Consider the following 72,089-nt stretch of genomic DNA (forward strand, 5'->3'; position numbering starts at 1 on the left):
CCTTGGCAGAGCAGTTGAAAAACCTTCAGCTCTGCCTTTAGGGGGAATATTGCATAATGGGTAGGTAGGCCTTATAATTAGGTCCATACCTTGTACCCCAGGAACCTGCACCAGTGACATGACCTCTCCTGATACTTGCCCCATTCCAGGTCCCTGACTAACCTGACTTCACTGCCCATGCATATGCAGTAAGTGCCACTTCAGCCACTTTGGGCTGCCTAGGCCCTCCCGACCCGTGGAGCTAGAGCCCATCCCCAAACCCCTGCATTGCCTCAAGGTTGGAGGGAGCCCACACTCCAAAAATCACTCTGAGGGAGCAATTGAAACAGGTGACAGTCCCCATGTGGACTTACTGTGGCTGGTTTCTCAGGCTTACCAGTAATCAGGGCTCCCAGAGTCTCTTATTGAAGGATACCCTGGCCAGTATGACTGGCCCCTTCCTGGCCAGGAGGTCCAGATTCCTTCAGCTCTGCCTTCAGAAGACAGAAGTACATTTGTGTAGGTTAGGCCTTCGACTTGGGCAGATGCCAGGTACCCCAAACCTTCCACTGTTGAGATCTGGCTTCTCCCAAGTCTTGAGCGGTTCCAATTTCCTGTTTACCCTGAACTGCACTGCCAGGGCATGCACAGTTGGTAGCCCTGCACAAGCTATAGAGTGGAGGGTGCTCACCACCAAAATTCACCAAGAGTCTACAGCTGCAAATTGGCTACTATCAGTCCCAATTTGGACTTGCTGCCTGACGGAGTCCTGGGCTTCTCTAGCAACCAGGATCCCAAATGTCTCTTACTAGTTAATACCCCAGCCAGCACACCCACCCTGCCCTAGGAAGGCAGACCAGTATCCTCCAGTCCTCTTGTCAAAGGGAATATGCACAAAGGTATAGGTGAGAGCTTGAACTGAGGCAGATGCCTTTTGTCCAAAAGATCTTGTTCCATGACTCAGCCTCCCTGGATCTGTGCCTTTTTTCCAGATTCCTAGCTACCCTGAACTGTTTTGACCGTGCATGCATAGTTAGCACCCCTTCAGCTGGCCTGAGGCCTCAAGGGCCCTCCAGGCTGATGGAGCAGGGCCTAGCCCCAAACACCTGCATAAGCTTTGGTGTGGAGGGGGACCACCCCCTAAATTCACCCTAAAGCTGCATTTGGACTTACTGCCTCAAGGAGTCCTGGAGTTCTCCATCAACCAGAACTTACTAGATACATTCATAAGCTTACCCCAGCTAGCCCTCTTGGCCCTGCTCAGGCAAAAGAGGCCAGTATCCTCCATCTTTACCTTCAGGGGGAATATGCACATTGTGTAATGTAACCCCCCACAGGGCTTGGAATTAGGCAGATGTCATGGACACTCTGGAACCCATTCTTCAGACCTAGCCTCTCCTGACACTTGCCCAGTTCCAGGCCCCTGGCATACCTGACCTGTGTGACTTGAGCATGTATAGTATGAGCCCTGTCATCCTGCCTTGGGCATCTGAGGCCCATCCCCAGATTGAAGGGAGCCCATCCTTGAAAATCTTTCTGAGGTGAAAGCTTTAGACTGGTGACAGTCCCCATTTGGATAACTGCATAATGGGGTCCCAGGCTTACCAGTAATCAAGACTCCCAGATGTTTCTTAGTGAAGAATACCCAAGATGGCCAGCTGGCCTGACTCCACAGTGGTGTTAAAAAGAAAACAAAAGGGACGCCTGGGTGGCTCAGTTGGTTAAGCATCTGCCTTCAGCTCAGGTCACCATCCCAGGGTCCTGGGATCGAGTCCTGCATGGGGCTCCTTGCTCAGCAGGGAGCCTGCTTTTCCCTCTCCCTCTGCCACCCCCCCTGCTTGTGCTCTCTCTCTGACAAATAAATAAATACAATCTTTAAAAAAAAATGTATGTAAAAGCAAGTGTTCCTATATTAAACAGAATGGGATACCCATTTTAATTGGCAAGGAAAAGCCTCTAGAATGTTTCAAAATTCCAAAATAGTTTCATTGAAAGATTACAAAAGGCTAAAGAAAATTTAAAGATGTAAGAGGTACCTAAGAAAAGACTACAAAACTGATGTAATGCCTACTATTGCCCTCTTTCCTCTCTTGAGTGCTCACTCTAGTCTAAATTGTTTGTCCACTCTGAAAGACTATACAACCATAAACAAATGTCTTTCAAGTTAATGGAAGGACAGGAGAGTCCTCATACGGCCAAAATTGATGACACTGAGGGATTTTTTGGTAAACTATTCTATTATTCCTTAAATAGCCAAGGGGGAACTCTGGTAGATACCAGAGCCTATAGAGGGGATCCTAGAAAAACTGACAGAAGCCAGCAAAGAGTAAAAATTCTTACCAGAATCAATTCTTCTGAATCTCTGTCTGTAGCACCCAGGCAAGAGGTAAAGATAAAATTTTACACTGTCCTTTCCTTTCCAAATCCAAACCCACTGGTTAATTAATCCTTTCTCTCTCAGAGATAGTCATTGCCTTCTTGCTTGTCTCATTTTATATAACTGGGCTTGGCTTTCTGCCTGCCTGGTACATGCAAGTTGTTGGTTCTTTCCTTTGGCTATCATTGGGAGTGACTCTGGATCTTGGGAAGGTACTATCTTTTGCACCCTCTTTGGGGACCCATCTTACACCCAAGGTGGGGGTAGTTATTCAATACTGCCAAAAAAATTTTAAATTAAAACTATGTACCCAGTGGAAAAGAAGTACATTAAAAATAATGTAGTTAGATAGGGGGACCAACTTACGATGTAATTTAAGTTACAATACAAGTCTCTGAGAAATTGAGAGCAACTATCCTTATCTTACAAATCTTTTGTAAAACAAAAGTCAGCTCTGGATGCAATTCAAACTTTAGCTATTCCCGTACCTATCACAAAACTTCCCCTATTTATCTCAGAAGGCTTGTAAATTGTTGTTTTAGAAAACCAAAGTCCTTCTTAGAACTTACATTCTTTCTCTGTCTGTTGACATCTTATCATGCCACTGAAATGAAAACACAGCCCACAATCACCTGAGACTAAAAGGGTAAAAAAGAAAAGAGGCTTTTTTAAAATTCAAATTGCTAGACAGGAGCAAGTCCCATTGCTACAGCCAGCCTGGACACACTGGGTAAAGGAAAAAAACAAACAAACAAACAAAAAAACCCAGATAGAATACAAAAAGACCCACCCTAGAACTTCACCAAGTGGCAGGGGAGCTGTTGGAATGCTCTCCAGGTCAGAGAGCCTGGTGGGCACAGATTATGTTTCCCCTCTGCCTTGATAGCATGGATAGGAGCAGGTTCAGGTGCCCTAGCTGACCTACTGCCTCAGTGAGCTCTGGGCCCCTAGGTCACACCAGCCCAAGCTGTCCCACCAAAGAAGCCCCAACACAGCACACACTGGGACATCCCTGTTCAGCATTCACTATAGCTCCAGCCACGTCACCAAGGTGACACAGGTGCAAAGCACCCCAGTACATTTCAGGCCCATACCACTTCAGCTCCAGACAGCTTGCTAGGGCACCCCAGCAGAGAGCACTCTCAGACCTCTCAGCTCATGCCCGCTTTGGCTCCAACCACCCCTCCAAAGCACCTGAGAACACACAGCCCATGACCACCTTGGTTTCAACCTCCCCTCCCAGGTACCTCTTGTATGGAGTGCCCAGGACACCTTGGCTTGCACCCACTTCAGCTTTAGCTGTACTGCTTAGGAGCTCTCTGGATAGAAAGCCAAAAGATGACCCCAACCCACAGCCATTTCAGATTCAGATGCCCAGCCAGTGCACCCCATGCATGGAGAGTCTCAGGACCATCCCAGCCCATGCTCACTTCAGGTCTGGCCATTGCATCAGGGCAACTCCAGCACACAGTACCACAGGATCCCCATCCTACCCCAACCATAGCTCCAGCCAGCCAGCCAAAGTCACCAGGCACACACAGACTACACAGGAAATGACCATACACAAGACCATTCTTTCAGGTTTAGGAGAAGTAAGTGTTCTGCTGAATTCTTAGAAACAAACACAGAAAGTGAAGCAAAATTAGGAGATAGAGGAATATGATCCAAGCAAAAGAACAAAATCTCAGAAAAAGAACTAAGTGAAACAGAGGTAACCAATCTTCCTGATAAAGAGTTCAAATTAATGGTCATAAAGTTATTTACTGCATTGGAGAAAAGAAGAGATGAACTTAGAACTTCAACAAAGAGATAGAAAATTTTAAAAAAAATCACTGTTGAAGAATACAATAACTGAAATGAAAAATACACTAGAGGGAATCAACAGCAGATTAGAGGATGCCAAACAGATCAGTGACCTGGAAGACAGGTAATGTGAACACCCAAGCTGAACAGCAGAAAGAAAAAAGAATAAAAGGAGGACAGGTTAAAGGATCTCTTGGTCAACATCAAGCAGACAAACATCTGCATTAAAAGGGTCCCAAAAGGAGAAGAGAGAGAGAAAGGAGCAGAAAACTTATCTGAAGAAATAATATATGAAAACTTCCCTAACCTGGAGAAGAAAACAGACATCCAGGTTCAGGAAGTACAGAGAGTTCCAAACAAGATGAATGCAAGGAGGGCCACACCACAAGACACAAAATAAAAGTGTTAAAGATTAAAGATAAAGACAGAATTTTAAAAAGCAGCAAGAAGTAACTAGTAATGTACAGAAGAAACCCCATAAGGCCATTAGCTGATTTTTCAGCAGAAGGTTTGCAGGTCAGAAAAGAGTGGCATGATCAAAGTGTTAAAAAGAAAAAAACCTACAATAAAGAATACTCTACTCATGAGATTATCATTCAGAATAGAAGGAAACATAAAGAGTTCCCCAGACAAACAAGAGTTAGAGTTCAGCACCATTAAACTTACAAGTAATGTTAAAAGAACTTTTCTAAGTGGAAAAGAAAAGGCCATAATTAGAAGAAAGTTATAAAAGGAAAAAACATCATGAGTAAAAGGTAGTAGTAAGGGTAGTAGAGCAATGATTTATTCAGCTAGTATGAAGGTTAAAAGGCAAAAATAGTAAAATCAATTATATCTTTAAATTAGGTAAGGGGACTCAAAAAAAGATATAAAATATGAAAACATACACATAAAATATGGAGTAAAAATTAAGTTCTTTTAGGGCACCTGGGTGGCTCAGTTGGTTAAGCAACTGCCTTTGGCTCAGGTCATGATCTCCAGGTCCTGGGATCCAGTCCTGCATTGGTATCCCACTGCTCTGTGGGGAGTCTGCATCTCCCTCTGCCTCTACCTGCCACTCCCTCTGCTTGTGCTCTCTCTCTGTGTGTCAAATAAATAAATAAAATCTTTAAAAAAAATGAAGTTCTTCTAGAATGTATTTGAAATTAAGTGATCATAAACTTAATATGGACTGCCATACACTGAGGATGTTATATATGAAACTCATGGTAAGCACAAACAAAAAAACCTACAAAGGTACACAAAAAAGAAAAAGAAAAAATCCAAGCATAACAATAAAGAAAGTCATCAACCACAAGGAAAGAGATTACAAGGAGAGGAAGAAGAAAGGAAAAGAGAACTACAAAAACAAATGGAAAACGATTAAAATGGCAGTAAGTACATACTTACCAATAATTACTTTAAATGTAAATGGTCTAAATGTTCTAATCAAAAGACACAGGGTGACTAAATGGATAAAAAAAAATATGCTGCCTACAAGAGACTCACTTCAGATCTAAAGATATGCACTAAAAGTGAAATATCCCACGTAAGTGAAAGCAAAAAAACAAGCTTATATCAGACAAAATAGACTTTAAAACAAAGGCTGTAACAAGAGGGCGCCTGGGTGGCTCAGATGGTTAAGCGTCTGCCTTCGGCTCAGGTCATGATCCCAGAGTCCTGGGATCAAGTCCCACATCGGGCTCCCTGCTCCTTGGGAGCCTGCTTCTCCCTCTGCCTCTCTCTCTCTCTCTCATGAATAAATAAATAAAATCTTTAAAAAAAATAAATAAAACAAAGACTGTAACAAGAGACAAAGAAGGGCATTACATAATGAGAAAGAGGTCAATCCAACAAGAGAATATAAAAATTGTAAACATCTATGCACCCAACACTGGAGCACCTAAATACATAAAGCAAATATTAACTGACATAAAGGGAGAACTTGACAGTAACACAATAATAGTAGGAGACTTTAACACCTCACTTACATTAATGGAAAGATCTCCAGGCAGAAAATCAATAAGCAGTGTCTTTGAATCACACATTAGACCAGATGGACTTAACAGATATATACAGAACATACAAAATACACATTCTTTTCAAGAGAACATAAAACATACTCCAGGATAGATCACATGTTAAGTGACAAAACAGGTCTTGATAAATTTAAGAAGACTGAAGATCTTATCATGCATCTTTTCTGGCCACAACAGTATAAAACTAGAAGTCCGTTACAAGGGGGAAAAAAAACTGGAATAAAACACAAATGCACTGAGGCTAACTATATGCTACTAAACAACAAATGAATTAACCAAGAAATCAAAAAGGAAATTAAAAAAAAACAACCACATGAAGACAAAAATGAAAACACAATGGTCCAAAATCTTTGAGATGCAGCAAAAGCAGTTCTAAGAGGGAGGTTTATAGTGATACCAGCCTACCTCAAGAAACAAGAAAAATATCAAATAAACAATTTAACCTTATACCTAAAGGAACTAGAAAAAGAACAAAACTCAAAGCTAGAAGGGAGGGAATAATAAAGGCCAGAGTAGAAATAAATGAAACAGACACACACACACACACACACACACACACACACACACACACACACACAGACAAACAGAAAACAAGGAAACCAAGAGCTAATTCTTTAAAAAGATAAACAAAATTGATAAAACTTAGCCAGACTTGGAGCACCTGGCTGGCTCAGTTGGAAGAACCTGCGACTCTTGATCTCAGGGTTGTGAGTTCAAGCCCCATGTTGGGTGTAGAGATTACTTAAAAATAAATAAATTAAATAAAATAAAATAAACTTAAGCAAGACTCATCAAGAAAACAAGAGAGAGGACCCAAATAAATAACATCAGAAATGAAAGAGGAGAAATAACTGATACCATAGAAATACAAAGTATTATAACATACTACTCTGAAAAATTATATGCCAACAAATAGTCAACATAGAAGAAATGGATGAATTCTTAGAAACATACAATCTTCCAAAATTGAATCCAGAATAGAAAACCTCAACAGACCAATTATTCGTAACAAAATTGAATCTCTAATCAAAAAACTCCCAACAAACAAAAGGCCAGCTCCAGGTGAATTCTACCAAATATATAAAGAAGAGTTAACACTTATTCTCAAACTATTCCAAAAAACAGAAGAGGAAGAAAAACTTCCACATACATTCCATGTGGCTAGTATTTCCCTGATACCTAAACCAAAGACAGTACAGAAAAACAAAAACAAATAAAAACCTACAGCTCAATAACCTTGAGAAACATAGATGCAAAAATCCTCAACAAAATATTAGCAAACCTCATTCAACAATACACTAAAAGCCTCGTTCACCATGATCAAGTTGGAGATTTATTCTGGGGAGGTAAGGATAGTTCAATATTCACAAATCAATCTATGTGATACACACATTAACAAAAGGAAAGATAAAAATCATAAGATCATCTCAATAGATGCAGAAAAAGCATTTGACATAATTCAACATCCATTCATGATAAAATCTCTCCACAGAGGAGTTTAGAGGGAAAATACTTCAACATAATAAAGGCCATATATGGCAAACCCACACCTAACATTATATTCAGTGGTGACAAACTCAGAGCTTTCCCTCTAAAATCGGAAACAAGACAGGAAGATCCACTCTCTTCAATTTATTCAACATAGTACTGGAAGTCCTAGCCATAGCAATCAAACTAACAAACTAAATAAATGGTATCCAAATTAGTGAAGAAGTAGTAAAACTACCAATATTTGCATATGACATGATACTATACATAGAAAACCCTCAAGACTCCACCAAAAACTATTAGAAGTAATAAATGAATTCAGTAAAGTTGCAGAATATAAAATTAATATACAGAAATCTCTTGTGATCCTATAGACTAATAACAAAGTACCAGAAAGAGAAATTAAGAAAGCAATGTCATTTACAATTGCATCAAAATGAATAAAATACCTAGGAATAAACCAAGGAGGTAAAAGATCTGTACTCTGAAAACTATAAAATATTGATGAAAGAATTTGAAGATGACACAGATGGAAAGACATATCATGCTCATGGATTGGAAAAATACTGTTAGAAGGGCCATACTACAAAAGAATACACAGATCCAATGCAATCCTTCTCAAAATACCAATAGTATTATTCACAGAGCTAGAACAAATAATCCTAAAATTTGTATAAAACCCAAAAGACCACAAATAGCCAAAGCAATCTAAGAAAGAAGAACAAAGCTAGAAGTATCACAATCCCAGATTTCAAGACATACTACAAAGTTACAGTAATCAAAACAGCACGGTACTTGCACAAAAATTAAAACATAAATCCATGGAGGGGTGCCTGGGTGGCTCAGTTGGTTAAGTGTTTGACTTCTGCTTAGGTCGTTGATCTCAGGGTCCTGGGATTGAGCCCTGCATTGGGCTCCCCACTCAGCAGGGAGTCTGCTTATCCCTCTGCCCCTCCCCCCACTCATGCTCACACTCTCTCACACGTGTGCTCTCTCAAATAAATAAAATCTTCTTTTAAAAAAAATATATATCAATGGAACAGGACAGTTCAGAAAAAACCCACACTTACATGGTCAATTAATAAATGACAAAGGAGGCAAAAATATATAATGGGGGAAAAAGACAGTCTCTTCAATAAATGGTGTTAGGAAAACTGGACAGCTACAAATGTTTTTCAAGTTTACATGATCTGGGAAAAATACCTGATATTAAGGCTAATTTAATGTTTTTGGCTTAATTAAAATAAACAGGACTTTAGATTTATCAATATTAAATATGAAACTCTTACTCTTGAGTTTATAGCCAAGTAAGCTTATATTACCTCTTATAAGATCTGTCAACAAAAAAAGAATAGCTTGGAAGAATGGCTGATATTATCTGATGTCTCATAAAATTTTCATGGGTAATTGAAACATAATTATTGAGGGCAAATGATTTAGACATAAGTAAAACAAGAGTTTATGGATACATTTTTTTTAAGATTTTATTATTTATTTATTTGACAGAGAGACAGCAAGAGAGGGAACACAAGCAGGGGGAGTGGGAGAGGGAGAAGCAGGCTGCCCGCCGAGCAGGGAGCCCGATGTGGGGCTCGATCCCAGGACTCTGGGATCATGACCTGAGCCAAAGGCAGCTGCTTAACAACTGAGCCACCCAGGCACCCCTATGCATACATTTTTTTCAACTATTATATTTTGTGGCATATATACTCAAAAACAGTTTCCCCAAATCTTTTTGGTAACCTGAAACAAAGTTTTACTAAATTAACCAATGAATTAAATTCATTTAATATCTAGATTATTTCCACATACAATAAGCTACTAAATATTAATTACTGAACATAGGTTTATCTACTTTTGGCTTCCATTACAGAGAAACTAAAAATAAATTCGGGTCTATTTGTAAACATATTTTGTGGTTTATTGAAAGATTGTACTATGAAGAAGCATATGTTTCTAGAAACTGTAAAATGTATTCATAAATTTACAAATCTAGGGGTGCCTGGGTGGCACAGTCATTAAGCACCTGCCTTCGGCTCAGGTCATGATCCCAGGGTCCTGGGATCCAGCCCCACATCGGGCTCCCTGCTCAGCAGGAAGCCTGCTTCTCCCTCTCCCATTCCCCCTGCTTGTGTTCCCTCTCTCACTGTGTCTCCCTCTGTCAAATAAATAAAATCTTTTTAAAAAATTAAAAAAATAAAAATTTACAAATCTAAAGAATACTGGTATAACAGTTCACAATTGCTTACTACTGAGTTTTACTGAGTTAAGGTTTCTAATGGTTAAAAATTCCAATTAATGTAAGTAATTAAAGCTACTAAAAATAATAAGGGAAACATGTCCATGTGCCAGGAAGGTAGGATGTGTTTTCAGTAGCAGAAGGTACAAGAAATGGAGATGCATTTTTTTGTAAGGGTAAAGAGTGGAATCTTGTTCTAGGGTAAGGCTTGTCGTTAAAAAAAAAAAAAAGAACAAAATCAGAATGTAATAAAGAAAGTTGTAAAAGTTTTGTGGAAAATAAATCTTTAAAAAGAAATGTTAATATGTCATCAGCTGGTTTTCATGTAAAGACAGCAAGAACAGAATCTATAACAATTGTGGCACATGTAGATAAAGTCCATTCTGCTTCCAGAAAAAAAATAACCCTTCACTGCCAGACTTCTGCCAGCCTAATGTCCTTATAATATGGCAACACTGGGCCCTGAATCAGAGAAATTAAGTGCATAAACAATGGCTGTAAATTAAATGAACAGTCAGGGCTATGGAAAAACCAAGACGGTGACCTGGATCCCAGCTCCCTAACAAACCCTGTTGCTTAGTGTTTATAGTCCTTCACCCATTTAAGTGCACTTAAAATGACTCAAATTATAAATACACATTAGTGGGGAAACTTCTATAGCATTGCAAAAACATTCTACAAACCATGTCTGACTGATCAGGTCCATAATCCTGGAAAAACTGTTTTTCTTCCCAGGAAGCATCAGACCTCCTCCCTCTGGCCTATAAACATCTACAGCCAGACTTCATTCAACTGCCACTTAGTCTGGGTTACTAATATATTTTTGTTATTGTTCTATTTTTGTATGTTTTTCCAGACGGGTTGAAGCCTTTCCCTGCCACAAGGCTGGTGCCCTCACAGTGTGTGTGTGTGGCGGGGGAGGGCGGGAGGGGGGAGGGAGGCTGTTCAAAAACGTGTTTCCCACGTAGGGTATATGGATCTTTAATCTCCATTAACCGAGGCACGAACTTCCCTGGGCAAATCATACAAGCCTTAACAAAAACCTTACAAACTTCTTAGAATTGTCCCATGCTAGTATGACCAGCTACTTAAGTCTCTCATGTCTTATGGTCGCGCCTATCATCCATAGGTTAAAGAAACCTTGCCAGACTCCAATTCAATGGATCCTGCTGGCCACAGTTTAGAGCCTGGTGATTAGATATTTTATAAAGTTCAACAGAGAAAAATAGCTCTTGAGCCCCATGGGAAGGGACTTTACCCAGTGCTCCTGACCACTGACACTGCTGCAAAATTAGAAGTTATTAAGCCTTGGGTACACATCACATGCCTAAAAAAGGCTCCATCTGCCACCTGGTCCTGTACAGACACTAGAGACCTCCAAATCAAATTGATGAGGAAAAGAAGTAGCTGACATTGAGGCAGATTGTTTCTACCCAAGACAACAAATCAAAATTCCATACTTCAACTGAACATAAAACCCCTTCGAAGGCCTTCTTTTTGTTTCCTTTAGTTTGGCATTGGCCTGGAAAGATAACACCCCCATCTTTATCTCCCAGGCCCATGCTAAGGGGGGTAACCACTGGAATTGAATAAAACCTTTTATTTCAAGCTAGGAGAAAAGCAAAATAAGACATTTAAGACACCCTGAATTTACATTGTTGAGTTAAAAAGACCTAGCAGGAGGCTTTCACAGGATTCACTCCTTTGGGCAGGTTCCTACCTCCCTGGTTAGGGAGAAATATAAGTGCGGCTGTAGTCAAAAACTTCTCCTTAATTCTTAAAATTATTGCAGAAACTGCAAATAAATAAAGCTGCTCAACAAAGATCTTTAGATTGGCCAAAGTTGTTCTTGATAATAGGATACCTCTTGATTATCTTTTAACAAGCAAGCAGGTGTCTGTGTGGTGGCCACCACCACCTGCTATGTATGTCTGCGTGTGTTAACACTTCTGGGGAAGTTAAAACTCAGTGACATCAGATCACAAAACAAGCCACTTGGCTTCAAGAAGTGACTCCCTCCTCGGAGGGGGGGGCGGAGTTTACTTTGACTTGTTTAATTTTAATTGGTTTGGGTCTTGGGTACCATGGCTCCAAAATGTACTCCAAACATTGGGAATTATCATGTTTATAGTCATCATAATAACCCCTCAAAAGCTTTGAATGCAGGTGTATAGCCACTAACCACCAAGCAAATGATCGCCCTAAACCTGGAATGTCAAAAAAGGAACGAAGAAGATGGACAAATTAAAGTAAACCTCAAGTCATAACCTGTGAATATCACAGAGTTTAAGCAAAAAAGTCATGACCTATGCATACCAGGTGAAGGAACAACGGAAACATCGAAAACTGCAGAGCTGCGGCTAAGAGAGGCCCTGATGCCTGAAATTTTGATCCCATCTCTCAGTTAAGCTGGGGCTAATCAAAAGGGGGGAAATTATTAAAAAGAAAACCACAGGCCCAGAATCACTTAGGTTAAGGCACCAAGTCAGTAAACCAAGACTTAGTACATAACCTAATTGCAGTTTCAACCCCCCACCCCCCAGGAATGTAACCTTTAACTAGTCAACATGGAATTTCCTGATCAATACCAAGAAATTTACTGATAAACCTCTTCCACTCCCCGTAGGAAGGCAAACTTGCCTAAAAAATGCATTCCTTGCTAATAAATTCCTCTTATTTTTTTTTTTAATGCCTTCTCTCTGCCTTTAAAACCTTTCTCTTGTTTAGCTCAGTGGAGCTCCCCTCTGCTTGCTAGATGGGATGCTGCCCAATTCATAAATCGTTTAATAAGGCCAACTAGAGCTTCAAATTTACCAAAAAAAATTTTGACACTGGCAAGGCAGTGCAGTTTCCTCCAGTCTTGCCTTCTGTGGGTATACACACATTTAGTGTACGTTAGAGCCTTGGACACGCAGATGCTTTATGCCCCCAACAGCCATCTCTTGTGATCAGGTTTCTCCAGACACCTTCCCTGTAACAAGTCCCTAGCTACCCTAAATGCTCAATACAAGCATGCACAGAAGGCACTCCATCAACCAACCTTGGGCAGCCAAGGAACTGCAGGCCTCGGCATCTCTGGGTGGTCCTAACCACCTGCATATCCTCCAGGGTGGAGGGTGCACACCCCCTGAAAATCTTTCTGAGGCATTAGCTTTTAAACTAGAAAGAGCCAGCCCCCGTTTAGACTGGCTGCCTGATGGGGTCCCAGGCTTACCAATAATCAAGACTTGCAGGTGTTTCAGTGGAGGCTAGCCCCTGGACTGACCACCCGGCCCCCTTTTGGCAAGGCTGTCCAGATGATTCCAGCTTTACCTTCAAGGGAAATATGTGTATCTGTGTACATTAGGGCTAAAATTAGGTAGATGTCATGGACCTCCAAGAGCCCGTTCATGAGACCTGAATCCCCCAATATTGCCCAGGTGCACGTCTCTGGCTGTCCTGACATGTACATCCCTTGCATGAACAGATACACACCCTGTCCCCCAATCTTGTTGAGCCGGGGTCCTCCTGGCCTATGGAGCTCCGGCCAATGGCAATCACTAGAAGATCATCCAGGGTAAAAAGCCCACACCCAGACTGAAGAGATAGCTTTAAAACTGGTGACCGTCAGTCCAGGTGTGGACTGACTTACCGGCTTTCTGCTGGTGTCCCGGGCTTCAGCCATGATTAAGGCCACAGGTGTCCCTTACTGGAGCACACCCTGGGCAAAGCAGCCCGGATTCCTCCAGCTCTGCCTTCAGCATGAGTATGTCCATTTGCGTAGGCAACAGCTTGGAATTAGGCAGATGCCTTGTAAGTACAAGAGCCCGCTCCTGTGACCCAGCCACTCCTGACACTTGCCTTCCGCCAGGTTTCTGGCTACCTTGACCTGGGAGGCCCGAACATGCACGGCATGCAGCCCACAAACGGGCCTTGGGCAGACTGGGCCATCCAAGCCTGTGAAACTCTGGCCGGGCCCCAACTACCAGCACAGCCTCTGGCATGGAGGCTTCCGAAAATCTATCTGAGCCCAGAACTGCAAATGGGTGATAGTTAGTCCCCATGTGGACTGGTAGCCAATGGGGTCCTGGGCTTCTCTAGGAACCAGAACTCCCAAGTGTCTCCAAATGGAGGCTCCCCTTTCCCTGTCTGCCTGGCCATTCCCTGTCAAGGCAGTTAGAAAACCTCTAGCTCTGCCTTAAGGAGGAAATTTAAACAATAGGTAGGTAGGCCTTAGGCATTAGACCAATGTCTTAGTTCCCCAGTAGCTCCCTACGGTGACCCAACCTCACCCAACATTGCCCTCCCCAGGTGCCTGGGTGCTCTAACCTGCACAGTCAGGACACGGTCAGCCAGACTCGGGCTGCGGGGGCACTCCGGGCCTGCACACTCTCGGCCAGAACCCAGCCACTTGAATGGCCTCAGGGTGGAGGGAGCCCACTGCCCCAAATCTTTCTGAGATGGCAGGTTGAAACTGGCAACCGTCCCCACTGGGACTCGAGGCCTGATGGAATTCCCGGGCTTCTCCAGCAATCAAGTCTCCCAGGGGTCTCTTACTGAAGGCAGCACCAGATAGCCTTCCCAGCCCATAATGGCAAAGCAATTCAGATCCTCCGGCTCTGTCCTCAGCGGAAACATGCCCATTCTTGCAGGTGAAGGCTAGGACTCCGGCAGATGCCTGGTACTTCCGATAGCCCGCCCTTCTCACCCAGCCTCTCCCAACACGGGCCCAGTGCCAGGTCTCCAGGTTCCCTGAGCAACGCATCTCACACTTGTGTATTTCGTACTCTATCAGCCATCCTCAGGAAGGGGAGGCCCTCCAGACCTTACAGCTAGGGCCCATCCCCAAACACCTGCAGATCCTCAGGGATGGAGGGAGCCCCCACCCATTGCTCTGAGGTTCCAGCTAAAAAGGGCACCCATGTGGACTTACTGTGTGCTGGGGTCCCAGGCTTCTGCAGCAATCAGGGCTCCCCGGTGTCTCTTATTTAGGATACCCAGCCAGCCCATGTGATCCAGCCCTGGCAAGGCAGTCCGGAGGATTCTGGCTTGGCCTTTAGTGGGAATATACACACTTAGTAGGTAGGTGAAGCTTGTAACCAGGCAGTTGCTTTGTAACCCCAAGAGTCCGCTCCAGTGACCCGGCCTCTCCAGAGGCTTGCCCTCTTCAGCGACTTGGCTGACCTGCCCCGCCCACACTTGCGCAGTAAAGACCCATAAGCCAGCCTCGGGCCAACCCCGAACTCCAGCCACGCCGTAACCACCTGCAGAGCCTCTGGCCTGGAGAGAACCAACATTCTGAAAATCGCCCTGAGGCGGCAGCTGCAAATGGGTGACAGACTCCATGTGGACTTGCTCTCTGATGGGGTCCAGGGCTTCTCCAGGACCCATGACTCCCAGGTGTTTCCAAAAGGAGGACGCCCTTTCTTGCCCACCTGTGCCCCCCACCACAAGGCAGTTGAAAACCCTCCCGCTTTGCCGTCAGAGTGAATATTCCACATTATTAGATAAGTCTTGAGATTAGGCCCACGTTTTGGACCTCCAAAGGCTCTCTGCTGTGACCGAGGCCTCTTCCAGGTCCCTGGCAAGCCTGACTGCGCCTCCCATGCATGTACAGTATACATTCCATCAGCTGCCCTTGGGCAGCTGGGACCCTCAGGCCTTTGGAACTATGGCTCATCCCCAAACACCTGCATTGCCTTAAGGGTGGAGGAAGCCCATCCTCCCCCCGCCCCTCCCCCCACCAAACTACTCTGAGGTGGCCACTGAAATGGGCAATAATCAGGCCCCATGTGGACTGGCTACCTGATAGGGTCCCAGCTTCTGCGGCCATCAATTCTCCCAGGTGTCTCTTATTGGAGGCTACTCCAGCTAGCCCGCCAGATCTAGTCCTGCTAAGGCAGTCAAGCCTCCTACAGCTCTGCCTTCAGGAACTATGTACATTTGGGTAGGTTAAGGCTGAGAATTAGGTAGATGCCTTGTACTCCGAATAGGCCCCTCCTGTGACCGTGCCTCTCTGACTTTGCCCTGATCCAGGTGCCTGGTTATTCCCTATCCGCAGGGCCCATGCCTATGCAGTCTGCTCTGTCAGCCAGTTTTGGCCTGCAGGGGGCATTCCAGGCCTGTGAAGCTCAGGACTGACCCCAAGCACTTGACTGGCCTCAGGGTAGAGAGAGCCCTTCCCATGAAAATCTTCCCAAGGTGGGGAGCCTGAGTGGCTCAGTTGGTTAAGCGACTGCCTCCAGCTCAGGTCATGATCCTGGAGTCCCGGGATCGAGTCCCGCATCGGGCTCCCTGCTCAGCGGGGAGTCTGCTTCTCCCTCTGACCCTCCCCCCTCTCATGCTCTCTCTCAAATAAATAAACAAAATCTTTAAAAAAAAAAATCTTTCCAAGGTGCCAGCTTTTAACTGGTGAACTAATACCCCCCCCCCATTCATTTAGACTGCCTACCTGATGGGGCCCCAAGCTTCTCCAGCAACCAGGGCTCCCTGGTGTCTCCTACTTGCAGGTACCGCTGTAAACCAACCCTGCCCACCTTGGCGAGGAAGTCCAGACACCTCCAGCTCTACCTTTCAGGGGAAATATGCCCATTTGTGTAGGTTAAGCCATGGATTTGGCAGACGTCAGGTATTTCCTGATAAGATTTTCCTGATTTCCTTCACAATGTGGAAGAAGTTGTTTTTTAAATGTGAACAAATACGTCTGATAATTTCAGGTAGTGATTAGTGCTATAATGTCTTCAAAAATAATGACAGCTGTGAACAACTTTGGAGAAGGAAGTCCCGTCAAAAGACAGCAGCTGAGGCCTAGCAGATGAAAAGGAATTACCATGCCAGGATCAGCAGGATAAAACTCCAGGCAGAGGGGACCACAAAAGCCACGGCCTTTGAGGAGGCAATGGTGTCAGCATTCTTGAGGAACAGAGATAAAGCCAGGGTGGGAGGAGGTGAGCAAGTGAAAGCAATGAGAACAGAGTTCTGGGGCCCTGTTATGTGATGGTGACAGTTTGGGCTTTATCCTAACTACAATGAAAACAACTACAGTGAAAAGTCACTGGAGGATTTTAAGCAGGGAAGTGACCTGATTTGATTTCCTTTTCTTTTTTTTCCTCAAGGTCGTTTTGTAGAGGAAGGATGTTAGGGGACAAGTATGGAAGTCCAATAATCAGTTATGAGGCTCATGCTTCAGTCCAAATGAAAAATCAAGGTGGTTTGACCCAGCCAGTGGACACAACACGTTGTGAGCAGATTTGGGATTTATTTTGGAGGGAGAACCAACTGGACTTAATAGATTGGATGTTGGCAGGTGCAAAGAAAGAAACAAGACTAGGGCACCTGGGTGGCTCAGTCGTTAAGCATCTGCCTTCGGCTCAGGTCATGGTCCCAGGGTCCTGGGATCGAGTCCCACATCGGGCTCCCTGCTCCGCGGGAAGCCTGCTTCTCTCTCTCCCACTCCCCCTGCTTGTGTTCCCTCTCTCACTGAGTCTCTCTCTGTCAAATAAATAAACAAAATCTTAAAAAAAAAAAAGAAAGAAAGAAACAAGACTAATAATTTGGGGGCAACTAGGCAGAGGATGGTAGTAACATCCATAGGTAGAACCTGAATTTCCAAACATGAATATCATCTGCCAACTTATGATGCCATCAGTCATGGTATTTGAAGACATTATCTAAGGAGAAAGGGGAAAAAATGAGTTGTTCAAGGGACACTCACTGTTTAGAGGATGAGCAGAGAAGTTGCTGGCACAGGACACTGTGGAGGAGCAATCAACGGGGAGAAAAAGCAGGTGAGTGGTGCTAAGGACAGGTGACAAAGCAGAAGAGCAGCCAACTGTTAGACTGATGAAAATAGAGAAGCACCTTTGGATTTGGTGCTATGAAGGTCCTGAGTAACTTTGGTCATGGGTAACCACCTAGGCTTCACTAGGAGGAACAGATTAAAGCCCCAATAACCCCTACTCACAATAATCATCCAGCCTGCCTGAGCTCACCATCTTTGGCACTCCGGCAAGACCATACCCTGTGGACTTGCAGACCTGGGTTTTGCATCCTGACTCTTCCACTTACCACTTATGTGAACCTGGGCAACTTATCAATCCTTTCTGCACAGTAGTTACCTCTTCTGTAAAATGGGAATAATTGCTACTCATAGGATTGTCCTGGGTGTTGCCAGACATCATGTATAAAAGCATTAGGCAGCAGAGCAAGATGGCCTCCTACTCCTCATAGGAGACCTGGATTTCGTCTGGTCTCAGGAATTCAGCTGGATAGGGATCAAACCATTCTGAACACCTACAAACTCAACAGGAGATTGAAGAAAAGAATAGCAACAACTCTCTGAACAGAAAAGCGACCACTTTCTGGAAGGTAGGACGTGCGGAGAAGGGAATACGAGGCAATATTTGGGAAGATAGATGGCAGGGGAGGGGGCCTCTGTTGGCTGCTTCTGGCAAGTGATAGAGCCACGGAGCACAAAATCGGAACTTTTAGAAGTCTGCTCCACTGAGGGACATCGCTCCAGTGGATAAGTGGGGTTAGAACCCTCACTGGGACAGTGTGGACTCAGGACGCTCAGGGTCACAAAAGGACCGGGGGTGCCTGAGTGAGGCAGAGCTCCCAGGTATTGGAGCGGGGGAGCCGGCTGTAGAGACAGAGCTGAGGCTCAGGCTCTCAGCTCAGGGTTGCCATAAACCGTGATCCATGGCACAGTCAGGTCATTGCTCTGCCAGAGGGACCCAACAAGCGGCAGATCCGGGGAGACTCCCCTTCCTCCCCCGGGAGGAGCAGCGCGGGAGCACACTGCAGGGATCTGCTGGTTTTGGAGACTCCACACGGGGTCGTGTGTCAGAGACAGAAACGCTCGGTCACAGGCCAGGTGACCACGGAGTGCGGCCGGAGACCGGGGAGATGGGAATGACTGACTGCTTTTCTCTGGGGGCGCACTGAGGAAGGGGGCCCCGAGTTCTCGACTCCTCCGGGGCGGAGATTAGGAGGCCGCCATTTTCACTCTCGTCCTCCAAAGCTGTATGGAAAGCTTGCAGGGAACAAAAGCTCCCAAGGGCAAACCCGAGCAGATACTTAGCCCGACCGGCAAGGGCAGGGCAATTCTGCCTCCGGTAAAGACATTTGGGAACCACAGCAACAGGCCCCTCCCCCAGAAGATCAGCAAGAACAGCCCGCCAAGACCAAGTTTACCGATCAATGAGAACGGCAGAACTCCAGCACTAGGGGAATACTGCACATAGAATTCATGGCTTTTTTCCCATGATTCTTTAGTCTTTCAAAGTTAATTTTTTTAACTGTCTTTTTTTGTTTAATTTTTCTTTTTCCCTTTTTCAACCAACATCCTATAAACCCTTTTAAAAAATATTTTTTATGTTTCATTTTTAGAGTCATATTCTATCCCTTCATAGTTGTTACCCTTATTTTTGGTATATGTATATATGAGTTGTTCTCTCTTTAAAATTTTGAGATATAGTTTCTTCTAACAGATCAAAATATACCCTAAATCTCTAGTGTGTGGCTCTGTTCTAGTCTCCTAACTGATCACATTCTCTCTTTTTTTTTAATCCTCTTCTTTCTTTTTTCAACCAACTTATCAATTCCTTTTATAAAATCTTTTATAATTTTCATCTTTACAGTCATATTCCATCCCTTCATCATATTAACCCTTATTTTTGTACATGTATAAGTTTTTCTTTCTTTAGAATTTTGGGAGGTACTTTCTTCTGACAGACCAAAATGCGCCCAAAATCTAGTGTGTGGCACTGATCTGTGCACCAGCCTGATCATATTTGATCATATTCTGTTTTCTTTGTTTTGTTTTGGTTTTGTTTTTATCTTTTTTTTTTCCTTTGTTCTTTCTTTCCCCTTCTTTTCCTCTGGTTTCAGGTCTTTTCTGATTCGTTTAGTGTATATTTTCTGGGGATGTTGTTACCCTGTTAACATTTTGTTCTCTGATTCATCTGTTCTCCTCTGACAAAATGACAAGACAGAAAAAATCACCTCAACAAAAAGAAAAAGAGGCAGTACTGACTGCCAGGGACTTAATCAATACGGACATTAGTAAAATGTCGGAACTAGAGTTCAGAATGATGATTTTAAAGATACCAGCTGGGCTTGAAAAAAGCATGGAAGTTATTAGAGAAACCCTTTCTGGAGAAATAAAAGAATTAAAATCTAACCAACTCGAAATCAAAAAGGCTATTAATGACGTGCAATCAAAAATGGAGGCTCTAACTGCTACGATAAATGAGGCAGAAGAGAGAATTAGTGATCTAGAAGACCAAATGATGGAAAATAAGGACGCTGAGAAAAAGAGAGATAAACAACTACTGGATCATGAGGGCAGAATTCGAGAGATAAACGATACGATAAGACGAAACAACATTAGAATAATTGGGATCTCAGAAGAAGAAGAAAGCGAGAGGGGGCAGAAGGTATATTGGAACAAATTATAGCAGAGAACTTCCCTAATTTAGGGAAGGAAACAAGCATCAAAATCCAGGAGGCACAGAGAACCCCTCTCAAAATCAGTAACAATAGGTCAACACCCCGACACCTAATAGTAAAACTTAGAGTCTCAGAGACAAAAAGAAAACCCTGAAAGCAGCTTAGGAGAAGAGATATGTAACCTACAATGGTAGAAATATTAGATTGGCAACAGACCTATCCACAGAGACCTGGCAGGCCAGAAAGGACTGGCATGATATCTTCAGAGCACTAAATGAGAAAAATATGCAGCCAAGAATACTATATCCAGCTAGGCTGTCATTGAAAATAGAAGGAGAGATAAAAAGCTTCCAGGACAAACAAAAACTAAAGGAATTTGCAAACACAAAACCAGCCCTACAAGAAATATTGAAAGGGGTCCTCTAAGCAAAGAGAGAGCCTATAAGCAACATAGACCAGAAAGGAACACAGACAATATACAGTCACAGTCACCTTACAGGCAATACAATGGCACTAAATTCATATCTTTCAATAGTTACCCTGAATTTAAAGGGGCTAAATGCCCCAATCAAAAGACACAGGCTATCAGATTGAATTAAAAAACAAGACCCATCGATATGCTGTCTGCAAGAGACTCATTTTAGACCCAAAGACACCCCCACATTGAAAGTGAGGGGGTGGAAAACCATTTACCATGCTAATGGACACCAAAAGAAAGCCGGGGTGGCAATTCTTATATCAGACAAACTAGATTTTAAAGCAAAGACTGTAATAAGAGATGAGGAAGGACACTATATCCTATTTAAAGGATCTATCCAACAAGGAGATCTAACAATTGTAAATATCTACACCCCTAACATGGGAGCAGCCAATTATATAAGCCAATTAATAACAAAAGCAAAGAAACACACTGACAACAATACAATAATAGTGGGGGACTTTAACACCCCCCTCACTGAAATGGACAGATCATCTAAGCAAAAGATCAACAAGGAAATAAAGACTTTAAATGACACACTGGACCAAATGGACTTCACAGACATATTCAGAACATTCCATCCCAAAGCAACAGAATACACATTCTCTAGTGCCCATGGAACATTCTCCAGAATAGATCACATCCTAGGTCACAAATCAGGTCTCAACCAGTACCAAAAGATTGGGATTGTTCCCTGCATATTTTCGGACCACAATGCTTTGAAACTAGAACTCAATCACAAGAGGAAAGTCGGAAAGAACTCAAATACATGGAGGCTAAAGAGCATCCTCCTAAAGAATGAATGGGTCAACCAGGAAATTAAAGAATTCAAAAAATTCATGGAAACAAATGAAAATGAAAACATAACTGTTCAAAATCTTTGGGATGCAGCAAAGGCAGTCCTAAGAGGAAAGTATATAGCAATACAAGCTTTTCTCAAGAAATAAGAAAGGTCTCAAATACACAACCTAACCCTTCACCTAAAGGAGCTGGAGAAAGAACAGCAAATAAAGCCTAAACCCAGCAGGAGAAGAGAAATAATAAAGTCAGAGCAGAAATCAATGAAATGGAAACCAAAAGAACAGTAGAACAGATCAACGAAACTAGGAGCTGGTTCTCTGAAAGAATTAACAAGATTGATAAACCCCCGGCCAGACTTATCAAAAAGAAAAGAGAAATGACCCAAATCAACAAAATCATGAATGAAAGAGGAGAGATCACAGCCAACACCAAAGAAATACAAACAATTATAAGAACATATTAGGAGCAACTATATGCCAGCAAATTAGATAATCTGGAAGAAATGGATGCATTCCTAGAGAGGTATCAACTACCAAAACTGAACCAGGAAGAAAGAGAAAACCCGAACAGACCCATAACCACTAAGGAAATTGAAGCAGTCATCAAAAATCTCCCAAGAAACAAAAGCTCAGGGCCAGATGGTTTCCCAGGGGAATTCTACCAAACATTTCAAGAAGAATTAATACCTATACTTCTGAAACTGTTCCAAAAAATAGAAATGGAAGGAAAACTTCCAAACCCATTGTATGAGGCCACCATTACCTTGATCCCCAAACCAGACAAAGACCCCATCAAAAAGGAGAATTACAGACCAATATCCTTGATGAACATGGATGCAAAAATTCTCACCAAAATACTAGCCAATAGGATCCAACAGTACATTAAAAGGATTATTCACCACAACCAAGTGGGATTTATCCCGGGGCTGCAAGGTTGGTTCAACATCCTCAAATCAATCAATGTGATACAACACATTAATAAAAGAAAGAACAAGAATCATAGGATCCTCTCAATAGATGCAGAAAAAGCATTTGACAAAGTACAGCATCCTTTCTTGATCTAAACTCTTCAGAGTATAGGGACAGAGGGTACATACCTCAATATCATAAAAGCCATCTATGAAAAACCCACAGCGAATATCATTCTCAATGGGGAAAAAGTGAGAGCTTTCCCCCTAAGGTCAGGAACACAGCAGGGATGTCCACTATCACCTGCTATTCAACATAGTATTAGAAATCCTAGCCACAGCAATCAGACAACAAAAAGAAATCAAAAGCATCCAAATCAGCAAAGAAGTCAAAACTCTCACTCTTTGCAGATGATATGATACTTTATGTGGAAAACCCAAAAGACTCCACCCAAAACTGCTAGAACTCATACAGGAATTCAGTCAAGTGGCAGGATATAAAATCAATGCACAGAAATCAGTGGCATTCCTATATACCAACAAGGCAGAAGAAAGAGAAATTAAGGAGTTGATCCCATTTACAATTGCACCCAAAACCATAAGATACCTAGGAATAAATCTAACCAAAGAGGCAAAGAATCTGTACTCAGAAAACTATAAAATACTCATGAAAGAAATTGAGGAAGACACAAAGAAACGGAAAAACGTTCCATGCTCATGGATTGGGAGAACCAACATTGTGAAGATGTCAATGCTACCTAGAGCAATCTACACATTCAATGCAATCCCCATCAAAATACCATCAACTTTTTTCAAAGAAGTGGAACCAGAAGAGACCCCGAATAGCCAGAGGAATGTTGAAAAAGAAAAGCAAAGCTGGCGGCATCACAATTCCGGACTTCCAGCTCTATTACAAAGCTGTCATCATCAAGACAGTATGGTACTGGCACAAAAACAGACACATAGATCAATGGAACAGAATAGAGAGCCCAGAAATGGACCCTCAACTCTATGGTCAACTCATCTTTGACAAAGCAGGAAAGAATGTCCAGTGGAAAAAAGACAGTCTCTTCAACAAATGGTGTTGGGAAAATTGGACAGCCACACGCAGAAGAATGAAACTGGACCATTTCCTTACACCATACACAGAAATAGACCCCAAATGGTTGAAAGACCTAAACGTGAGACAGGAGTCCATCAAAATCCTAAAGGAGAACACAGTCAGCAACCTCTTTGACCTCAGCCACAGCAATTTATTCCTAGAAACATCACCAAAGGCAAGGGAAGCAAGGGCCAAAATGAACTATTGGGACCTCATCAAGATAAAAAGCTTTTGCACAGCAAAAGAAACAGTCCACAAAACCAAAAGACAACTGACAGAATGGGAGAAGATCTTTGCAAATGACATATCAGATAAAGGGCTAAACATGAACAGACATTTTTCCAAAGAAGACATCCAAATGGCCAACAGACACATGAAAAAGTGCTCAACATCACTCGGCCTCAGGGAAATCCAAATCAAAACCTCAATGAGATACCACCTCACACCAGTCAGAATGGCTAAAATTAACAAGTCAGGAAACAACAGATATTGGTGGGGATGCAGAGAAAGGGGAATCCTCCTACACCGTTGGTGGGAATACAGCCAGTGCAGCCACTCTGGAAAACAGTATGGAGGTTCTTCAAACAGTTGAAAATAGAGCTACTGTACGACCCAGCAATTGCACTACTGGGTATTTACCCCAAAGATACAACTGTAGGGATCCGAAGGGGTACATGCACCCCAATGTTTATAGCAGCAATGTCCACAATAGCCAAACTATGGAAAGAGCCAAGATGTCCATCGACAGATGAATGGATAAAGAAGAGGTGGTATAGATATACAACGGAATATTATGCAGCCATCAAAAGCAATGAAATCTTGCCATTTGCAACAACGTGGATGGACCTGGAGGGTGTTATGCTGAGCGAAATAAGTCAATCAGAGAAAGACATGTATCATATGACCTCACTGATATGAGGAATTCTTAATCTCAGGAAACAAACTGAGGGTTGCTGGGGTGGTGGGGGGTGGGAGGGATGGGGTGGCTAGGTGATAGACATTGGGGAGGGTATATGCTATGGTGAGCACTGTAAATTGTGCAAGACTGTTGAGTCACAGATCTGTCCCTCTAAAACAAATAATACACTTTATGTTAAAAAAAAAAAAAGAAGATAGCAGGAGGGAAAGAATGAAGGGGGGGATTCAGAGGGAGAGACAAACCATGAGAGACGATGGACTCTGAAAAACAAACTGGGGGTTCTAGAGGGGAAGGAGGTGGGAGGATGTGTTGGCCTGGTGATGGATATTAAAGAGGGCATGTTCTTCATGGAGCACTGGGTGTTATATGCAAAAAATGAATTATGGAACACTACATCAAAAACTAATGATGTAATGTATGGTGATTAACATAACATAATAATTTAAAAAAAGAAAGAAAAAATATATAACTCAAAAAAAAAAGCATTAGGCACTGGAAACCAGCAGGTGCTCAAGAAGTGAGCACCTTGTTACTTTACCATTATTTTCTCTCCTATGTTGCTTGTCCAGAACATTCCAGGCGGGCAACCTCCTCTCTTCTCTCTGTAACTGGCACTCCTGCTTGATAAGCCCAGGCACAGAATCACCTTGCCTAACACAGTACCTAATGTGAGCCACAAACTCAATTAAATGTTTGTGATCATGACAACTGCATGAGAAATATTTGCAGAGTGGCCACAGAAACCTTCAGAGAATTAAAGCAGAGGGTAAATTGTTCAGTTCCTTCCTTCCCTCTCTACAAAGACACCCAAGCTGGCTACTGTTCCAGAATAACTGGAGGGCGAAAATAGCCTCCTTTTTCCATTACTAAAGAGCAAGATGCCCTTTCTTAAAACTTACCCAGGCATTAATCATTGAACATTTTCTATTATACTTATCACTACTCTTTATAATGAAAATATCACTTTGAGAAAATCAGACTTAATAAGATGATTCCAAGTTTTATTGAATATGCTTTACAAATGGGCATTTTGATTGACATATCCAGGTACTTACTACAAATCAAAAAACCAAAACTTAATTTTAAAACCTAAAGCAATCTTCCTGCTTCTAAAACCTTATAGAACAGCCTAAAGTTTCTTTCTTCCAGTACTTCCTTTTTTTTTTTTTTTTTTAGCAAGGAGAGAATGATCCATGCAATCACAGGTGAGAGCGGAAGACATTAATGTCAATTTTGTTTAGTTTAACTTCCAACACTTCTTGACTTTAATGAAGTCAATGAAGCCTGGTTCAGGCTACCTTCTCTTCAGAAAGAACCTAAGATACTGTAGTTTTTTGTTTGTTTATTTTTTTCCCCAGATCCTCCCATTACAAAGCTCCATCTTGACCACCACAACGAGGATAAGTGGAAAATACATCAGACTTAATGCCAGAAAATATGTTCAAATCAAGACAGTGATACTTCCTAGCTATGTATTAGAGCAAATCAACATGCCTCTATCCTCATCTGCAAAATGAGGATAACAGCATTTACCTTGCAGGATTGTTTTGAAAACTAAAAGAGAAAATATGTAGGTGTAATTTATAAATTATAAAGCACCATTAAAATGTAAGGTAGCATTATTATTCATGTATGAAGATGGTTCATTCATTTTTCAATGAATATTTATGTGGCAGACTTTTTGCTAAGCATTAATGATACAAATACATTTTATATATATATATATCTCATTATATATATATATATATATATAAAACTCATTGGCACTTGAGCTCTTACAGTCCAGTAGGGAAGAAGCATGCAAAGGTAGAAAGGAGCATGCTCTGATGTGGCTATGGGTGCTAGGGAGCCAGAGAGAACACTTGGACTGGGGTGTGGAAAGTGAGGGTGCTCAGGGGACTTCTTGGAGAGTTGACACTGGAATTGTTTCACTACAAATTCAAAAACAAGAAAACAAATTCAAGTCACTCCTCTCTGAGGTGGTCCACATAATCCATGGTCCTGGGCCCCAAGTCAGTTCAAAGGTGTCCTGATCCCTTAAGGCAGAGTTTCTCAGTCTTGGTACCACTGCTATTTTAGGCTGGATAATTTCATGTTGTGGGGGGCTAACCTGTGCACTGTAGAATGTTTGGCATCATCCCTGACCTCCATCTACCAGATGCCAATAATATCCCCTTATCTTCCAGATTTGAAACCAAAAGCATCCCGGACACTGCCAAATGGCCCCTCAGGGGCAAAACTGCCCCCAGTTGAGAACTACTGCCATAAGGTCATAGAAAACCAGTGCAGGTGGTTCTAGAAGGAATGGAATTCATACAATTAGTGCCTAGGCTTATCCTAGGTGCTCAAAAAATATTGAATGAATGAATAAGTGGAGTCAATGAATGAATGAGCTTCCTGGAGTCCCCTTGACATATTCCTTTTGGGATCCATCCAGAAGATCCCTGGGCTGGTAATTAAGTTCAAAAGTACCCACGTGAGTAATAACAATAATACAACATGCATTTATACAGTGCTCTGTAAAAATTGTGTGATCTTGGGCAAGTAGTTCAAACTGTCTGAGTCTCAAGTCTGCCAGTTCTTATGTGGAGATAACAAACCCTAGCTTGCAAGGTCATTAGGAGAACCAAATGAGATAATCAAGCATTAGAGGTCTAAGCACTCACTCCTTCGGTGCAACTGATAAGAGGACTCTTAGCAGGATGCCCCCCCACCCAGCTCCTGCCACTAAGCTTTACCTGTAAGAAGGACAAGGAGGGTAGTTGGAGTATATACTTTTTTGGTTATAAACATGTGGGGAATACTGAGCACTGGTGCCAGGACCTGACACATCCACTATCTAACTCACCCTTGCAAGCAACCAGGTTAGTTAAGAGGCCCAGAGAGTTGTGATGTGCCCAGGATCACACAGCTAAATAAGTGCCTCCCTGAAAGCAAAAACCTCAGCCACCACTCAAGGCTGACCTTCATCACGCCAATGCTTGTTTGGATTGTGAGTTTTTGGGGAAATGCTTTCTGTATTCTGTGTTCTGTAGTTTCTTATAGACATACATGACCAGATCGGGAAAATTCTCCTGCAAATACTGGAAAGGTTCTCCAATTCTCGACCTCATCCTGAAATGAAACACAAATGTATTAGCATGGTTGCCCCCAGATCATCTTCCCCCTTTATAGCATCTGGGCCCGGAGATCTCTTTGCTCCCTCAATTTCTAGAGCAGAGCACGTCAGGACTTTGGAATCTGACAGAACAAGATTTATCTCCTAACAACTCTTCAGCTAATTGGCAACTTAATTTTTGTGAACCCCAGTTTAATCATTCATAACATGGAGATGATATAGTTCCACAATCTCTTACCTACAGTTCCAAAATCCAAAAGAGCCCTGAAAACTGCAAGGTTTTTTGAGTTTGCAACTACCATTTTGGGCAGCAAAAGCTGATTTCACTAACACGGGTCTACTTTTTAGACATTTACAGTGCTACATTCACCTTACCCAGCTGCCCATTCCCCTGCATTGCTTCCCACAAGGGAGTCAGTACCCTTCTGTTCAAGAGGGCTCAGCAAAAGCTAAGAAGGAAGATGAGAGCCTGCCAGGCACGTCCATCATTCATTGTTCTTACAACGTGTTGGCCCTTTTCCAAACAGAGGGAAGGAATTACTTTTCATTTCATCAAAACAAATTTTCTTCTTTCTAACAAATAGCAGATATAAATTTAGAATGGGATTTTTTAATCATCCTCATTTCATATATGACTTACAGGAACAGAAATAATACTCACTTCTTATTTTTTTCTTCATTAATATGTTCTCCCAGATTCCGGATGAACTTTAGCAGATCTTGCACAGTGTCCTGATAAGGTAATTTTTTTTGTTTCTTATAAAACGTATTCATTTGTTTCATAACATATTTGTCAATCTAAAAAACAAAACATTATGCAAAAAATATGGTAGCACCACAGAATAAATCCTCATGGGATGTTAATACAAAGAGGCAAAATACAAATTTGAATATATGCCCAATTTACCACTAATTAATAGAGCAAATTAATAGAAAGAAATGAATGGAAGTAAATACTATACAGTAATGGTGTCTGGATGCAGGATCATAAGGAACTCTACATTCCAGTCTCTCTTTTCCAAGAGAACTATTTTCATGAGAAATTAAATATACTGAAACGTGGTTTAGGAATTCTTTGGCTGTTATACTAGGAAATTTGCTCATCATGCTATGCAGTATTTTTATCCTTGCAGTGACCCATCCGAGTTGGTAATTGATGACATTTCCCCCTTGAAGAGTATTCATTCAGACTAACATCAGACCTGACAGCCACTGCCGAAGCGAGGGTGGTTGTTTTTGTTCGGTTTTGTTTTGAATTCTATTTCCAAAGGTCTCATGTTTCTCCTTGCCTCTAAGTGTCCCAGAGCAGCTTCTCTCAAGTCAACGCCCCTCTCTTTGTGCGTGCACCCTTGTTGATGGCTGTCATATTTAGAAAGCCTGTCTGTGTGGCAGGACGGGGCGGCCTGTGGAGAGGAGGCAGCAGCAAACACTGGAAAACCTGGCTCCTCCACGCTGCCGCAAAGCTGAACATCTGACCGTGAAAATGGGCAAGTCACGAAAAGCAACAGAAAATCAAAGTCTCACATGGGAACTAACAGATAAGACTTGAGTCTGTCAAAATTCAATATAAGTCAGTGAAGTTTAGGGGAAAGAACTGATGCACTGGGAAACGAAAGAACAGGTTTTCCCTCCCGGTTCTTCCAATCCCTGCCTCTCCAGTCCTGGCTATTTCAGGCCACACCTCTGAGTCTCGATGTGCTCAGCCATTAAATGGGTTGGTGGACTCGATGGCACCATCACTTCCTGCAGGGAGTGGCTTTAGCACACAGCCTCGGCAGCCAGACTGCCCAGCGGCAGACTCTGGGGCTGGCTCTGGACCGTTGGAAAAAGTGATTTGTCTGTGCCTCTATGGGCCCACCTGTGACACAGAGGCAATGAGCTCAGAGGTTCTTATAAGGATTAACTGTGGAGACTCATAAAGCCCTGGGAATGATAACTGCCATATAGTCAGCACTTAGAGAATTGTCAGCTGTTACTGTCATTGGCTTTGGTTTCAGACTTCTTTATTTCTACAATTTTAAGTTTTAGAAGAGGATTTTTTTTTTTTAAGATTTTATTTATTTGAGAGAGAGCATGAGCAAGGGGGCTTTTTTTAAGATTTTATTTATTTGAGAGAGAGCATGTGGAAGGGGCAGAGGGAGAGGGCAAAACAGGCTTCCCGCCAAGCAGGTAGCTGGGCACGGGGCTTGATCCCAGGACCCTGAGATCATGACCTGAGCCCAAGGCAGACTTAACCGACTGAGCCACCCAGGCACCCCTTAGCTGAAGTTTTATAGACCTTCATTAGCAGAGTCATGGTGCACCTACTCCATGCCAGGAATTCAGTAGTGGACAAGACAACAGACAATCTCTTCCCTTGTGGAATTTACAGGGTAGCCAGAAAGATGGACACCAAGGCAGCAATTATGAGTGTGATGTATCATCTAGGGGCAAGCGAGGGAAGGAAAGCAAAATGAGACCCAGAAACAAAGAGGTATGGGAGAAGCAGTCCTAGATCAGACAAAGCATAGGGAAGCTGTTGGTCTCAGTCAAAGAGCTGAGGATTATGGACTCTCCCACAGTGCTTTGCACAGTCTCTGGACTGCTCAGCATGCATCCCACAGGCAATGTTTCCGTGGGTCTCTCAGCCCCGTATGGACCATGCTGTACTCTGCTTCACATGCCCATGGCCTCGTGTGTGTCCAGCAGGTAACTGGTACTTGATAGATGTCTGCTAAGTAATAATAATGAAAGTTCTGGGAGGTGCCTAGGTGACACAGTTGGTTAAGTGTCCAACTCTTGGTTTCGGCTCAGGTCATGATCTCAGAGATATAGCCCTGCCTCGGGCTCCACACTCAGCATAGAGTCTGCTTAAGATTCTCTCTCTGTCTCTCCATCTCCCTCTACCCCTCCCCCCTCCCTGCTCTCACACACATGCACACACTCTCTCTGAAGATAAATAAATCTTAAAAAAAAAAATGAAAGTTCTGATAGCACCCACTAGATTGAGATGATGGCTGATTTTTTATGTTTTACTATATTTAGTTCAAGTTAGGTGGACCCTTTCCTGAAGAGGAGGAATTTGAAAGATCACCTTTTCTTCACGGTGTTTTCTCAGGCAGAAGGTAGATGTGTGTGTGGCTGGTCAGAGCAGGGCTGTACACAGACAGCAGAGGCAGCCAATCGCTCTCTGGATGAGAAGCCTCACGGTGGAGCAGCTCCTTGGGGTTAAACTCTTATTTAATCAGCTGCTCTTGTCACAGTAGTAATAAGATCATTAGCCAGGCCTCTCTTAAAACCAAGGTTGGAAGGAAAGAGCCCTAAGAAAGGAAAAGGCTCCTGGGCTGGGACAAGGCCTTCCTAAAGAGGAGTGTAGATGAGAGCCTGTCTGTCAGGGGGGCCCGGCCTCTGAAAGATGGAGCAGGGACTCAACAGGGCAGAGGGGGACTGGGATGGAGAGATGGGCCGGGAAATCACCTCTTCCACCCCCTGGTTGAGCCAGGCCAACAGTAAAAAAAAAAAAAAGTTAGAAAAACTAACTTAACACATTATACAGATCCTTATTTCTAGAATAACTTCCAGACCATAGGAACTGTTCATACCTTAGAAGTCCACTGGGCAAAACTGGAACATTCAGATTTTTCAGGTTGTAGTAGTTGGACAATCTCCCTTGTAAGCAATCCTTGTTTAATGTCAGATTCATTTCCCACATCCCTAAGGGTCCTATAGCGGCTGAGGATGACAGAATTATCATGGTCATTCCATTTGCCCTCTCTTTTCAGAAGGAAAACAATGTTACATTTTGCTTTTTGATAAAAGTAGTAAAACCATGTCTCTAAAAATTCTGCATGATGAGAGAGGCATGCAGGCATCTTTTTCTCTCTCTCTTTTGCTGTTCTTCAGAAAACAAAACCAGACAGACACCTGGGTGGCTCAGTCAGTTAAGCGTCTGCCTTCGGCTCAGGTCATGATCTCAGGGTTCTGGGATCGAGCCCCACATCGGGCTCCCTGCTCCGCGGGGACTCTGCTTCTCCCTCTCCCTCTGCCTACTGCTCTGCGTACTTGTGCTCTCTCTCTATCTCTCTGTCAAATAAATAAAATCTTTAAAATAAAGAAAACAAAAAAACAGAATCTAGACAGGTTAAGTCACTGATCCAAAGATACACAGCCAGGAAATGCCAAACTGAGAGGAGAGCCTGGGTTTGTTGATTCCTAGCCTGACTCATTCCCACACCTCCTTACCACTATGGTTAATATCATGTGTTAATTTGTCTGGCCACAAGGGGCCCAGATTAAATATTATTCTAGGTGTATCTGTGAGGTGTTTCCAGATGAGATTCGCATTTGAGCTGGTGAACTCAGTAAGGCAGATCACCATCCCCAATGTGAATGGGGCACATCCAGCCCACTGATGGCCTATTTAGAATAAAAGATGGAGGAGGGGAAAAGATGGCAGAGGAGTAGGGGACCCTATTCCAACCAGTCCCCGGAACGGAGCTGGATATCTACCAGATGACTCTGAACACACATGAAATCAGCCTGAGATGTAAGAAGATAGATCTGGATCTCTACAAACAGAATATTGCAGGCAGTTGGTTTCAAGGTACAAGCAGGGAGCCGGGATTCCACGGGCAGATGTCGGAGGATCAACAGAGGCGGAGGGGGCTGTGGGTATCCTACACCACCGATGAGCAATGGCCACCTGTGCTGGGGCTGGGGCACAGACTTGCAGACCGGTAGCAGTGGGGAAAGGACTTTAGGGCAGCCCCCCCAGAGGGAAACCCAGAGCGGGGCCTAGTGTGCGAACTGGGGGCGGCTGGAGGTGTTAGAAGCACAAAGGGCAGAGATGTGCCCTGACCTGGAGGCAGGACTGGGAGCCCTGTGGAGGGGCGCACAACCCAGGACGCTGCTGTTTATAGCAGCACGGACAGAAACTGAGATAGTGTGGCCTGGAGAGCTCACTGAAGAACAGACGGCCATCTCTCTGTTCTGAGGCAGAGAGTTGGAAACGCTCTCTTCTGCTCTCTCAGAAGAGATGCAGAAAGCTGCCAGGGAAAGCCCCCAGAGAACAAAAGCCCCACAAAACCGGTTTTCACTGAGCCCATCCCCCACCATAGGGGGCAGGGCAACTCTGCCCAAACAGGGTTGCCTGAGTAACAGTGAGGCAGGCCCCTCCCCCAGAAGACAGGCTGGGAAAACAAGAGGCCAGCAACACTAAGGTCCCTAGAAAACAGGTGCATCTTGCTTGGGTTGTGGTCAATAATTTGGACTCTATACATTCCCTCAACCACCCCTCAACAGAATGACTAGGAGGAGGAACCCCCAAAATAAGAAAGACTCAGAGATTATGATTTATGCCAAAGATTTACAAATGGATTCAGATATAACCAAGATATCAGAGATGGAATCCAAGCTAGCAATTGTGAAGACAATGGCTAGAATGGAGAAATCAATTAAGGGCAACATAGAGTCTCTAAGGGCAGAAATGAAAGCTGAATTGGCAGAATTTAAAAATGCTACCAGTGAGATCCAATCTAATCGAGATAATCTAACAGCTAGCATAAGCAGGGCAGAAGAATGAATTAGTGACCTGGAAGACCATTTAATAGATAAAAAGGGAAAAGAGGAGGCTAGGGAAAAACAACTCAAAATCCATGAAAATAGAATCAGAGAAATAAGTGACACCATGAAACATTCCAATGTCAGAATTATTGGGATCCCTGAGGGGGTGGAGAGAGAGAGAGAGGACTAGAAGATATAATTGAGCAAATTGTAGCTGAGAACTTCCCTAATCTGGGGAACGAAACAAACATTCATGTCCTAGAGGCAGAGAGGACCCCTTCCAGGATCAAGGAAAACAGGCCAACACCCCGGCATGTAATAGTAAAACTCAAAAATCTTAGAACCAAGGAAACCATCTTAAGGGCAGTTGGGGGAAGAGATTCCTTACGTACAGAGAGAGGAACATCAGAATAATGTCAGACCTATTCACAGAGACCTGGCAAGAGAGAAAGGCCTGGAAAGACATATTCAGGGTACTAAACGAGAAGAACGTGCAGCCAAGAATACTTCATCTGGCAAGGCTGTCATTTAGAATGGATGGAGAGATGCAGAGCTTCCAAGACCAACAGAAACTGAAAGAACATATGACCACTGGGCCGGCCCTGCAAGAAATATTAAGGGGGGTTCTATAAAAGGAGAAAAATATAGAAAAGAAATTTACAGGGACAATCTATAAAAACAAGGTCTTCACAGGCAACATGATGACAATAAATTCATATATTTCAATAATCATTCTCAATGTGAATGGCCTAAATGCTCCCATAAAACGGCACAGGGTTGCAGACTGGATAAAAAGACAGGACCCATCCATATGCTGTCTACAAGAGACTCATTTTGAACCTAAAGATACATCCAGACTGAAAGTGAAGGGATGGAGATCCATCTTCCATGCCAGCAGACCTCAAAAGAAAGCTGGGGTAGCAATTCCTATATCAGACAAATTAGATTTTAAACTAAAGATTGTAGTTAGAGACACAGAAGGACACTGTATCATTCTTAAAGGGTCTATCCAACAAGAAGATCTAACAATTGTAAATATCTAGGCCCCTCAACATGGGAGCAGCCATCTACATAAGCCAACTGTTAACCAAAATAAAGAGTCACATTCATAACAATATGTTAATTGTAGGAGACCTCATCTAAGCAATAGACAGATCATCTAAGCAGAAAATCAACAAAGAAACAAGAGCTTTGAATGACACACTGGACCAGACGGACCTCATAGATATATACAGAACATTGTACCCTACAACAACAGAATATTCATTCTTCTTGAGCACACATGGAACTTTCTCCAGAATAGACCACATACTGGGTCACAAATCAGGTCTCAACCAATATCAAAAGATTGAGATTATTCCCTGCATATTCTCAGATCATAATGCTTTAAAACTGGAACTCAATCACAAGAAAAAATTTGGCAGAAATTCAAACACTTGGAAGCTAAAGACCACTCTGCTCAAGAATGTTTGGGTCAGCCAGGAAATCAAAGAAGAACTTAAACAATTCATGGAAACCAATGAGAACAAAAACACATTGGTCCAAAACCTATGGGATACTGCAAAGGCAGTCCTAAGGGGGAAATACATAGCCATCCAAGCCTCACTCCAAAAAATAGAAAAATCCCGAATTCACCAACTAAATCTAAACCTTAAAGAACTAGGAAAAAAGCAATAAACGATGCCTAAGCCATGCATTAGAAGAGAAATAATTAAGATTAGAGCAGAGATCAATGAATTAGAAACCAGAAACACAGTAGATCAGATCAACAAAACTAGAAGCTGGTTCTTTGAAAGAATTAATAAGATCGATAAACCACAGGCCAGACTTATCCAAAAGAAAAGAGAAAGGACCCAAATTAATAATTGTGAATGAAAGGGGAGAGATCACAACTAACACCAAGGAAATATAAATAATTATTAGAAATTATTATCAACAACTCTATGCCAATAAACTGAGCAATGTGGATGAAGTGGCTGCCTTCCTGGAAACCTATAAACTGCCAAGACTGAAACAGGAAGAAACTGACAACCTGAATATGCCAATAACCAGTAACGAGATTGAAGCAGTGATCAAAAACCTCCCAAAAAACAAGAGTCCAGGGCCTAATGGATTCCCTGGAGAATTCTACCAAACATTCCAAGAAGAAATAATACCTATTCTCCTGAAGCCATTTCAAAAAAATAGAAACAGAAGGAAAGCTTCCAGCTCATTCTGAGGCCAGCATTACCTTAATCCCCAAACCAGACAAAGACCCCATCAAAAAGGAGAATTTCAGACCGATATCCCTGATGAATACGGATTCCTAAATCCTCAACAAAATCCTAGCTAATAGGATCCAGCAATACATTAAAAGGATCATCCACAACGACCAAGTTGGATTTATCCCCAGGATGCAAGGGTGGTTCAACATTCGCAAATCAATGAATGTGATAGGACACATTAATAGGAGGAGGGAGAAGAACCATATGGTCCTCTCAATTGATGCAGAAAAAGCACTTGACAAAATACAGCATCCTTTCCTGATTAAAACTCTTCAGAGTATAGGGATAGAGGGAACATTCCTCAAGTTCATAAAATCCATCTATGAAAAACCCACAGTGAATGTCATCCTCAATGGGGAAAAGCTGAGAACCTTTCCCTTAAGATCAGGAAGACGTCAAGGATGCCCACTCTCGCCACTATTGTTCAACATAGTACTAGAAGTCCTAGCAACAGCAATCAGACAACAAAAAGAACTAAAAGCTATTCAGATTGGCAAAGAAGAAGTCAATCTCTCTCTTTTCACAGACGACATGAATACTTTATGTGGAAAACCCAAAAGACTCCACCCCAAAATTACTAGAACTCATACAGCAATTCAGTAATGTGGCAGGATACAAAATCAATGCACAGAAGTCAGTTGCTTTCTTATACAAAACAATGCAACTGTAGAAAGAGAAATTAGAGAAACAATTCCATTTACAATTGCACCAAAAACCATAAGATACCTCAGAATAAACCTAACAAAAGAGGTAAAGGATCTATACTCTAGGAACTACAAAACACTCATGAAAGAAACTGAAGAAGACAAAAAAAGATGGAAAAACATTCCATACTCATGGATTGGAAGAATAAATATTGTTAAAATGTCTATGCTACCCAGAGCAATCTATACCTTCAGTGCCATCCCGATCAAAATTCCAATGACATTTTTCAAAGTGCTGGAACAAACATCATTCTAAAATTTGTATGGAACCAGAAAAGACCCCAAATCGCCAAGGAAATGTTGAAAAAGAAAAACAAAGCTGGGGTCATCGTGTTGCCCGATTTCAAGCTATATTACAAGCTAAGCTGATCACCAAGACAGCATGGTACTGGCACAAAAACAGACATATAGACCAATGAAACAGAATAGAGAGCCCAGATATGGACCCTCAACTCTGTGGTCAAATAATCTTCAACAAAGCAGGAAAAAAATATGCAATGGAAAAAAGTCTCTTCAATAAATGGTGCTGGGAAAATTGGACAGCCACATGCAGAAGAATGAAACTCAACCATTCTCTAACACCATACACAAAGATAAACTCAAAATGGATGAAAGACCTCAATGTGAGACAGGAATCCATCAAAATCCTAGAAGAGAACATAGGCAGTAACCTCTTTGACATCGACCACAGCAACTTCTTTCAAGATACATCTCCAAAGGCTAGTGAAACAAAAGCAAAAATGAACTTTTGGGACTTCGTCAAGACAAAAAGCTTCTGCACAGCAAAGGAAAGAGTCAACAGAACAAAGAGGCAACCCACAGAATGGGAGAAGATATTTGCAAATGACACTACAGATAAAGGGCTGGTATCCAAGATCTATAAAGAACTTCTCAAACCCAACACCCAAAAAACAAATAATCAAGTCACAAAAAATGGGCAGAAGATATGAACAGACACTTCTCTGAAGACATACAAATGGCTAACAGACACATGAAAAAATGTTCATCATCATTAGCCATCAGGGAACTTCAAATCAAAATCACATTGAGATACCACCTTATACCAGTTAGAATGACAAAAATGGACAAGGTAAGAAACAACAAATGTTGGAGAGGTTGTGGAGAAAGGGGAACCCTCTTACACTGTTGGTGGGAATGCAAGTTGGTACAGCCACTTTGGAAAACAGTGTAGAGGTGCTTCGAAAAATTAAAAATAGAGCTACCTTATGACCCAGCAATTGCACTACTGGGTATTTACCCCAAAGACACAGATGTAGTGAAAAGAAGGGCCACATGCACCCCAACGTTCATAGCAGCAATGTCCGCAATAGCCAAACTGTGGAAAGAGCCGAGATGCCCTTCAACAGATGAATGGATAAAGAAGATGTGGTCCAGATATACAATGGAATATTACTCAGCCATCAGAAAGGATGAATACCCAACTTTTACATCCACATGGATGGGACTGGAGGAGATGATGCTAAGTGAAATAAGTCAAGCAGAGAAAGTCAATTATCATATGGTTTCACTTATTTGTGGACCATAAGGAATAGCAGGGAGGACATTAGGAGAAGGAAGGGTAAAATGAAGGGGGGGACTCGGAGGGGGAGACGAACCATGAGAGACTGTGGACTCTGAGAAACAAACTGAGGGTTCTAGAGGGGAGGGGGGTGGGGGGATGGGTTAGCCCAGTGATGGGTACTAAGGAGGGCACGTACTGCATGGAGCACTGGGTGTTATATGAAAACAATGGATCGTGGATCACCACATCAAAAACTAATGATGTACTGTATGGTGACTAACATAACATAATAAAATAAAATTTAAAAAAAAGAAAGGTAAAAAAATAAATTTTATTGAAATAAATATTAAAAAAGAAATAGAATAAAAGATGGAATTCACCCCTTCTTGTCTGATTTTTTTCAGATGGGCCATCAATCTTCTCTTGCCCTCAGCGCTCCTGGCTCTCAGGCCTTCAGACCCTTACTGGAACCCACATCATCAGTGCCCCTGGCTCTCTGGCCTTTGCATTTGGACTAAATTACACTATGGACTTTCCTGGGCCTCCAGCTTGCAGAGGCAGATCGTGAGAATTCTCAGCCTTAATACTGCATTTCTTTCTAAAAAAATAAATACATAGGGACGCCTGAGTGGCTCAGGCGTGAGTGCCTGAGTGAGTGCCTCACTCTTGATTTTGGTTCAGGTCATGATCTCAGCGTCCTGAAATAGAGCCCCCATCAGGTTCTGTGCTCAGCACAGCAGTATCTACTTAAGATTCTCTAAATAAATAAATAAAATATTTTTAATAAGTAAATCTATATTTATATTTATCATTTGGATATCTATATATCTGTCTATCTATATATCATTTGAACATATATATATCTCATGACTAATACACTCATTGTCTCCCTTCTGGAGGCCTGGAATATGCCATCAACTTTTACTTACTTCTCCCAACTCCAAAAGAAGGGATGACCCAGCAGGCCACTCAGGTGCCCCTGCACATTGTCTCCAGGGTTAAACAGTTGATGAATGAGGTCCCGAGTTTCCTCATCTGGAGAAAGTTGAATCACGTCTTCATTACTTTCAGTCTTCAGTGTCTCAAAAGGGAGCTCTCCCTTCCTTACCACATATAGGACTAGCTGTCCAAGGGCCTGCATGAAAGCCACAAATCAAGCCAAAGCTGTCTATGAATTCTCACTCTGTATGGAGGTGTGGTGCAGGTTATGACCAAATGGAAAGTGGGAGAAATCTCAAGGAGTTTACAGGTTCTACATGTAGAACCCTTCAAGACAATATATGGTCCCCACAATTTAGGTTTATGAGGAGCAAAAGATAATCCTAAGCCAGAATTGTCAGGGCAAACTGCTTAGAGGAAGAGGAATTTGAGCTGGACCTTAAAGTATGGATCGAATGTCAAAAAACAGGGGAGAGGAAAACTGTTTTCAACAAGGGAAATGCCAGGACTCTGGCTGGAAACTGAGACTTTGGGTTGGGACTATGTGAGATGGCAGATAAAGGAGCCAGTCCAGGTCCAGTGGGACACGGTGACAGCTCCAGGAGTTAGGCCATGACAGGGAAGAAAGGTCAAGCAGGAGGCCAATATACGCACTTCCTACAGCAGGCAAGACACCAATCACGGAAGGAGCTAAAATCCTTTTAGCAGCAAAGGCCAGATGTGGCTGGAGAGCTCTTGCCCCGGGGTTGAACGTTCTGCATCCTGGAGAACCTCCCAGGAGGAAACTGCCCAGACAGGGTCAGAGTCAACCTGGGAGCTTTGGTCTGCAGGGGTCAGGCTCTGTTTCTGCTGTCTCCTTCTAGGAGAAAAAGCTATTTCAAGCTCGTAACCTCTGTGGCCAAGATTAGTTTCTTTCAAGCTGAGGACCAATCCCATCCCTCCCATGGGTTTCGGAGGGCCTTCGTATCTGGCCCTCCTAGGAGTTTAGCATACAAGTTTGAACAAAATGGGAAAAGAAATCCCATCTGCTTTGTCTGCAGGCAGGAAATACCTCATGCAGGAATTTGGGAGGCCATTTGGACATACCTCCTGGAGGTAATTTTAGAAGAGGTATGTCATGCTCAATTCATTTCCTATCTAGCTGGTGGAGGAAGAGAGAGAGCCAAAGAAATACAGAAAGGGGCCACAGCAGCCCAGAGAAATGCCACTGTCCGCAAGAGAGTGAAGACAGTAAGCCCTGGGGGAATGCCTTGGAAGTTAGAAGAGGTAAAACAGAAATGACGTCTAACTGGCCATAGGAAATAAGGGAATGAACGAAACAAATAAGGAAGCAGAAAGATGGAAAAGTAAACCAATTGTAGAATTTACCTGTAGATCTCTCTTGATTTCCTGCAGCTCTCCAGTCCACTTGATGCTTTTATCAAAATCTGCCAGGCAAACAGCATTCTTGGAATCTAAGGGATAGTTTGTAGAGATACAGTGAAAATCCTCTCTCTTCATGTTGTAATTAACTTAAATAATTATGTACCACAATGCATTATCATCTCTGAAGAAGGCAATAATAAAGCTTATATCTGCATGGCTATTTACTCTTCAAAAGAGCCATGTGCACAGTGTCATTTGACTTATTAGGTATCTGCCAAGGGCAGGATTTAAATTTCATTTTCTCCAGGCCTGGGCATGGGGAAGGATGAGGATAAAGTTGACCAGTTCCCCATTCAGGCAATTCCTGGGGGCAATGAGCACAGATTTATAAAGGGACTGTTGGCAGGAGATACGTTGACTTCCCAAGGCTAATTAACAACTAACCAATGAGACTCCAAATCCAAGAGCAGCTTACCACAGTGTGCCACTCAATCAAGCCCACCAACCACAGCCCCCTGTGACACTGTAATCAGTTATTATGGATTAACTATGTGCTTGAAATGAGCCACTACCTCCTTGCCCTCTTCAGAATCTTTCTCCCTTGAAGGAAGCCACTGAGTCCTCAGGAAGAAGGATGCATGGATGGGTGAGGTCAGGAACAAGATGAAAGAAGAGCCAGTCAGTGACCTGTCCTTGAAGGAGTAGCTCCTGCTTCTGGCTTGAAGGCGTCTAAGAAAGCAAACCGAGTAACTCCAGGCAGCAGGATGGTCAGCACAACTGTGTGCTTCTCAAACCCCTTTGGTTCTGAACTTAGATAGCAAAGTTGGGTGTAAACCCACAGTCTAACAAAAATGAACCCATTCAACTATTCAACAAGTGTCTAGTGAGGGGGAAAATGACAGTGAAAGAGGAGAACACAGCACAGGCCCTGTGGAGTTTTGAGTCTCTGAGCAATGAGTGAATGTAAAATTAATTACAACTTTATTTTTTTTAAGACTTATTTATTTATTTTAGAAAAAGAGAGAGCAAGTAGGGAGAGGGACAGAAAGAGACAAGCAGACCCTGCGCGGAGCATAGAGCCCCATGCGGGGCTCGATCCCAGCCCCCTGGGATCATGACCTGAGCTGAAGGCAGATGCTTAACCGGTTGAGCCACCCAGGTGACCCTAATTGCAACTTTAAAAATGCTAGCCCAAAGTGCAGGATGCTCTGAAAGTGTATAACAAGAGCCACATGGCTGTGTGGGGGAGAAAAGTCTTCCTTTAAGAAAGGACACTGAGAACAGAGATCAGTAGAATTCACATGGGAGAATGGAACAGGGAAGAGAGAAATCCAGATAGGAATTCCCAAGGCAGAAAGGAACCTGAGGAATTCCACTCTGACAGAAAGGAGGCCTGACAGCCTGGAAAGAAGGAATGAAGTTGGAAAGTAGCCTGCAATGAGGTTGAAGGGGCAGAGGGTGCAGACTGGAAACCAGAGACTGCTTTCAGCTATTCCAACTAATAAATCCCCTTCACTGTTTAAGCCACTTTGAGTTCTCTGCTACTTGAATTTGCAAGTGCCTAAGGGAACACTTCACATCTCTTCTAACACTTGATTTTTTTTTTAATGAGCCCCAGGGTTTTTTATTTATTTTTAGATGCAATCAACATTGCTAAAGTGCTATAAAAATTTTAAACTCTTACACTTAGTTTCTGCACTTATAGAATCACAGACTGCTAACAGCTGATGGGCAGAGTTAGGATAAAATTTGCGCACTCCACCCTGCTGTCAGTGAATCAAGAGTCTCTTCATCCTCACTCCCAGCACTGCAATATCATCTAAGATGATATTTTTTAATTAAAGATTTTAATTAAATAAATAAATAATTTTTCATTAAAAATAACACATATTTAGGTTACTTAAACAATTAATTTTTTTGTTTATTCTTTGCTGCTTGTAAGTCACTATTTTCTACCAGGCTCTTTCTCTCCTTCCTTATGCATATCCTCTAGCAGTTCTTTCATATATGGTCTGTGGGTAGGAAGTCTTCCTGGATCCTTAAATGTTTAAAAAATGTATTTCAACAACTGGTGCTTAGAAAAACTGGACAGCTACATGCAAAAGAATGAAAATGGACCACTTCTTATACCATACACAAAAATAAACTCAAAATGGATTACAGACCTAAATGTGAGACGTGAAACCATTAAACCCCTAGAAAAAAAACCAGACAGTAATTTCTTTGACATTGGCCATAGGAACATTTTTCCAGATATGTCTCCTCAGGCAAGAAAAACCAAAGCAAAACTAAACCACTGGGACTACACCAAAATAAAAAGCTTCTGCACAGCAAAGGAAACTATCAGCAAAACGACAAGGGAGCCTACTGAATGGGAGAAGATATCTGCAAATGATATATCCAATAACGGGTTAATATCAAAAATGTATAAAGAACATACGCAACTCAACACCAAAAAAACACAAACAATTCAATTAAAAATGGGCAGAGGTCCTGAATAGACATTTTTTTCCAAAGAAGACATACAAAGGGCCAACAGACACATGAAAAGATTCTCAACATCATTCATCATCAGGGAAATGCAAATCAAAACCATCAAGAGATATCACCTTACCCTTGTCAGAATGGCTAGAATCAAAAAGACAATAAATAATAAGTGTTGGCAATAATGTGGAGAGAAAGAAACCGTTAGGCACACTGTTGGTGGGAATGTAAATTGGTGCAACCACTGTGGACAACAGTATGGAGGTTCCCCAGAAAGTTAAAAATAGAAATACCATATATCCAGTAATTCCACCACTGGGTATTTACCCAAAGAAAACAAAACCACTAATTTGAAAAGTTATATGCACACTTATGTGCTGCAGCATTATTTACAATAACCAAGATATGGAAGCATCTCAAGTGTCCATCAATAGATGAGTGGGTAAAAAAGATGTGGCATATATACACACACATATATAATGGAATATTACTCGGCCATCAAAAAAATGAGATCTTGCCATTTGTGACAATATGGATGGTCCTAGAGAGTATAATGCTAAGTGAAGTCAGTCAGTTAGAGAAAGCCAAACACCATATGATTTCACAAACAAAGGGAGAGAAAAGGACAAACAAAAAAACACTCTTAAATACAGAGGACAAACGGGTGGTTTCCAGAGGGGAGGTGGGTAGGGGGATGGGGGGAATAAAGGGGATTAAAGTACACTTTTCATGATGAGCATTGAGTAATGTCTAGAATTGCTGAATCATTATACTGTATACCTGAAACTAATATAACACCATATGTTAATAATACTTCAATCAAAAATATGTATTTATTTTGAATCATGTATAATTTGATGGTTGTCTTAATCAATTCTGGATGCTATAACAAATTACAGTAGATGGGTGTAGCTTAAACAACAGAAATTGATTTATTTCACACAGCTCTGAACATTGGAAATCTGAGCTCAGGGTGTCAGCAGCATTGCGTTCATGGTAAGGGCCCGCATACTGGTGTATAGACAGCCATCTTCCTTGCTGTATCCTCGTATGGTAGAAAGACAACTAGCTAGCTCTTTTTATAAGGGCACTGATCCATCCAAAGCAATTTTGAGAAAGAATAAAGCTGGAGGCATCACACTTCCTGGTTTTAAACTATATTACAAAGACCTAGTAATCAAAATAGTACAGGACTGGTATAAAACCAGGCACAAAGATGAATGAAACAGAATCAAGAGCCCAAAAATAAACCCACACATAGGCAGTCAACTAATATTTGACAAGGGAGCCAAGAATGCTCAATGGGGAAAAGATAATCTCTTCAAAAAATGATGTTGGAAAAACTGGATAATTACATGCAAAAGAACGAAAGTAGACCCCTATCTTATGCCACTCACAAAAACTAATTTGAAATAGCTTAAAGACCTAAATGTAAAACCTGAAACCATAAAACTCCTAGAAGAAAACATAGGGAAAAAGCACCTTGATATTGGTCTTAGCAATGATATTTTAGATATGACACCAAAAGCACAGCAGCAAAAGCAAAAATAAACAAGTGAGACTACATCAGACTAAAAGCTTTTGCACAGCAAAAGAAACCATCAACAAAATGAAAAGGCAATGTATAGAAATCAAGAAAATATTTATGAATCAGGTATCTGATATGGAGTAAATATACATATTAATATATATTTATATATATGAAATTTCCATGCATATGAAATATATATGTGAAATTTATATATGAAAATATATTTATGTACATGAAATATATATTTATATATATGAAATTCATTCAACTCAATAGCAAAAATCAAATGCTCTGATTAAAAAATGGGCAAAGGACCTGAATAGACATTTTTCCAAAGACATTAAAAGAGCCAACAGGTACATGAAAAAGTGCTCAATATCAGTAATTTTCAGGGAAATGCAAATCAAAACTACAGTGTGATATCATCTCACACATGTTAGAATAATTATCAAAAAAACAGGAGATAACAAGGGTTGGTGAAGATGTGGACAAACGGGAACCCTGTGTATTTTTGGTGGGGATGTAAATTGGTGCAGCTACAATGGAAAACAGCATGAAGGTTTCTCAAAAAATTAAAAATAGATAAAACAGAAGTGTATCTGAAGGAAATAAAAACACTATCTTGAAAGGATATCTGCAGAGTTTCAACATATGAATTCTGGGGGAATACTAAGATTCAGTTGTTAGTAGGTTCTTTCTCCTCAGTTCCTTTTTTTGTATTCAGGTTACTGAGGAGACAAGTCTCTTAGCAATCTGATTCTGGTTTCTATGTAGGTAATTTGTTTTCTCTTGGGAGCTTTTGAGATTTTCTCTCTCTCCCTTGATGTTTTGATACTCCTTTAAGATGTGACTCAATGGGTTTTTTTCCTTACTTACCCTCAGCTCTTGGTGAGTTTTTCAATAAGAGAAATATATCTATCTTTATTTCTGGGACATTCTCACTTTTTTTTTTTCAAATATTGCTTCAACCTCATTTCTTCTTCCCTCTGAAATGCCTACTAGAACTTCAGACCTAAATCCTGACTTCTAAACCTTTTTCCCTATCCACTCCTTTATGCTTTTCTATTATTTCCTAGGAAAATTTCTTGGGCATGTCTTCTAGCTCGCTAATTTAATCTTCAATCCAGTCTCGAGTTTTAAATTTTTAAACAATTATATTTTAAATTCCCAAATTCTCTATTCGTTCTCTTCACAATGCTTATCGTTGCTTCTTGGATGAAATAACCTATCTTGGTTCTCTGGTTTTATTAATTATACTTACTTTAAAGTACTGTGGTTACTCAGGATGGCAAACTAAGTAGATGCCCATGCCCTAATCCCTGGAATCTGCAAACATTACTTTATATAGTTACACACTCACACAAAAGGGCTTTGCAGATGTGATTAAGAATTTTGAAACAGTGGGCACCTGGGTGGCTTCATCAGTTAAGCATCCGACTCTTGATTTAGGCTCAGGTCATGACCTCAAGGTAGTGAGACCAAGCCCCATGTCAGGTTCTGTGGTGAGTGTGGAGACTACTTAAGATTCTCTCTCTTCTCCCTCTGCCCCTCCCTGCTCACACTCTCTCTCCCTCTCTAAAAAAAGAGAGAGAATATCTTGAAATAGTAGAGATTGTCCTGGGTTAGCAGGGTGAGTCTTAAATGCAATCACACATACCCTTGTGCAAGGCAGGCAAAGGGAGATCTGACAACAGAAGAGAAGGCAATGACTACAGAGGCAGAGATTGGAGTGATGCCACAAGCCAAGGAATACTAGCTGCCCACCAGAACGGGGAAGAGGCAAGGGTCTCCCGCCACCCCAGCCTACAAAGGGAATTTGGCCCTGCTGACACGTCATTTGGGGCCAGTGGAACTGGTTTCATACTTTTTGCCTCCAGAACTATGGGAGAATAAATTTCTACCGTTTTAAGCCACCAAGTTTGTGATAATTTGTTCCAGCAGCCATAGGAAACTAATACACTCAGTTAGCTTTGTTTCTTTGGGTCTAAGTTCTTCTATTTCATGCATCTCTTTCAGGGTATCAGCACTTCATAAATATCTTCAGTGATTTTTGACTGTAAGCCTTACTTTGCAGTTGAGAATCCCTGATCCCTTTGAGTTGCTTCTGTTAATGCCACCCAACATGGGGGAGAGATGGAGGCAGTTGTCAGAACTTCTGCTTTGCGTTTTATTCAGTGAAACTAGGGGGTAAGCAGGATGTGCCACTTAGTAGGGTGCTTTGGCAGAAATCTTGTGGATTTAACTGCTCTTTGTTTCTCTTGAGATCATCAACCACCCAGTGTCTCAAGTAGTAGCCCTGTCTGCAGACAGACAGGCCTGGCACAGATGCTTGGTCTGTGGGGAATGCACAAGGTGTGATCTTCCTATTTTCTACTGATGCAGCAATCTACCTGTTAGCTGATCTTTTGTCCTCTCCTGCTTCTGGCTTCCATTACTCCTGAGTGGAGTTTCTTTGCACTGTTCCTACTTTTATGAGTAATATTTAGCTGTGGCATCCTGCATTTGTCCTGGGCTCCCGTGTCTTTCTTTAATCCCATCCTATCATGTTCAGTCTCTTTATGATTCCTCAAAGATTTTGTCCTGTAAAACTTCTTTTGCTATTTTGATCCCAGCTAAGAATTCATTTAACAATATTTTCCCATCATTTTAGGGATCTAATACAAAGAATAGTCTGTAGTATGTGTTAGGTTCACCACCTGGGGGCAGAAATAGAGTCAATTCTCAATTCTCTATTGTTCAAGCTTAAGAATAGAAGAGATGGTGCCAGAAATTCTGAAGAAGAGGTAGTGACAAGTAATTTTTCTTTATAATGTGACATGTGACTCTTTTGCATCAAGATCAGCAGTTAGAACTGGGAAGGACCCTGCCCTTGGCTGCATCTTGAGAACTCTGCTTCACTTTGTAGAGCTGCACATATTTCTGGCCTTTGTCAGGCTCCCCAACAAAGTTGCTTAAAACCAGGAAGGAGTGCCACTAGCACCTGTCCTCAAATTAAAAGCCAGATTCCAGTTGTATTCTGAGGTCCACCTACTTCCTTCCAGGTCTTGTCCAGGACCTTAAATACTGTTCTCTGCCTTTCAATACCTGAACCCTCTTTTTGTCTTGTTCCCTTACACCTACCTTAAATCTCAGTACATGTCTGTAGATTAGGTATCTGTTTCTGCTTAGCCCTCTAGACAAGGACCTGGCCTTTGCTGAGTACCTACAACATACAGGTAACTTGTCTAACACACTGCACTTAAACCTCATAACAACCTTATGAAAGAGGTGTTATTCATCTTAAATGAGGAAACTAAGGCTCACAGAGCTAAGTGACTTGTTTGAGGCTGCAAACCTACAAAGTGGCGTGACTAGGCCGCAAGTCTCCCTACACGTGGCTAAAGCCAAGACTCTTCCTACTGCACCACGTCACCTCCTGGGACTTTACACTCAGCTCTGCTTCTTTCCTTTAATGTTTCTTTCCTTCATTTTGTTTTTGGCTGAGGCCAGTGGGTGCTGACTCGTTCTGCCCACTTGGAGTCTGTTTCACTTGTTGCGTCTTATCCTGGCATGCCCAGTTTTGACCTCGGTTTTGCCATTAAATTTCACAGTGGAGGGACGCCTGGGTGGCTCAGTCACTTAAGCCTCGGCCTTTGGCTCAGGTCATGATCCCAGGGTCCGGATCGAGTCCCGCACCAGGCTCCTTGCTTGAAGGGGACCCTGCTTCTCCCTTTGCCTGCTCTGCCTGCCGCTTCCCCTGCCTGGATGCCCTTACTCTCTCTCTCTGACAAATAAATAAATAAAATCACCTAAAAAAATTTCACAGTGGCTACCATCTTGGCTGCAGGAACACACCTTCAGGATTCTCTGACTGGCAGGCTACTTTAGGAATTCAAATTTCTGGAGCTGACTCCATCTAAGACATAACCTTCATATTTGTATTTGCCAAAGGAAATATGATGTTAGCCTGGTATTCCATTGGCATCTGTCACCTCCACATGGGGTAAGGGTTATACCTGGTAGCAGGAGAGATAGCACTCTAATTATGAATCTGTTGCATTAATCCTCAAACTGAATAATCCACACTTACTCTACTCCTTTCCTCCCTGTAATGAAAATCCTTTCTTTTTGTAAATAAAGACCCCGCAATTTCTAAGAGAAGACTGGAGACTCACCTATTAAGATGTTTTGTGGGCACAGATCCTGGTGAGTGTATCCACACCGCAGATGTAGTTCTTCAACAGCCTTAAATACAGATAAGAGGGTGTTTCGGGCAAACTCATCTTCCTTGTTTTCCACAGCCTGCCCACTGTGCTTGGCCAAGTGTTCCTCCAGGGTCTGCTCACAGAGGGCAAGACACACATACAGACAGTCCTTGTAGCTCTCAGTCCCGTAGAATGTCACCAAGTCACTGTTTGCTCGGCAGCTCTGCAGACAGGAGACTTCCTGTCGTCCATGTGTGCTGCCTTCATAGAATCGTTTCACAGCTACTTCTTGCCCTTCATAGAACCCAAGGTAGATGCCCCCTTCAGAAGTGTCAGCAATCTTATATTCTTCATCAATAAAGATCTTGAGTTTGCCAATCATAGGGCGGTATATTCTGTGGAGGTGTTCCAAGGCCTTCCCCCAGCGTGAGTTCTGAGGCTTCCAGTCTTCAGTGGGAGGGGGACAATCTTCTCTGGCCCCATGAGAGAGAAGAAGCCTTACAAGGGAACTGTCATAGTTGCGCCTCGCTATCATCACAAGATCCCCACAGTTCGTGGTGGCTCCTTTGTTGCATAACAGTTGAGCAATTTCCTTCAGTCTGAGTTGGACGGCCAACAGAAGTGCTGTTTTGCCCTCACTGTCTGTCTCATTAATCTCTATATGTTCTTGTTCCAGAAGCATCTGCACCAAACCCAAGTGCTCCTTTTCCACTGCCAGGATCAGGGGTGTCTTCCCTTTCTCTCCCCTCACATTGACATCAGCGCCATGCTGCAGCAGAAGGCTAGCGATGCCCTCCACATTTCTAACATCAGAATTCCTAAATGCATAGATCAAAGCATTTCTGCCCATATTGTCACGGGCTTTGACATCTGCCCCCATCTCATCAAGGAGGATCTTCAAGACATCTACATGTCCATTTTCAGCAGCATCCATTAGAGCTGTGGCCCCTCCTTTCCTAAGCCTCTTTTGATCCTCCTTTGTCTTTCGGCTCAAATTCACATTTGCCCCATTCTCATACAGGAATTTTAAGGCTTTATCCTTCCCATTCACAGCGGCTTCCATGAAAGCTGTGAAGCCATTAGCATCAAACTCATTGACATCCGCACCTTTAGAAAGGAAAAGTTTGAGCAGCTTCACATTTCCCACAATCCCAGCAATGATGAATGGAGTGGCCTCATTCTTCTTCTTCAGACAAGGGTCAGCCCCATGACGAAGCAGAAGATCCACCATGTCCTCCCGGCAACTTTGTACTGCATTATGCAAAGGTGACCAGCCCCACTCATCCTGGAAGTTAACATCAGCCCCTCTTTCCAGGAATTGTTGGACCAGCTTGATGTCTTCTTCTTTAACAGCTTTGATTAACTTATTGCCATCCACTGATGTCTCCTCATTGCTGGAGGGTGTGGGTCTCTCCTGAAGGCTGTTATGACTCTTGGTCTCCATGATGGTAATTACCACTGGCTACAACTCTGTGCCTTTGAGAAAATGCAAACTTATCTCCTTGGGACTTGATCAAAGAGACACGGAGCTCTTTGAACTATCAGGTTAAACAGAGATTATCTGGCTGTAGACCAGCAATATGAGGAAGGAAATACTCTCGGAGTCTTCTAACATTCCACCTGGAGATGAGCTATTTTATAATTTTATAATAGTGAGAAAGCATTTGAATTAGAAAAAATTAATTTTACTAGCAACTTTTTCAAAATACATCTATTTATTTATATAGAACTTTTTACTATAGAATATTATGAACATATATAAATTAAAAACAAGAAAATTTTTACACTGCAGTCCCACCACCCAGAAATAGGCATTGTTAAGATTTTAGGGGACTCCTGGGTGGCTCAGTTGGTTAAGCGTCTGCCTCAGGCTCAGGTCATAATCCCAGGGTCCTGGGATCAAGTCCCGCATTAGGCTCCTTGCTCAATGGGGAGCCTGCTTCTCCCTCTGCCTGCGGTTCCCCCTGCTTGTGCTCACTCTCTCTGACAAATAAATAAATAAAATCTTTTAAAAAAAGATTTTAGTATATTTCTTTTTTTTTAACTTTTTATTTATTTATTTAGAGAGGGAGACAGTGCAAGCAGGGGGAGGGGCAGAGGGAGAGGGAATCTCAAGCAGACTCCGCACTATGCAGGGAGCCCGCCACAGGGCTCAATCTCACAACCCTGAGATCATGACCTGAACTGATATCAAGAGTAAGATGCCCAACCAACTGAACCACCCAGGTGCCCCTATTTTAGTATATTTCTATAAATTTTTTTTTAAAAATAGCTGAGATCATGCTATGTGAGGATACTGTATAAATATCCTTTCTTTCATCTAATGCCATTGTATAATTTCCTATGTTACCACAAAGTCTTTTAAAACATTTTTAATGGCTCTGCAATAGGCCACCAGTCACTTGCTTCATTTCCTTATTACTAAACAGTTTTTAAAAACAACTTTTCAGCAAGATTTTTAAAATTGGAATTTTCTAACCATTCTAAATAATGTTGCAGTTAATTTAGCTTTTTAAAGTGTGTTTTCTTATGATAAGTCTTGTAATAGATTTCTTATGATAGATTTCCAAGAATTGCATGACTGGTCAAAGTGTAACAGCATGCCAACAGGTCTTAAGTGTTAATTGGCTTCAAGCTTATCCACTCTTTGCTTGCTGACCTAAGTCCCTTGATCTGTAGCAGAACTAACTTACTTTCCTTGAGATTTGAAGACCACTGGCCTTGAGGAATGAAGGGCCAGACTTTCCCAGAAGAGAAGGCCTAATTCCATTCAGGAACAGCTGCTAGAGATGCTAGCCTACCTGTTTAGGGTCATACTGACATACGACTGACTGCCTGCACACCTGCCACTCCTGCACGCAGCTCCCACCCCCACCCTCTTTCCCATGCCTTTTCCCCTAAAGCCCTCCAGCTTCCCGTAGGATGACGAAGATGGTCTTTGAGACATTAGTCTGCCATCTTCCCAGGTTGCCAGCTTCCTGAATAAAGCAGCCTTTCCTTTCCCACCATTACCTGCCTCTCTAGTACTGATTTGTGAGCAGCCAGCAGGCAAACCTGAGTTTGGAACCGGTTCTCTGTCCGGTAACAAAAGGATTATCATTGTTTTAAAAAATTCTCAACCTATCTTAATAAATTTCTTCCAGTGTCATATTAACATACCCTCACTAGAAATAGATGATCTCTTAAAAGAAAAAGAACCTTCATTAATAGGGAAAAAAATGTGTTTTGTGTCAATCTGCATTTCTTACACCTCTCAGTGCATTTACTGGCTCTGGGCATGTCTTCTTTATGCATGTGTGCTTCTATTCAAAGTAGCAGAGAGAAGTGGAAAGAGCTCAGACTCCAACCTCACAAGATTTAAGTTTGAACCCCTGATCATTTAACTTCAGACTGTTACTTCCTAATTGTGTAACATTAGGTTATTCTCAATTTTCCGTCCCCTCATGCATATAAAGTATGGCAAATATTAGGCATTCACTAACTGAGAGACTTAATAATGTCCCTTCAGGAAAACAAAATTCAGCGATTCCTACTCTCGCCATACACAAATGGGGGAGCTGGTGGTGTTGAGTCAGTCCAACTGCCCTCCCTCAAGGGCAACAGAGCCGCAGTTCAGCCACCAGACAGCACGGAACTGGTCCTTGCAGATTTGTAAAACTGCACCTGCTACAGACCCCGCGAAGCACCCGTTTTTCAGCAACCTGGCCACCGGGACACTCTCCAAGCCCCCACCCTCAGAGATCTAAATCGATTGTGCTACGAAAGCACGATCACCTGGCAATGAAAATTTTGAGACACATGTTTGTGCTCAAAGTTCCTGCTACAACAGGTGTGAGACAGGCTGGTCTAAAGAAAGGAGCAGAGAAGGGAAGTCGAAGAAACCCCCAAGTGAAATAGCTGAGTGAAGAGACCACCAGAGCGCTGTCAGGTACAAGCCTGATTTCGGTTTCGTTTTCTCGCTCTCGCCATTGGTGCTGGACAGAGAGAGACGGCTTGATTAGGTACCGCGTGGATTGGACTGACTGCGGGCAAACCCTGGAATTCCGGGGTTGTGGGGGGGGCGATCAGGACTCACTCACCCCCTTCCGTCTCCAGAGCCCGGAGCCCAAGGAATCCCTCAAATGGAACAATTTCTCAAGCTACCGCAGCTCTCCAGCCCCTCTTACCTTCTAAACTCAGACGCCCCTCGGCTCTTCCTTGGAGAGCGTTCAATCGTCAGATCGCGGGGCGAGCAGCAAAGCACTTACTCTCTGTGATCACTGAGTCCGCGGGGTGGGGCGGAGAGAGACAAGGAGTGAGGACAAAGGCCGGAAGCAAAAGCCGCACGCCCCGGAGCCCACAGCGCATTTAACCCTTGGTCGGACAGCGAGGCCTCCGCTCTGACTGCAGGGGGCCCATCTGATGGCCCACACCGAGCCGAGCCCGCTTCATCTTTACCACGTTATTCCAAATCCCCTATGGAGGGAAATAAGTGGTAAAGAAACATTTATTGAGCACCGACTGGGTGCGGGGCGCCCTGCCCATTGCTTCACAAGTGACATGACCCCAGTTAACCCCTGACAACCCTGATGATGATGAATCTGAGGCTCAGAGAAGCTAAATAAACCCAGAGCCCAAGCTCCCTCACTCATCTGGGCACACTCAACTCACTCACTGCGCAGAGGCCCTGAGTCCCCCTCCCCAGAAGGGCACCAGTCTGGCAGTCTAAAGACTTGGTCCTGCAGCCAGTGCTGGGGCCCTTTAGGGGAGTGAACTCAGGTGGGTGGATGGTTTAACCATGTGGAGTCTCAGTTCTCTGGTGTAACGTGGTTTTTAAGATTCCTTTCTGCTCTAGAAGTTCTGTTCTTGCCACTTTCCTAGCACTGAGATGCATACTGTGTACTCAACGCTGCAGTGGGAAATACTCCTGTCCTCAAGGAATAGCCAGTCTTGCTGGGGAGACCAACTCCTGCCCATCTTGAACCAGGAGAATCAAGGAGGGGTGGCCCAAGAGACATGTAGAGTGTGACAACTGTTCTGGTAGGAGGAGACTTCAGTCTGCCCACAGAGACCCCAGGCACAAGGCTGAGTCCAGAGCTCCAGACTCTGAAGAAGGAGCCACCACCAAGAGCATAGGCAAGCCGACTCAGGAGCGGATGGGAAACCAAGGGGGAGGACATGCAGAGAGAAGCCTAGGCCAAGGCCAAGGCTAAATATAAGGATGTCTCCCTCCATCCCTTTGGCTTCCTGTTTCCACACACAGCATGTTAGATATCGGGACACCGTGTCTCACCCTTCCCTTCTTTGGACCTTCTTTGCATCGGACTTACCAGAAGTTCCTCTTCTTCAATCTTGGCAAGAAGACAGTGGGGTCAAACTGAATCAGATATATTACTGATGTTCTCACAGCTTCATCACAATTTTGCTGATTAAATCCAGATTTTCCTGCTTTCCTTTGACTGTAGTAAACATTCATCTTAGCTACTCTGTCACTCGTTAAGAATAAAATAAAAAGATGAAGAAGTAGAGATGTGGCTAAAATAGGAAATTAAAATTTGCGAACAAAACAAACAAAAATGCTCAGGACCCAAGTGATCATAAAGCATAATTCCAAAGGAATAAACAAAGGAGTGGCAAGAAATGTGGGCAAGGCCAAACAGCTGGTATGGCTGGAAACTCCCTAGCACTTGCCAGTGAATGAAGGCTTTTGCCAGGGCACTCCATGCCCACAGGCAGGAGCAGGAAACGGCAAGACTCTTGCTAGCAGATGTAAAGGCATTAAGTCTCAGAATGCTTCAGAGCAAGGACTCTGGTACCAGATTACCTCGCTTCAAATCTAGACTCTCCCACTTTGTGTGATAGAATAATTACAAAAAGTAGCCACATTTTTTTTCAACCTTCCCTATACCCGTGCCCTTTACAATTTAACTTCATACTTTTTCCTCTTTAAGTACTCTGATTACTCCCTTCTTTGACTCTGGGCTGGGGACCCTGCCACCATATGAAGATGCCTGGACTAGCCTGATGGGTGATAAGAGAGACACGTGGCCCAGACACCACCATTGCCCAAGCCAACAACCAGCCAATCCTTAGATATATGAGTCAGGCCAACCTAGACCAGCCAGCTCTCACCAGCCCACCAGTGGATCACAGACACAAGAACAAGCCAGTTGAGATTGGCTGAGCCCGGCCCAGAGAAGCAGAAGTGCCTGGCTGACCCACAGACTCATGAGCAATAATAAGTGCTTATTATTTCAAGCCAGAGTTTTGGAGTGGTTTGTGATGCAGCAATAGCTCACTAATAGAGCCCCCGGCTAAATCTTTGAATTTGGACAATTTCCTTAAACCTTCTAGGCCTTTGGTTGCTACATCTGCAATATGGTGATATCAAATAACATAAGTTACCTCACAGGAATCTGGTGAGGATTACAGAAATGGATACATGTGAAGCACCTGGAATAGTGCTTATCACACATACATATAGCTATAATTTGTGGATTATAATCTGTGGAGCACTGTGCTGAATATTTTCCATAAATTTTCTCCTTCTGTCATCACAAAAGTCCTTTGAAGCCAATCCTATTTCTCATTCACAGGTTACGGGAAAAAGTGAGTCTGTGAGAAATCCGGTAACGTGCTGAGGATCGCTCAGCTAATCAGCAGCGGATGTGGGACTAGATGCAGGGCCTGCTATCTAAATCTGGATTGTCTGTGAAACCGCCCCTTGGAACCGGCAGGATGGAGTAAGTTGAGACAACGATACTCTCCAGCACACAGCTGTCTCTTAAGTGGGGGCCCAAATTATAATCCAAATAAGGGATTAATCCACGCATTATCACTTTTCTCGAAGTTTAAATCAAATCCCGGTCTAGGTTGGTGACCAAAGTTTGGGAATCACCAACACCGTAAGTCAAGAGGTATCTTTTCTAAATGATGGCGATTCAAACTGTTAGCTCCATCTAGCAGCTAACGGCATTACATCCCTCACCCTTGGGATCTCTTCTCCGTTATTTAAATTTCAAATCTTTCTTTTCTTCCCTAAAGCAATTTGAAGAGCTGGACCAATTTAAAAGTTTCAGTGAAAGGGAATTACCTTGAGATCAGCCCTTAATATGCCCTGAACACCTTTCTCTCTTTACCTAAGAGCTTCAGTTTCTAAAGTTAATTTAGCCCTATTGACTAAAGAAAATCTTGTTTTAAACCCTATACCCACTGGTTGTCTTAACAGTTATGCTAATTATTCTCATTTATATTAAACGTTCACATATTCAATAAAATGCGTTAGTAAAGAGAGCTATAAGTTATACCTCTTGGATATCATTCCAAAGGAAGGAGGCAAACAAAATAGGACAAAAGTCAAGCAAAACCAAGGAAAAAGTTTGCCTTGCCTGATATGGACACAGGGGGGCAGCAGAGGGTGAAGGATGGGCCAGAGTTTGGGGCCGTGGCTTCCAGTCACGTGGGCGCAACAGCACCGATTTGGAAGGAGTGCTAGCTGACCCGGGTTTGAGGGAGTTGATGAGTGGCTCGAGCCTTGATTTCCTCGCTTGAAATTCTGTAATGCTCTGCACATCAGATGATATACAATAGTGAAACAGCTGTACTGTTCTTGAACGAAAGGTAGACTTGGACCCTGGTTCTTCCATTCTACTCAAGAAGTCAGTACAAGATTACTGACTGCTGCCTACTGTGTACAAGGCGCTGTCCTAAGTACTAGGAGTCAGATAATAATAATAATAATAGTAACTAATATTCATGGGACAATAACATTGTTCCAAACACTTATTTCATTCAATGTCTCCTCTGAGGGGTTCACTCTCCTATCTTCATTTTACCGATGAGCGAACGACCCTAATAACTTCCCAAGTCATACAGAGAATGAGCCAGGATTCCAACCCAAATATTTTGATTCCACGGCCAGGGCTGTGAACAGCTTTGCTGCAGTCTGTTCGGTGCCATCTTATCAAGGTAGATAATATGGCTTCTGGCCGCAAAGAGACCAGTGTAGGGGAAGGAAAACGTGTGAAGTCCGCCCTGCAGTGTAGACAGCAAAGTCAAAAGAGTGTGTCCTAGAATCACGGACATGGGAGAGATAACTCTGCGCAGTAGACATCTGGGAAGGCTTCACAGAGGAGGTGATGCTTTTGCTGGGTTTAGAGGAGGGCATTCCCCTCCTCACCACCCCCCAGTTAAAAAAGAAGAAGAGGAAGAGGCCACTGCAAGCAGAGAGAACAGCGTGTGCCTAGAGGCCATCTGGGCAGGAGACAGCTCAGGAGAGGGACTTGGGTCAGCTCAGAGTGAGCCTCAGATGCCATGGTCAGATCTGGACTTTCTCTTGGGAGTCAAAGGGGAGCCATCAAAGGGGTTTGAGTGCAGCCACGACCTGCTCAGATCTGTGCTTTAGGGATGAAGACTGGCAGCGGGGGCAATGCGTGGGAGAGGCCAGGAGAGGGAGACCAGGTGGAAAGCTGTCTTTATAGCTCAGACCGGAGAGGGCGAAAGGCTCTTCTAAGGAAGTCTCGGTGAGCCTGGGGAGGAGAAGCTAGACTCAACCCATTTCCAAGACTGGATGAGATGACATGTGGAAGAGATGGAGAAGCCTGAACTTGGGTGGCCAGTGCCTCTGTGTATCAAGGTCAGAGAAATGGAAGTCGGTGCGTATCTGTTGGGGACAATGATGACCCTGGTTTCAAATGTGTTATGTGTGAAGACCCTGCAGGACATAGTTGTAATCTGAACTTTCCTCCTGCTGGATTTGAAACGAATCATTAACTCAAGAGCCATTTGCTGAAAGCTTAGATGCAAGGCCCTGGGGAGAAAAAGACCTGCCTAATCCCAGGAGTTTGCCATCAGGGGCAGAGAGGCGGAAAGCAGGGATCTAAGTGCTCCAGTTCAGGTGAGCATCAGCAGCAGTGGTACATGAAGGAGAGGCATCCATAATCAGACCCAAAGGCTCAGGCAAGTCTCCCCAGGAAGATCCTTGAGTTGGCCCTTGGAAGTTGCCTCCCTAGCTGATTAAGGAGGTGGCTGGAGGGCAGCAGTGAGGAGAGCAGGGGACACAGCAGGGAGGTGGTCCAGGAAAGTTGGAAAGGTGAGACAGTAACAGCGAATCTGGGACCTGGGACAGATCTGTTTTCAAGGAGCAGGGGAGAGAGTAGCGAGAGAGGCCTGGGAGGCCAGCCACAGGCTATTTAGGAAATGCTTGCCCTGCTGAGCCAAAGCCTAGAGTGCTCTGGGGAGGAGGCAGAGCTGGGGAGTCCAAAGATATCAGAGCCACTTGCTAGCAGTGTGATCTTCAGGAAATCCCTTAAACTCTCAGCGAAGCATTACAGCATGGGACTGTTTTGAGCCTGACACCTGGGACATGTCAAAGGTCAGCAAAGAGCAGTTCTCCTCTCTAATGTGGACCTACCACCTTCAGCCACACCACGGAAGCCAAGACTACTTTTTATGTGAAGGGGGGGTTAGTGGGATGGGAACAAGCCTTGAGGATGGTCTCACTGGACTGTGGGGCCCCACCAGCATGCACCGCCGCCACTGGATGTCCATTGTCCCCGTTCATTTCTCTATCACTCACTGATTACGCCTGCCTTTTCCTACTGGCTGCCCACATGGCTTCAAAAAGCGCACATTGGTGCCCTTGTCTAACCATATTCAGAATCCCCACCCACTATTAAATAAATGAGGTTACTTTCTGTTGAAAGTACAGTTACTGCTTTTGGTTTTTTTGCCAGGCACACGTGATGCATTCGAATGCATGTAAAAAGGCAAAAAGGAGGAAAGAAAGGAAGGAAGAGAGGACAATGTGAATACCTCCCCGCCTCCCCGGGTCCCCAGCTTTCTTCTTCCCTCATCAGTCTCCACACCCGTCTCTTGCACACCGGATATGCGCCCCCGATGGTAGAACCGGGCTGCCCTCGCATCTCCATCTCCGCTGCTCTCTCTGGCCAGCTGCCCGGGGTCTGCTCCTTACCCCACGAGCCTCAGTCCCCTGAATCACAGGCTAACATACCTACCTCACGGGGCTGGTGGAAGGACTCCATGAGATCGGGGCCTGCCACAGCATCTGATCCAATCTTCCTTCTCAGGCCCCTCAATTCTGAATTCCTCCTGGAGCTGCCCACAGAACCCTCCCTTAGACCTGGGCTTAGAGTGTGAATCCACCGGGTTTTCTACCCGCCATCCCTGCAGTCTGGTCACTTACACTTACTGGACTAACAATAGGGGAGGAATAAAAGCCAATAGAAGGCCCAGATCTGTGTACAAACAGATAATTCAAGAAAAGTGCTTGGGAAGATGGCAGTAGGAAGACCCAGAGCTCACCCCGTCCCACATTTTTAACTAGATATCATCCACCTCCAAGTTAATAAACCAGAGAGTACAAACAGATAATTCAATAGAAAGGGAATTTTTAAATAGTGGTAAGGGGGGAGGGGATTCGTAGGGTAAGAAAGGCTATTGGTGACGGAAGAGCAGATATGATCCTTGCAAACCTACCCCCAGATTCTTTCAAGCCCAGCTCAACCTTCTTGCTCCCTCAGCCCATGGAATGGAGCAGCCTTACGTACAGAGTGGCTTCCCATAGCTCATCTCAGAGACTTCTATGACATTATTTGCAAAATACTGTTTAGAATTATATGAAATTCTAATGCAAATTAAAAATGGGCAAAAGTGAATATGCCCCGAAAGCCACCATCTAACTGATCCCCTGTGGCTACTGGACCAAGGGGAGCCTCCCCTTGTGTTGTGAGAGGCCAAGTTGGGAATGGTTCGCTCTGGGCGAAGGACATGGGCTCTCCGATGACAGCAGGTGGACTGGGTCCCATCAACACGACACAACAGCCTGACACAAGTTGGGGCCATCATCGGCTACAGGAAGTTACCGATCTTTGGTAACTGGTCTAAAGTGGCCACCCTTAGCACCTATCGCCTTCTCATCAACCCTGCCAGTCACCAGGCAGACATGGGTCTTTCACTTGGGCCTCTGCCTGTGATCCAAGAGCTCTCCCATGCGTGGGGAGGGACCTCCAGGGGGCCAGCTCTGCCCCAAGTCTTTCCCCGGCCCCTCCCCTCCCTCGCCAGACCACACAGCTCTTACAGACAGGATCTCATATTTGGGTTTTATTTTTATTTTACAAGACTATAACATGCTGAAACAGGGAAACAAGGATAAAGTACATCATTCCTATCTAGGAAACCAGCTCCATTGTCAACAATAAATAAATATTTAAACGGCGATGAGCCCCTGACAGGCGCTCAGAGGTTCCCAGCACGTTCAGAGGTAGAGTCTGGTGAAGAGGGAGACGGTCAGGCGACCAGCCCCTGCTGAGATTCTCCAGCAGAGGCAAACTGAAATTACAATAATAAATAACAGGAGCAACAACACAACAGTAATAAAAATAATATGCTGTGACAATGGTCACAAAACCGACCACACATTATACTTAAAATAATTTTCTCCTGGAGGAGCTCATAGTGCAGAGAGAACAGTGTTGCTTGTCCTAGGGCAGAAGGGGGCCGCCTGGTTCATTCACCTCCGGGGCCTGGGCTCGTGCAGAAGTCCCACCACAAAAATGTGTGTTTGGTGTTGCCCTGAGGTGACAGCGCGTTCTGATTTCCCCCAGTCCGGCTCTTCCAAGCAGCCTCTCTCTCCAGCTGCACCCCCGGCTTCTGTCTTCCGAGGGCCATCGTGGTCCCTGGCCCAACTTCTCCCCAGCCTCCGGTAAGTGCACCTCACACCCACAGGAAAGAGACATAAGGTTCCCCTTCCATTCTGGGCATCTTTTCTCCCTGTTCTCACACCCACAAAAGATACTGGCTTGATTTCAACGGAACTTTTGGGAACTGCCAAGAGATGTCTTAGGATCCTTTTCTCCCTCATTCCACACTGCAGAGGCCCCACACCGTCCTCCCCATGGGCCCTACGGTCCAGGGCAGCCCGGGGCCGGGGCCGGGGCCGGGGCCGAGGGAGGGCCCACCCCCGCAACAGGCCCTCGCGGGCCCTGCCCACACGTGGACCTTGCTGCCAGCACAGGTTCGGGGACCGCCTGCAAAGGTCACCAAGAGCACCAAGATCAATTTCCCAGGAGCAAGATGGCCCCTTTTCCAGGCTCTCTACTGATGTGGGAAAGGGGCTCCAAAGGCCAGTTTTTGAGGTATAAAAAAAAATCTCATTTTGGGCAAGGGACAAATTGGTTCTCTGGCCTTGAGAAGACCGTGAGGCTGGACACAGGAATGGGAAGAAGTGCAAGCTAAGGGGGCCCCGGGCAGCCCAGAGGCAGGTGAGGAGGACAGAGTGGGAAGGCACCGCATCCGCAGCTCCCTTCTGGGCCTGACAGCCTGGGAACTAGGGAAACGGGGTGCCGTCTGAGTCAGCTCCTCGCCAGGCATTAGAGCTGATCTGGTCATCTTGCTCTGTCTCATTTTCAAGTTTCCTTTATCCGTGTTTCCCAAACCACCCCGGAATATTTCTTGCCCCGTGGAAAACGACAAAAGCCAATGGTAACTCCTTCACCACCTTCCCTTTCCCCGGAGAGCCCCACACAACCCTCCCCTTCGGCCCTTAAGTGCCGGCCCTGGAGGGGAGGGTGGGGGGGACCCTCTCATGCATGGAATCCAGTCCCACAGTATCTGGAGGAGAGTCTGCCAGATGGGCATCTTCCTTCGCTGTCCTCTCGCACTTGTTTGGTAGAATCTGCCCCAGGGATGGGTGACCCCACCTCTCCTCCCGGCTGGCTCCCTCACTGCCAGGAGGCTCAAGTGTGCAAGGGCTCTGCGGGGCCGCCGCTGGCTGGAGAGGCAGCGGTGGCCGAGGCTCGGGCCGCCAGGTCCCGGTAAGCAGGGGACTTCAGGAAGCGTGGATAGGAGTCCTTCTCCATCAGGGTGCGAGTCTTCCCCTGAGCCACATCGAAGCATGTGGCCGTGACAGCCTGCAGGTTCATCCTGGTCAGCTCCCTGGTCTCGTGGTCTATGTTCACCTGTGGGGAGGAAGGCAAGCACATGGGTGAGGGGAGGGTGGGCCAGGCAAGGGGTCCAGCAGGCCAGGGCGGGGGGAGGTGGGGGGGGACGGGCTGACTGGCAGGATTCTGAACCAGGAACCTGGGGTCTCCTGAGTTGACCATTAACTGGGTTTTCAACTCTGGGCCTGTCCGCGCATCGGACCCAGGGTCTGCCCTCCAATCTCCCAAAGTTATCAAGCATACAAATCTAACGCCTTTTCATTCCTGCCTCGGGACAGTCCTGGTTCAGTTCGCCATCAGCTCTCTCCTCAGGTTAGTGCCAGAGCCTGCTAACTGCTCTCTCTCCTCGACCCTCACTCCTGTGGTCTGTTCTCCAGCCAGCAACTAGAGTGAGCCTTTGAAAACTCGAGTCAGTTTGCCAGCGTCAGGGTCGTCCCCCCGTGTCACTCAAAGGAAGAGCCAGCGCACGTGCTGGGCCCTCATCTGGTGCCCTGCCACTCACTGGTCCGACCCCCTCTCCTAGTCTGCCTCCCTCACTCTCAGTGCTCCACTCGGGCCCACTCGCTGCTGGGTTTGCACTTGCCATTTCCTGAGTTGGAATGTTCTCCCCTCCCTTCTTTTAGAAGGGAGGGAAGTGTTCATCTGTCACCTTATGCGACAGCCCACCCCTCACTTCCCTTTGTAAAGCAAAAAGTCTTCAAGTCCGCCCACCCCATACTCTGGTGGGGTGTGCTTGATCAAAACCTGCTTTGCTTGGATCAGAACACACACCGTCCCCTGACCTGCATTTACTCATTTCATCGGTTATTGTCATCTTCTCTTATTAGGGCAGAGACCTTTTGTCCCTGCTATGTCCCCAGTGACTATAACCGTGCCTTGCATGTAACTGGTGCTCAATAAATCTTTATGGAATAACAAGGAAAAAATTCGAGTGCTCAGAAAATACAATACAGCGTAGGAGACAAAAGCAAGGCATTACTAGCTCTCTCCACAAGGTGGCCCCACTCGCTTTAGCAAACGCTGGTGGCCCGCCGCGGAGACCTGAGGGCAGGTGCGAAACTTCGCCGCCCAGGGACCAGCCAGCCTGAGGCAGGTCAGCCAGGGGACTGAACCGGGTCACACAAGGTCCCCAGGTTGCCCTGTCTCCACACTCGTGTGTTTTGAGCCTCTAAAAAGGCCTTAGCTTGCAAAAGTGGGTATGGACAGAAGCCACACCACCTGCCAAGCCCTCTAGCCCCATCAGCGAGACTGAGGGTAAGGGCACCAGGAGCAGCAGAGCACCTGGGTTTCCTAGTCTCCGGCCCCAGAAGCCCATCCAGCCCCGTGCCAAAGATCACTATTTAAACTCAACCCTCCCCCTGCTGGACAGCCCCCAGCCCCAATCCTCAGTGGGGAAGGAGCAGGCAGGGCGGCAGGATCCCCGGAACATGCTGAGGCTCTGACCTCTTTGGGGGCTTCACGGCAGATAAATTCCTCAAAGATCTTGTGAGCCCGGGAGGCCAGCTTGGTAGCTGACCGGAGCTTCTTGAACTCCTCACAGGCCAGCCAGAACTCCAGGTTCTCCTCACTGAACTCCGTCTTCAGGAAAGCGTGGAAGGCGGCCACACCATCTGGGGTTGAGGGGAGAGAGGGAGAGACAGGTTAGACATCACGACAGCGGGGAATAAAAGAAGACAGCCAGCAATTGTAGTTAATGGCTCTATTTTTAGGATGTAATTTTCTTGAACAAGGACCTGCCTTTGTATTCTGAACAGAGCCTGGCACACTAGGGGATCATCATTATTACTATGACTATTATTTTGCCCATGCTTTTCAGCATCCCTCAGGCTGGCTCCAGAGCACATGGGTACACATGTACCATCCACAGACAGACACAACAGGGTCCTACTCACTTCTACTGCTCAGTAGCAAGTCAAATGACTCTTTCCACCCCAGCACATCTTCTGAGAAGTTTCTGCTAAAAAAAAAAAAAAAAGCCAAGATTTTAATTAAAAAAAAAAAAAAAAACCAACACACTAATGCACAGCATAAATCCTAGCCAGAACTCTGATAGAGGTTGTATAATTCACACAAAGACTTGCTCGGTGATTATTGGAGCTGACTTCTCAAACTCTTAGTTGAGGCTACAGGTATTTTTCTAGAGGACAGTTCAATAATAAGAAACCAGAGCCAGGAACCTTCTGGCCCTCAGTAAATAACTCTAAGACGGTCTCTTCACTGTCCAAAATTGTTTCTGTTCCTCTGACTCTGAACTTTGTTTTCTACACTTCCCCCATGGAAATCAGGGCCTCAGGAATAGAGATTAAGTATACCCATAACCCCAGAGACTAGAACACCACCTTGCACCCTTGATGTTCAATATGAAAGGGCTCATAGCAAAGCGCATGCTAATGGAAGAAGAGTCATTGACTGAAAAGCCTCAAGTATTCTTAGACCCTGTCCTAGCCCTGGTTGCACGGACGATGACAACTCCAGGGGGGACAGTCTGGTAACTAGACATTCCGACCCTGGACACACACATCTGTTGGTGGCCTCAGAACCCTGGAGCCACCTACCCAGTCACCCATAGCAAACCAGCAGGAATCTTCACTAAAATCCCCAGGAAGGGGTCATCGAGGCCCACCCTAGCATGTCCTAATTTCTCCCTGTATTTTCTTTCTTATGGCTCTTTTCCTAAATCTGGCTCCCTCCCCTCCAGGGCCTGAGGCCAGCTAGCAGGACTTACCCCTCTTTGCTGTGTTTGCAGCTCCACTCGAACTTGCCAACACTCCCAGTATCAGAGCCCAGCTCTGATTTGTGAAGAAAGATCCCCAGCCGTGTCTTGAACTCTTTGGCTCTGAAAGGCAAAGCAGGAACACGTAAGGATCCTACATTGGCTCAGCCGGGGCTAAAAGGTTTATGGGGTCCCGAAGAAGAGTTTAGGCTGGTGTCACCCTCATTCCAGCCTCAAGCGTTCCTGGGACTCTTCTGCTGTTCCCAGGGCTTAAACTCTGCTTGTCTCTTAATATCACCAGCCCAGAAACAGCCCAGAAAGTAATGTTTCAGCTGTTCCTCAGTAGGACTTACACTTTCTGAGTTTAGAGCACAGCACACATGGGCTTTTTCCCACTTAAGTCACGCTGATCTATCTTTGTGCCTGCTGATTAGCAGAAGGCAGTTCAGCACCCTGTAGACTTATCCTGAAGATTTCTGGAACTGTGTGTAAATTGATTCCTGCTTTCACTTTCTTCACCTTTTCCTTCCCAGCCACCAGCTCCAGCAAGGACTAGAGGTGGTTGAGTAGCTCCCTGGGAAGTGGGCACATCCCTCACTGGTGGACCCAAAAAAACACCTCCCTGCCATCTCAGGGCCCCGGGCAGGCCATGCTCCTAGATCTGGGCTGTAGAATGAAAACCAAGTGCTGAAGAAACTAGAAAAGGGAGTTCTGCCTGCGGATGCCAATGTGCTCTTCCTGCAGCCGGTCTTCGGCAGGTCCGCTGAGGACTGCCATTTGTCAGAGGATGGGGAATGACAGTAAGCAGGGGTTCCTCTGCTTCCCGTGGTTCTTACTTCTCTCTTCTCTCGGCCCGTCGCTTCTCTAGGACTCTAAGGGAAGCATCTGAAAACGTGGAACCCAGGTGACCTCTGCCTCTCCACTCGAGTCACTAGAGTCCCATTCTCCCGCCCGCCCGGTCCCCAAGCTTGCCGCTCCACTCCCTAAGGATTGGGGGGGGCGGGGGGGACTTGGACTTCTTCCTGCGGGCAGCGGTCAAGATCCAGAGACAAGCTCCTCTTACCTCTCCAGACAGGTGGTGGGGAAGGCGGCAAGGGTCCGGCACATGGCTGCGGGTTCAGGGCAGCACGTCGTGGGGAGGATGGTGACGGGCTCCAGTGGTCTCCGCGAACGTGAAGAGGCAGAGGGGCAGGGGCGGCGGGCGGCACTAGTCAAGGCGCTTTAGCTGGATCAGGCAGCACGCGCGGAGTCGCGGCTACCCCGGCCTTTATTACCTCGGAGGGAGCGGGGCGGGGCTGAGCGCCGCCGACCAATCGGAGAGCGGGACGGCGCGCGGGGAAGGTGGAGGCGGGGCCCGGGAGCTCGACGGGGCGGGGCGCTCGCAACTTGCGCACCGCCGGGCGCACGCGGCTGCTCTCGCCTCTGGGCTGCACGGGGTGCGGAAGGAGGAGCGGCGGGCAAGTCACACGGCCCGAGAAGCGCCCACTCAGTTTAGTAGGAAAAAAACCCGTCGGCCCCTAGTAAAATCAGAAAACCAACACAGCGGTAGCGGGCGGATTTGCGCGGGGGGTGACGCACTGGGGAGGCACACACCGTGCGGACCACAGCCTGCGCCTGATCCTGCTCGGTCCTCACGGACGGGAGCAAGGAGTGCAAGCCACGCAAGGCAACGTCTTGATTGCACTGATGACTACCATTTATTGTGCTCCTACCCGAATGCTCATGGGGCAAAGTAGTAAGCCCTTTACCGCAGCTCCTCATCTCATCTCCTCCGTTTCAGAGATGAAGAAACTGAGTCAGAAAGTTAAGGAGACTTACCCAAGATCTGGGGGTTGGAATTAGACAAATGGCCCGGGGTGGGGTGAGGACGGGGCGGGGCGGGGCTCTTTATTGAGCATCTGTGAGCCAGGCATTTTTACTAAGTGTCAGGTTAATTAATTTGCTCAACATTACACAATTAGTGTTACGCCAGAATTCAAATACGAATTTACCATGCTTTTTCCACTGCCCTCCCAGCCAAAATTAGAATCCCCACACCTCTGTAAAGTGATGAATGATCCTGGGTTTAAGCAGCAGCTAGTTCAGTGTCCTTATCTCTAAGGTCAAGGTAAGAAATACCCTCCCTCTCTCCTCACCTTCCCATAAAGGCCTTACAGCACCCTTCGCCTCCCACCGTGGCCCCTCAGTTCCCCCTTGGGATTGCTATTAATGAGGCTGCGTGTGAGGTTTAGAGTGTGGAATCCAGAGCTGGATTCCCAGGTTTCGAATCATGGCTCCACCACTTACTGATAGGAGACCTTGGGCAAGCTCCTTAACCTTTCTGTGCCTCAGTTTCCTTTTCTCTAAGATGAAAATATGATACACCTATTTCATAAAGATGTGAGTATTAGGTAAGTTCTTAGTTTGAATTCCCCAGGAGACAGGAAACACAGTTCCCCTGAGGCAGAGCCTTGCTAGGGAGAGTTCTCAGACCAGAGAAGGATTGAGGGAAACAGCGTTGCTCAGAGGAAGAAGTTAAATGCCAGGTTGCTGCAACAGAGACCACAGTTGGCCCCAGGGCCCTTGTACCACATTGACCATTCATTGAATGTGATTGCCTCCAAGAACGTGGCTTAATCTTAAGCAAGGCCACCCCCTCTGTTAAGGCCAGAGGGACTGTGCTGGCAGCCTACAGCAGACAACAGGCTGGAGAATGAGGGCCAGGGTCCCAAATAGGGGATCTTGGTGGTGTACCGTAGCACCCCCAACAAGGTGCTTAGATCAGTGCTGAACACATAGTTAGCACTCAATAAATGTTAGCTCTCAGATTTATTTATGAGGGACACAGGAATTGCTAGACAATAAGGAAAAGTAGTTTTTTGTGTGTCTTGGTATTTAGGTTTTTATTTCACGAGGGGCATCTAGGAGTTGCTGTTCCTCAGCAAGGCCTGGAAATAAAGGGTCAGAAGAGAGAGATATAAGAGGAGAAGAGGTCCCCAGCTGTGAGAGGTGGGTGAGACAGCCCAGAAAACCTGGTTGGGGAACGAAAGGTTGAAACCACAAAGGGGGAGGGGACGGGAAGGCCTGGAGATAGCAGTTGAGCAAAAGAGGCCCAAATCAGAGCAACATGTGGGGTCATATGTCAAAGGAGAGTCTCTGGGTAAGCCAGGGCCTGCAGAAGATGACCCAGTTGGTCAAAACATAATGCACTCTGAAGAGTAGAGTCCAATCCTTCCCCAGCCTCCCAGTGGGTTAGTAAACAGGGGCCGGTGCCGAGCAGCTCACACATTGGCAGCATCATCCCAGATGTCAGCCTCCCCCACCCCCACCCCCGCCCCCGCCGCCCATCTCCGGTTCTTCCTTTCTCTCAAGTGCAGGACTGCATTGGCGTGGGGCAGGGAGAGGGCAAGGGTTGTGGTGTGCAGCCAGGCAATGGAAGGATGCCTTTTGAATGTCTGTTTCTTCCATAAGCCCACGCGGCCATCAGCAGGACTTCTGTGGAGGAGTTGGTCGGCTGAGGTGAGGCCTGCTCTTTCACCCGTGCTGCTCAGGCTCCAGGGCATGATTGTATTATTCAGCTGCTGGTGTCTGGGACAGCTTCTCTTCAAGCGACAAAAACAAGTCTATGGATGAATCAAATGCCCGGTCTTGCCCTCAGGAGCACCATGTTGGAATCAGCCCAGACATAGGCACATAACAATAATAATCGTGATTATGCACAGAATTTCCCTAAACCTTCCTGTTCCATCTGCATCCCTGTGAATAGGCCAGAGGAGCCTTTTAATTTCCATTCTGCAGACAACAAAATAGCCAGTGCCTAAGGTGCCCTCTCTTAAGTGCCCTGGATCAGAAAACAGCTGAATCGTGCCCAGCTCTCCAGATTCCTGAGCTGGTGCTCTCTCCCACTCGACAAAGAAGGCAAAAGAGGCAAGAGAGACAAAGCGGTGCTTGAAGTCTGGCACATCCAATCCAAGAGCACAAAGCTCGGGGCTCAAGAGGAAGAGCCCTTTCTGAGTTCAACCTGCCTTCCCGGTTGCCATGGTTACCTCTTCAGTTTCCAGGCATAAACTTTTTGAAGTTCACAATGTATCCCAAATTCTCTTCCCAGCAGGTAGGCTGGTTCACGTCTGCAATTTCAGTAATGACTCGACAGTTGCTGTAAATCCAGCAAATGGAGCCCACCTGTGAACCGCACTGGCTTTGACATGAACCTGACCTCGTTTTTTGCCCAGCGCTCGCCGCACAGCTGTGCTGTCTGTCATGGAGGGTGTGGGGACACAGCTCTGCAGCCTGGGTCATCCGGGAGCTGGATTAACTATCCCATGACATCCCAGCCACACGGCCCTCCACCCGCCTCTGCTTCTCTGCCCTCCGCATCCCCAGCACCACGCTCTCCCCTCAGCAGAAGGCCACGGAAGACCTTTATCTCCTGAAAAGGGTTAGGGGAAATGGATACACTTTCTTGGCTTCTGATTTGGCACAGATGGTCCCCACAGGGGTCTGGATGTTCCCAATTCAATCATCGATCCACTGATAAATATTTATTAAGAATTTATTATGTTCCCTAGCCGGTGGGGAAATCGCACAACTTTTAGGCTCTTCGCTGAGTTTCATGACCTTCTATTTCCTCCTCTCGGAGGAAACGGAACTAGCACAGCAGGGAAGGAGGGGTGAACCGAAGTTGTTGACAGGAGTGGCAACAGAAGTCCAGAAAGAAAGGTCAGCCCAGGAGGGTCTGCAGTATTGAAAGAGGAGAGAGTGGGGTTTGAGCAGGATGGAATACAGCCGGAACATGCCAGACATGTAGGAAGGGGGATGCTCCACGTGGGAGAAATAGCTAGGAAAAGCCAATTGTAATTTGGTGGTGCAGAATGATTTAGAAATTCCCTATATACAGCAGAGGCTCTCAGGCATGTAGGATGCACAACTGGATGTCACTGTTTGATAGAACATAAAAACAGCAGGAGCCGCACATACTGTGAGGCAGCTCGGTAAGGAGAGAGAGAGAGATCCCCGCCTGAAGACGGGAAAGAGGGGCTGGATACATCAAACAATTGTTTTTCCCGATGATCCTTCAGAGCACGGGGTGCAGCTCACTTTGATGGCTGTTTTATGCTTCTCCCACTTCTCTTCCTCTTTCCTCCCTCCTGTCTGGGAGGAGCTCCGAGGGCATGGGAGTTTGGGAAGCCTGCTTTTCTCTCCCCACCCAGGCCAATGGACCCCTAGCTTCCAAGGCAGGGCAGTCTCAGCCACTTGGGGAGGAGGCTGAAAATCGTCAGTGGTACCCATGGCTGGTAAGGGCATGTCTAGACTCCTCTGTATGGCATATAAGGCTCTGACCACCTGATCTCATATCCATCACCTCACACCCTAAATCCCAACCGAACTCAGCAGTTGGCAGGTTCCCACGACTCCATGCCACCTTGCACGTACAAAGCCCTGAGCCTGAGGTTCTCTTGGCCTAAACATCCCGTTCCTGTCTGTACTACTCGTTTTAAAAGAAATTCCCTTCATGCTCCTTCCAGCCAGTCCTACCGACCCCCCATCAGAGGCAACCACTATTCTTACTCCTAGAACCATAGCACCAGTGTTGACTCTTCTTGACTTTTGAACTTAATTTTGAGGCCAAATTTTGATTTCCAGTCTGTTTACTTATGAGCTCCTGGAGGGTAGGGACCATTGCCTTGGTAACCTTTTCATCTTCAGCCCGTAGCACCACACCCAGTTCAGGGTATGTTCTAAATAAACGTTGGCTGTGCTTCCCCATCTCTCTTGGCTCATGCGGGACCCTGGTTCCCACCTGGAGGGAGCCCTGGGGCAGCTTCCAAGGGAGGCAGATCTTCAGCTCCCAAAGTCTTGTGGGGGTTTTGGGCCCTGGGGACCTTTGCTCACCTTCAGCCTCCTGGGAGCCTGACTGCTGATAGATGGCGCTTCCAGGGTTCATGCTTTCTTGATTCTTAAAGGCTGGCTGTGGCCCTTCACAGGCCCCTTGCTAGGCGTCTGTGGTCTGACACTCATGCGTGGGCTTGCCATCCTGGCCGTGATGGTCGGCCCCACCCCACACCTTAACCAACCGTCGGCCTGCCCCCGACTCCTGAATTGTCCCTGGCTGCCAGTGCCCGGCGTCCTCCCCACAGCGGGCCTGTCCCTGGCCTATCGGCACACTCGTCCCTTGCTGCCTCCGCTCTCACCTGCAAATGCTCCTGCCATCATTTTGATGCAGTCCCTAAAGTACCGACTAAATTAATGGCAATAAATGAGCCCCGTCTCATCCTAAGACTGCAAAATAGGAGAAGTGCCCGAGAACCCTGGGTTTCTAAGTGTCTTCCCCTTTCTCACCCTCCCTCCTCACTCCCTTTGTTCACTTTTGTCACGAATGTCATATTCCTGAGAGCATTTCACTTCCACGCCTGGAGACATAGAAACACATTTATCACAATGTGAATTTTTCTCATTTAATAATTCTTCAAGGCCCTGAGGAACCATTTAGGAAGAAAGATCAGAGGGGAAAAAAGGGAGCTCTGGGACCTGCCTGTCACTGAAAGGTGCCGTTTACAATTCCAACCCCTGATTCTTCCCAGGCTGAGGAGTGAGGACTTTTGGATTACAGAACTGGAAAGTCAGGACTGGAGTTTCTGTGCTGGACTGTGCCTCTTTCCAGACAGGAAATGAGCACTGGGGGGCGGGGGGGGGGAATCTAATAGATGCCACCCCCTAATTGGGGAGGAAAGGGGAATTCTGACCAACTCACTCTGTCACATTCCTCAACCAGGACAACCCCCTGTGCTTGATGTGAATAAGGAGAAGGAACACTGCTCTCTGGGAAGACTCTGCCGACAGCCTAATTGTTGCTTCAAGGGGGACAGGGATACAGAATAGGTGAGGAGGAAGCATTGTTTTACTCTCAAACTATGTGTGTGAATATGTGTGTGTGTGTGTGTGTGTGTGTGTGTGTGTGTGTGTGTGTGTGTGTGTAGGGCAGGGGACTGAAAGACCCCCACAGAGGAAACCCTCAACTGCATTAATTTCAGCCCCAACCCACCCCCCCCTCCTTTCTCAGGAAACCTCAGCACATCAGATGATCCCTGATTCCAGAGACACACGATGTGCTCTCCGTGGTTGGAAAGCCACCTTTGAGATATGGGTGCTCGCCTGGGCAGATCTAAACCGGCCTTAGGGAGGCCTGGCCCCCTGAATCTTGATGCCCAGCCCAGTGTCCCGCACAGCACGGGGACTTTTTCAATGGTGAATGAGGAATAAAGGAAATGCATCCCACTCTAGATGCAGTGGATGTCTTCGGGGTCATTGTCAACCTAGCTTCCCAGGATCTTGGGGATCACAGACATTCTTGGCTGAACTTCAACCAGACAACTTTCTGGAAATGGGTCACAGACAGGCCGGATTACGCAGTGAAACATGACTACACACCTCCCAGGCGTGCCTCCCACGGTGGCTTCTGGAGTCCCCCAGGGTAGGCAAACTGGCACTAAGTCAGGGAAGGGTCTGACAGGCATGAAGAGTTCCAGAGCCCAGCTTAAGCTGCAATCTGTGCCACATCATTCTACTTCCCTGATGGTCTCGAGCAAGGAAAACCCCAACACACTTAGGCCCCCTCACCCCCTCTCATAGGCATTTCGGAGAGGCATGTGCTGGGAAGAAGCTGGGGGCTGGACCCAGTAAGAACAGACTTCAGCTGCTTGGCTGACACCTGGCCTGCTCGAAACCCCATCTAGGAGGAAGGGTAACTGCCATTTGTAGGCCTCAACGCCATCTAACGCTGAGCTCAGTGCCATATAGACACCACCACAGATGGCGAACCAGACAGCCATGGGTAAGTAATCCAACCAAAGTGACATACCCAGGAAACGGAGGTGCTAGGATTGGAACCCAGTTCTGTCTAGCAGGTTCCAACCCCCGGCTACTCTAGGTCTGAACTCTTGCTTCTGAGCAGCGGACGCTGGTGCTACTTCAGGCCCTGTCTCCACACTGCCCTAGTTAGGGATTTCTGGGTGCTTACGTAAGCCACAGATGAGATGTAAGGCCCGTGGAACAGCAAACCCAACATGTGAACATCACTGGCACGTGCAGAGATGATAGGTCGGAGCTCTAGGAGGGCTTTTGCCATCCCCTGGGAGTTAGGCACCTGCCCTCCGTGCAGCCTCTCTCCCTCCTTTGAGTCACCTCCCATGCTCCCCCATGTCCATAGAGAGAGGGGGGTGAAGGTGCGGAGGGCCATCTCAGGGAAACAGAGGAGAAGCAGTTTTG

The 72,089-nt window shown here is 45.0% G+C and overlaps 2 protein-coding genes across 2 annotated transcripts; both read right to left on the minus strand.

Moving 5' to 3' along the window:
• Positions 1–25,526: 25,526 nt before the first annotated feature.
• Positions 25,527–52,512, minus strand: RNASEL (ribonuclease L). The gene is given in 8 exon segments (XM_028121553.2): positions 25,527–27,546; positions 27,548–27,656; positions 28,322–28,458; positions 31,242–31,371; positions 38,621–38,826; positions 39,999–40,084; positions 48,165–49,825; positions 52,361–52,512. Coding segments are annotated over 7 exon segments (2,193 nt in total). The 5' UTR covers positions 49,639–49,825; positions 52,361–52,512; the 3' UTR covers positions 25,527–27,495.
• An 8,405-nt stretch (positions 52,513–60,917) lies between these two features.
• RGS16 (regulator of G protein signaling 16) lies at positions 60,918–65,037 on the minus strand. The gene is made up of 5 exons (XM_028121555.2): positions 64,909–65,037; positions 63,858–63,968; positions 63,025–63,089; positions 62,576–62,742; positions 60,918–61,150 (listed from the first exon to the last, which is right to left on the minus strand). Exons 1-5 carry the CDS (start codon positions 64,950–64,952, stop codon positions 60,929–60,931), a joined length of 609 nt encoding a protein of 202 aa, XP_027977356.1. The 5' UTR covers positions 64,953–65,037; the 3' UTR covers positions 60,918–60,928.
• Positions 65,038–72,089: the final 7,052 nt, after the last annotated feature.

The sequence above is a fragment of the Eumetopias jubatus genome, unplaced genomic scaffold (assembly GCF_037043125.1).
Source record: "Eumetopias jubatus isolate StellerSeaLion01/CBP00866 unplaced genomic scaffold, mEumJub1_p1.0 scaffold_12, whole genome shotgun sequence".
Taxonomy (NCBI): Eukaryota; Metazoa; Chordata; class Mammalia; order Carnivora; family Otariidae; genus Eumetopias; species Eumetopias jubatus.

What these genes read in the sequence shown, in the direction of transcription:
- RGS16 (XM_028121555.2), bottom strand. Translation starts at nt 64,952, where the DNA reads ATGTGCCGGACCCTTGCCGCCTTCCCCACCACCTGTCTGGAGAG. An exon ending in CTTGCTACTGAGCAGTAGAA is followed by an intron (nt 62,743 to 63,024) that starts GTGAGTAGGACC and finishes CCTCAACCCCAG; the next exon opens with ATGGTGTGGCCGCCTTCCAC. An exon ending in GCCGTGAAGCCCCCAAAGAG is followed by an intron (nt 61,151 to 62,575) that starts GTCAGAGCCTCA and finishes TCCTCCCCACAG; the next exon opens with GTGAACATAGACCACGAGAC.